The following is a 70516-nucleotide window of genomic DNA, read 5'->3' on the forward strand; positions in this document are numbered from 1 at the left end:
CGCTTTATTTTCTTGTGAAACGAGAGGTAGTGGCAGCTCTGCTTATAGTGTATGCAAAACTTGATCGAACGTATCGAGAAGTAGCGGAGGCTTTACTTAGCGTTGCAACACTCGATCGAACATATCGAGAGGTAGTGGCAGCTCTGCAACATGCTTAGTGTACGCTACACTCGATCGAATATATCGAGATGTAGCGGGAGTTTTGAATAGTATACAGAATACTTAAAGGAATTAATCGAGAGGTAGCGGCAGCTTTACTAAATTCACACAATAATCGATCGAATGTATCGAGAGGTAGCGGAGGCATTGCTTAGTATATACAACACTTGATCGAATGTATTGAGAGATAGCGGAAGCTTTGCTTAGTATACGCAACACTCGATCGAATGAATCGAAAGGTAGCCGAAGCTCTGCTATAGTGTATGCAGCACTCTACTAAATAGTATGTAGATATTTCAACCGTTTTAAAATTCGCGTAACGTTCATTATCACGGGAAATACATGGATTCCTTGTAAGGTTGATACCAAGAGTACAACTTCACAGTATCTATATTTCAAAGCATCTTTAATATAATAGTTAATTTCATACATGACGATTCGCTGGTATAATAAATAGATAAAGAGCCATTTAATCAAATAAGTACGCCACAACTAAGGCACTGATTGTACTGTGATTAGCAACACAAAACTAGAATTTTTCGGGCGAGTTTCAGCAGAACGCAAGCGTCACTTAGCGCTGGGCAGGCAAACCGCATTAACGTTAGTAACCGTCGGCCTGTAACGTCATCTCTTGACGATGCATGGCGCGGGAAAAGGACACTTTTGCAGTCCGTAACTGTCGAGTAACTGTAAACCTGTCGGGTCATTTCTTTCCTCTCGAGTGTATCGGATCATTTTCTGGTCCATTGGTAATTAAAGACCACCGTACGTAGACCCCTGCCAGCTCCACCACTACAGTTACACTCGTAACCGCGCTTGGGTGGCCTGCTATAAATGATCCCGAATTCCTGTCCTCAAAATTTCGAGTTACTTCTCCGAAATTTCATTTATCTTGTACACGACATGACAAATGTGGAACAGCTTGAACTGAAGTTGCTGAATAAAATATTCATTGGAATTTATTCTTATGAAAGATTTATTAGTACAGCACAGAACGTATCAACAGTAAATGATTTATATAATATACAGACAAGCTCCAAATAATAATTTCTCATCTTAGTTGCTGATAACTTCAATTTGAACTCGACTTGAGGATGATATTCTTGAATTTTGATCTTACACGTTTCGATAGTTAACAAACAACTGCCAGTTAATAAGCATTCAATCAGGCACTCGGAGATGACTGCATAGAAATATCACAGTTCAAAGGTTGCACAGTTAAACTAATATTGTTATAGTCCCGGTGATAGCTTGAAAAATACTACCGGTGCAACAGTATAGGGTAATAGTATAGGGAATTATAAAATAGTACAGTATTGGACAACTTGTGGTAGTTGAACATAAGTAGCTGTACAAGAAGCCTAATTTATCGAATCAAGACGAATGATAAAAATATTGTTAATATGAATTACGTCTTCGTTTGCATGAAGATATTTAAATATCCGCATCATCGGATATTTACGAAACATATTTAACTACGATTTCAAAACTTGATTTCCTAAAAATAATGTGAATTATATTCACCCAAACACTAATATATACTTGTATTAATGCAATATATGTATGCTGCTAACAAGATTTGTTTTACATGACGAATATTCGAAAGCTCTTGATTTGTAAAGACTACACGGTAAAGGACTACACGGTATTATTTGACAAGGTTGCTCTTTCGAGGTTTCGAATTTTTGCACTAAAGAAATTCTTCCTAAAATGCTAAAAAAATGATTGATTGCAATTTTTATATTGCCTTAAGCTTCCTTTAATACAGAATAATTAAATAACTGACTTCATTACCATAATAGTGTATGTAATTGCCGAGTGTTAACATTTATTGTGTTGTTCACCCGCAATGGTGCGTGTGGGTAATAATTTTACTTTGGGCTGTATGATCAGAATATTGGTTTCATCAAACCCGAAGTCCCATTTATTATAAAAAAGGTTTGGAGTACACAAAAAATTATTTAACACGTTTGATGTACGTGAAATAATTTAGACCAGTTGCATTTTTAATTTAAGCAGCTAATTTCTGACAGTTACTCACTATTGACGTATACAGCTTCATTTGTACGTATCGGACGCTTAATTTTTTATTTTGAACAGATAAGTTCATATAATCACTCATAATTGACGTATACCACTTCATGTTTATATAATATATAGGGCCCTCAAATCTTTAATTTTAGCAGATAAGTTCATATAATCACTCATAATTGACGTATACCACTTCATGTTTACGTATTGGACACTCAAATCTTTAATTTGAACATATAAGTTCATATAATCACTCATAATTGACGTATACCGTGTCAAGGCGCGCATATGGGCGTGTTTTGGAAAGCAGGTGAGCCGCGTGACGCCAGGAGGCACCGCAGAGATAATCATAGGCTGTCCTACCAAAACCGTCCCAGTCACTCCGAAGAAATGAAATAATGACAAGGTAGGAAGACAGCGGGTCTCTTGTTTGTTATTGTAATAGATTTATTCGGTTTGTCGAGGGTTGCTGGTGGCCAGTTGCAGTCTCCGAAGTGCCATGTTTACTCGACAGCTTCAAACCAAAACAATTGTGTGAATCTCAGGAAACACTCGTAGCTCCAGCGACCAAACCCCAAACAGGCGATTGTTCGTGGACCTCAGAGATCTGTATCGGATATTCAATTTAAAGTGGTCGTTAAAAAGATGCCAACCTGTACTTAGACACTTGTTTTGGTCGGGTAGCTACGGCTTGGAGGGATAGATCACCGCAGCACTTCGGAAGCTCAGCCTAGTGGAGTTTCAGGTACATGGGCGTGTGATGGTCAAATGACTCTTGTGACACTCTTTTTATGATCAATAAATGAATGGGCTGGCTATCTAGTCTTATCTTATCTCTGGTGCCCATCGTTGACGCAAGGCATCGCCTGGACTACAGAAGGAATTAAATGAGCTTTTCTTTGCTGTACTCATGACCGTAGTGGTCGTTTGCAGGCTCATTTTTAAATTGATAAAAAAATTCCTTACATACGGCGTCGGGTTGGACGATGTTAAAAAACGAAGAGGCTTCTTGAATGATCCTTTTTTTTAGAGCCGAATTAAGGACTAATGAACAAGATAAATCGTGGTAAACGGCTATCTGATCTCGATTATTGATTACAAACATACTGGCGCTGAATTCAGTCACGAATAAATAGATAAAATTTAGTAAGTGGTGCGTAAATGGGTGCATTTTACCATGTGTGTGTTATTTACAGATCAGTGGAAAATTGTGATACTCCGGTTGATATAAAACTGAATAATGATGATATTGTATGCGAACCCCGGACTAATCCAGTTATTTATTAGATTAACAATTGTATTAGCTTAAACAAAATAAAATGATGATTACACCGAAAATTCACGTCTTAATAAATGAGTTTTGAGTTCAAACTTACGAGCACGCACATTCCGAAATTTTGGAAAATCAAGAGCACTGTGTGATATTTGCCACGCGAATCAGCGCAGAATAATTTCCGGCATATTTAATGAATGAAAATTCGTGTAGGTAAGCAACTTCACCAATTATAATTATGTTTTTGATTCTTGGTTTCATTTTGTCATACTCTTTACAAATTCATTGAACTCAGAACAATGCACTCGTGATGGTAACATTCTTACTATATTCACTTTATTAGCTAGCTCATTTAATTATTTAATAAATAATAATTTAATTAGAAATTTTAAAGAAAATCTCAGGAATTTTTAACTAATTAATTATTCATTGTGAATTATATATATCCATGGCGATTTAAGATAAAACGCCATTAATTTAACAATCCGTGATATCGCCTTATTTAATTTATTCTGTGAATTTGACAATTCGAATGAAATCTGAGATCTTGATTAATTATTTCTCGTCGTAAACAAAATCAGAACCTGTTTCTCAACGCTTAGAAAAATCCAGAAGCTGCAGTTTCCCATGAGCAATAAGCATGAACATAAATAACATAGTTATTATTTCTTTTAACTGTATTGTTATTGAAATGATAATGTTACAACTTCTTATTGTTTTATACAAATCCGGAAGCCGGAGTTTCCGATGATCATGCACATAAATAACATTGTTTTAGTTCTATTATTGTAATTGAAATGATAATGTTGTAACTTTTTATTGTTTTATACAAATCCGGAAGCTGCAGTTTCCCATGAGCAATGAGCATTAACATAAATAACATTGTTATTAATTCTATTATTGTTATTGAAATGATAATGTTATAATTTCTTGTTGTTTTTAAAAATCCGGAAGCCGGGGTTTCCGATGAGCATGCGCATAAATAACATTGTTTTATGTCTATTATTGTAATTGAAATGATACTGTTATAACTTCTTATTGTTTTTAAAAATCCGGAAGCTGCAGTTTCCATTATGTTATTCATTTTTATTATTGTAATTGAAATGATAATGTTATAATTTCTTGTTGTTTTTAAAAATCCGGAAGCAGAAGTTTGCGAAGAGCATGCACATGCACAACAATGTTGTCGCAGCTCGAGCTCAGCAGGAGCTTGAGGTGCGGCTTCCTTCTTGTGAGTCGCCCTCACCACAAGCCTTGCTTGGCTTACCTCTCTTACCCTCACACTTGAGATCACTTGGTCCTCACCCTCAGGCGACACTTCTCATCTTACTCTTCACCGCAACACCAAATATTTGTTTCGTAGCCAATGTTCACCACAACAGCAAATATTTGTTCCGTAGCCAATGTTCACCGCAACACCAAATATTTGTTCCGTAGCCAATGTTCACCGCAACACCAAATATTTGTTCCGTAGCCAATGTTCACCGCAACACCAAATATTTGTTCCGTAGCCAATGTTCACCGCAGCAGCAGATATTTGTTCCGTAGCCAATGTTCGCCGCAACACCAAATATTTGTTCCGTAGCCAATGTTCACCGCAACACCAAATATTTGTTCCGTAGCCAATGTTCACCGCAACACCAAATATTTGTTCCGTAGCAATGTTCACCGCAACACCAAATATTTGTTCCGTAGCCAATGTTCGCCGCAACAGCAGATATTTGTTCCGTAGCGAATGTTCACCGCAACACCAAATATTTGTTCCGTAGAGAATGTTCACCGCAACAGCAGATATTTGTTCCGTAGCGAATGTTCACCGCAACAGCAGATATTTACCACAATTTTAAATTTTTACATACTGTAACTATGTACCGCAACAACATATATCTGCCACAACAGCAAATGTTTGTGCATTATGTAGCTGCTTGTTAGTTGTGCGATGATATTGTTATTTCATTTTTAAAATTTCAGCCGGTGCATTCTAAAAAACCTCGACTAATTAATTGTAAAGTAATTTAAAATCTTACGTGAAAATGCTTACATTAAACGAAGGCATTCCATTATTGATTGATCAGTCTCTTTAAGCCTGGCAACTGCAGAGAAAATAATTGTTCTAAGAGAACAAAAATGTCAACGAACGCGAAGTGAGGCTTGAACTATGTACTGAAGCGTGCGCTTGTCAAGAAATCTTTTATTTGCAGATGCTGCTTGTCAGTTAACACAGCAGAACAAGTCAGCGGCAAGCAACCGTCTTGCGTTCATTAAACCTCGTGCGCTTTGACTGCTTTTCTCATTACCGCAGCCGCTGTATTGACGGCACTCACAACAGCTCAATACAACCTCTGCAGTTTTTGTTCAAAATTTGGACTATTAATTCATGCGAGTTATTGTTGACTTATTGCTATTACTGGCCGCACCTTTGTCGTTCACATGACCATTGTTGGAGAGCCTCCTTTGTGCTCGCAGTTTGCGTTCGTCGTTGCGGACGCCGGCGTTCCTGCATTCGTATGACTCGAGAGTATTAGTAAAGTAAGTGGTAAGTGATAATTCTCGATGCAGACTAAATCCACATGTTTGAATGAGTAGCTGGATGCAGCATTAAAGTGAAATATCGTTAATTAAAAGTTAAATATTGTTTCATGCAGTTGTGCTGAAATTATTGCCGTATGAGAGTTATTTTGATCCATAGGTTTGCTAACCCTAATTATGGGAAACGATCATTGTTCGAATCTGAAAATGTAGCTAAACTCATATATCACAACATTTCTTCCCTTCATCAAATCTCCCATCATCTCCCCTCATCATGTTTATCAATAACTTCCCTTCGTCAAATCTACATCATTCTTCCCTCACAATAAATTAAAAAATATAACTCGGTACTCACTGCAGTGAGTGACAGAGCACGCATTTTCTCGTCGACGAAAACGTGAAGCCACGGACGGATAGACAGACGGACGGACAGACGGACATGGCGAGCACAATAGTGAATTTTTTCCATAAATGACAAAATGCGCTAAAAATCTCTCAAACGCCTGCCGAAGCCGCACCACCCTAAGATTTGACAAATAATTCGCTTCACTGCAAATAAGAACACTAAATTAACCGCAACTGCATGATAGACCGCAACAAGCCATTCACCAATAATTATCACAATATTACACTAAATCACTCGAGTGCTGTCACTCAATGCCTCTCCTCAGCGTAAGCCACCACAAAGCTGCTAAAGTTTGCTTTGAGTTCCACTGGATTTTAGTGCCTGAAGGGCATACTTCCTCGCACTAACAGAAATGTGTGGAAATTTGTCCAAATATCGAAGCACCTCTTGCCCCCTTTTGTGAGCCTTACTGTTCCAGTTTGGTTTGGGGAAAGAGATTGGTAGTGGTACATCCGCTCCCGGCTTACGATCTGAGTAAGAAAGCGGTTCATTACTTGGATCATACGTCCCAGTTATTTTTCTGAGTGAGAGCAAGCCCTTTAATCCTAATGGTAATTCCGGGAATTTTGTGGCTAGAAAGTTCAAAGCCTTCACGTCCGTCTACAGCGCACAATGTAAGAGGAACGCATCTGAACACTACGGTGCAGATGTAGTACCTCGCCGTATCAGTTGTCAATGAAAATAATACGGCTGAATAATACGGCTACAGCTGAAAATATGAATTAAAAAAATATAACTCAGTACTCACTGCAGTGATTGACAGAGAGCTCATTTTCTCGTCGACGAAATTGTGGTCACGGACGGACGGACGGACGGACAGACAGACAGACGGACATGGCGAGCACAATAGTGCATTTTTTCCATAAATGAGAAAATGCGCTAAAAACGATTTTTTGATAGCAGGCTCTTGGTACTCGCACAATATCGCGTAGTTCTGTATGGAATCAAAAATGATATTTTGCAGCATCACAAATTATATCAATTATTGAAATCTAGGACAAAATTAAGGTAATTTATGAATATTTTACCTTTGGCAAATGGTATATCAATAAAAAATGAGTTATTTTTACCACCATCTCGTTGTTGTACTAAAACAAACCAATATTGTTGTTGTTGTTGTTCAGCAGCTCAGTTAAGAGGCTGTGGAGATTTTAGCTTCATAATTGGATGCGAAACAAAAATGTCAGTGCATTTACTGGATGCTTTCAAATACCCTCACAATGACGTTCAAGTGCGGCCAGTAAATCCCAACAAAGACAATGAAGATTTTCAAAGATTTATTGATGGGTGCCATAAAGGCGTCGCTGTTGTTCACAAAGGCAGGCGAGAGACCGGGAAATTCTTTGGGTCTCTCTAGTCAAACTCACCATAATTGCTATAGTTAGCCTAACGGTGCAGCGCTCTGTTCAGAAGCTCAATACTGACAGTCTTAAAAAATGTGGAGTAATTCGGGAATTCAAGATTCTCAAAAGAAATAAGTAATTTCACGATTTTTCTTGCAAAAATTGAGGTTGAATACGAGGTTAAAATGGATATTGAGTTTAATAATGAGCAATAGATTCTTGTTTGAATAGTTAGTGCACATGTCTACAAATAAATTGTCAAGTAGTTTGAATAATTAACAGTTATGAGTAATTTTGCGGCTATACACTTGTAGTTTTATTACAATATTATTTTGATACAGTATAGGAAAACTTCATCCTATTACAAATAAATCCTTTATTAAATAATAACTTAGCTTAATAAGAGTTAGTTCTAACGGTGGGGCTCAATACTAAAAAATGTTATTCAGGACATCCGTTGAAAACGCAGCGCAATATAAATGTAAGTGATCGCGAAAAAATTGAGAATTTTCTGATAATATCAATTAATGTATTAAAAAATTCGTCGATTTGAAGGCATGTTGATGACTCTGTTGCGGTAAAATAAATTTAGCAATAATCAATTATACGTTATTTTGCGTTGCGAGTCATCGCTGAGTATAGAACCTCATTTTATCTAAATTAAAGAACATTTGTAATGGGTGAGGTTATGAATCGGGAAATTAGAAATGGATTCTTGTACGAAGCTTTTCTCAGTACAGCAACTAACAGTGGCGAGTGTAAAGCATCGTATTTAATTTGGTTATTGGCAGGGACATGAAAGCGGCGTAAATATATATAATGTAAATATTTCAGTATGAATTTTAATACAAATGACAAGTAACATTACAAAAAAGATTGCCAGCAACATCAGCTTCGTAAATTACAGAAAGCCTTTCATTTTTGCCTTCATTATGTCATTAATTTTAAAAGGCTCTCACTCTCACAGAAAATGAAAGGCTCAGGACGTAAATAATGCTGTGAATACATTTTTAAAGAGGATGCTACCTGTGCACTGTGCAGCAATATTACTAATTATTATAAGATGGCAGAAATTTCTTGATTATATGCATACAATTTATGACCAGAGAGTGCATTTGAATTTTCAAGGAGTTGAACAATTCTTAGATGACGTTGGTAGATCAAAAGGCAGATTTAGCAAATAATAATATATTAACGACGTTTCGAATGTAGCAACATTCATTTTCAAGTTAAGAGAAGCATTGAATAGTGAAATTTGGTTGGACATAAGTACATAATACATGTAAATAGGATACAACACAAAAATTTCGAGCCAGAAAGTCCTTACGCAAACAATCTCAAATTTTATTTTAGACAATTAGACGTGTATTATGTACTTATGTCCAACCAAATTTCACTATTCAATGCTTCTCTTAACTTGAAAATGAATGTTGCTACATTCGAAACGTCGTTAATATATTATTATTTGCTAAATCTGCCTTTTGATCTACCAACGTCATCTAAGAATTGTTCAACTCCTTGAAAATTCAAATGCACTCTCTGGTCATAAATTGTATGCATATAATCAATATTACTAACTATATATATGGCCCGATATCCATTTAAGTGAGTTTTACCATCGAAAATCTCCACCATCTCACACCAACAAATTTATTCGCTCGCACTGAAACATACTATAATTACACTAACTGTTAAAGCCTAATATTAACATTATAATATAATGAAGCTCTCTAATATATTTTTCAACCACGTGTCTGAAAAACTCAATATATAATCAAAATAGCCTAATATTATAGAGCGTAATTATACACTCATGACGTTCTGCCAGTGTAGCAAAAGCCTGGAGGTCGCATAAGTCCCGGAATCACGAGTTGCTTCATGCCCCGGCCGCCATGACCGTCACTTAGCATTAATATGAGAGCAGAGAGCGCAGAAATGTCGGCTCGAGCCTCGTAAACTTGCGCTCAATTTACGATTATTAGGCGAGTACGCAAAGGACAGCGCGCATGAACCTCGAGCTGTGTGTCTAGTCATGATTGCTGTCCTCCAATTAATTCATTTTCATAAGATGATTTTTACAAGATCTGTTGAGGTATGTTAAAAGAAGTGGCAGTTAATAGACTATGCATTCATATTATACAATGTGCGGGGCGATCGTTAATATCTGTTTAAATTAAATTTCAAACTATGTGTCGTACGATACGATACATCGACACGATAAAAAATTACGATCGCGTTGAAAACATCAAATGATGCTCAAGATACAGAATATTTGTGGAATTAAATTAACTCACCCTATTAGTATAAAAATGGTTGTCAAAAATACAGATCTAAATCCCGACGTTCCGCGCTGCTTGCAGCGATAGCAGGAATCGTTTTCCGAGAGGCGGCAAATGGGAGGCAATCTTCTCATTTCATGGTGTCAGCAAGCCCAGCCTGCAAGTAATTGATAACTAACCTCACACCCACCATTCACTACATACATCTTGCCATATGAATGTGAGCGGCACAGTACGTCTGGCCGCACGACATTCTTTGCCGTACGACAACAGGCAGGTTGCAAGTGCTCTACTGGCACGCAGTCAATAGTAACTAAAATGGCTAGGTTGCCATAACCTTGGTTACATTCACACGGTCTATAACGAATTTCTTTCTAGTTGTGTTGATATGAGTCTTTTTATTCAATCAATGATTGCCAAGTAAATCTAGTAACCATCAAAGTGTTAGAGTTAGAACATGGTTTGCTAGCTTACCAGGAAGATGCATGTTCAACTGATGCTGTCTGAAGGCCTGCAAACGTGCGAACGATGCTGCAAGCATTGTCTAGACAGACCTAATGCTTCGAAGCTTTGGCCAAGTGCTAGCATTGAGACTTATTGCGTGATGATGATATTATGAGATAATTTGATTTATTTGATAATTTGATTTGATGATATTATGAGATAATTTGATATTGATTAAATTAAGAAATTATTTATATTGGTAAGATCTGGCACAGCGCTGTCATGTGTTTAATTAATTGTCAATAAAGTGCGGCTTACTGGAAATAATGTCAAGTTAACTGATAACTAGAAGTTACACACTCGCACAAGAAGTTAGTTGATTAGTTGAGCTATTGATATAAAAAATGCGTCTTCCTATAAAAAAGCACCTTAGAAAAATTGTTTAAATGCTCCTTGAGAGAACAGGACACACTTTCATCATTTTTGCATTGGCATATCGCGCGTGTCGGTGCACGGCAAGTAATGTCCGTATATGCTTTACTGGTTAAATTGATTAATGGCTCATCATTTAAAATCTCCTAAAATATCATACATGATATTTATAATTAAATATCCCACGAGAGGTCAATTAAAGTTATGGTTATAATTAAATGTCCCTCGCATCTGAGGTGAAGGAGCCGAATTGAAACCGAGATCGACATGTGAGGGAGCTAACGAAGTCTGGCTTCTTCATTCGAGATTTAAAAATTATTCTAATTATTATTAGAAAATGTCTATTTTAATTATTAGGAAATTCTAGCGTATAGATTTAATTCCTTACTAAAACTTTACTTTGTTGAGAGTCATTAGATAAATGCTCATATTTTTGCAGGCTTCAACTTTACCTGAACTGTACAGTTTAACTGTACGAGTTTGACTCATAATCGTAAGTCGGATATTGCCATGGGTTTGAAGAAAACGGAAGCGATTATTTTACCATTGCGTAAAGGTTTTCAGAATAAAAATCGGCATTTGATGAAACTATTTGCCGAAATATAGAAGATAACTGTTATGTTGGACACCTTTACGTTTCATTCCGGACTCCAAATGCTCGATAACAACTCACGAGTTCCGCAGTTAATAGAAGGAGCGCCACATGCATGGGAGCGGCGTGCTCGAGTCTCTCTCCTTTGATCATCCCGTCGAAAGAATCGTCAATTAATTCCCTTGATAAGACGCAGCCGGAGCTTCTAAGATGATGCGAGAGTTTCTTGATCTGTTGCTCCGACTCGTCAGTCTGGCGCTTTGTGATGCAACTCAAACGGAAAATTAGCTTCTCTCGAGCCACAAAGACAGGCCGTCGGCTGGGCTCCTGGCACTGCGGTATCACATTAACTAAAGCGACTCTCCAGCGGAGAACTCTTGTACAGTCGCACGAATGAGTCACTGTAATTACCAGGACCGAATCCTTAAATAATGAGGTGGCGGAAAATAGTCCTACTTGTGTCATTATAAACGATTCTTTGCATGTCCAGAAATAGGTTTTGCTTGATCATTCAGTTTGAATAATAAAGAATTGGCTTGCAATGACGGCGGAATATTCTCGTAGAGTTAGTGAATTTTATGCAAGAATTTAAGAATTTAAACGTTGCAGTAAAAAGAGGGCAAAAAAGCTATATCCGGAAAATTTACTTAATTGTTCGACAGTCGTGCAGTTTCACTTCAACGCCAGGTTGTTAAGTTTCAATTGACTGATTTTTATTGTTTCCAACGTAATTGGACTATAGGAGTTGTTCAAAGCGGCTGACAACGTGCAAAACTGGTCCATTGACATCAAAAGCAGAGTGTTAATTTAGCTTTCAAAGCCATTGCCAGATGCATCTTTGTCTTTTCAATGTCTTTCATCGGAACTTTCTATGAAATTTTTTTATGAATGCGGCCATGGAGCATGAAAACTTAAAAAAACGCAATTTCTAGTGTCAAACTTGCATCTAAAGAAGAAGTGATAACACCAGAGTGCATAGCACTTGAAACTGGCCGAAAGTGAAACATACTAAACAAGCTATTGAATTGACTTGAATACTGCTTAGAAAAATGTTTTATCGATCAACGTTTCAATGTTGGATGATAAATCAAACAACTCAGGTTTTCCATTGCTTTAACGAATGAATTATTCCGTCATGAGTCTGAAATTCTGACTATGTATAGAAATGTTTAGGCAAAATTAAAAATTCCTAAGACAAAGGTGATAATTACAAGCAGTGTTTTGATATGTACTGCTTTGTGAAGCGTAGTCCACAGCACTTGCTTCACTATGAAGCGCAGTCCACGGCCCCTGCTTCACTATGAAGCACAGTCTACGGCACTTGCTTCATTATGAAGCGCAGTCCATGGCAACTGCTACTTAGTGAATCAAGTTTCTTGACACTTGTTGCGCGGTGAAGCGAGCTCAACTACACTTGTTGCGCGGTGAAGCGAGCTCAACTACACTTGTTGCGCGGTGAAGCGGGCTCAACTACACTTGTTGCGCGGTGAAGCTGGCTCAACTACACTTGTTGCGCGGTGAAACGAGCTCAACTACACGTGTTGCGCGGTGAAGCGAGCTCAACTACACTTGTTGCGCGGTGAAGCGAGCTCAACTACACTTGTTGCGCGGTAAAGCGAGCTCAACTACACTTGTTGCGCGGTAAAGCGAGCTCAACTACACTTGTTGCGCGGTGTAGCGAGCTCAACTACACTTGTTGAGCGGTGAAGCGAGCTCAACTACACTTGTTGCGCGGTGAAGCGAGCTCAACTACACTTGTTACTCACTCGGTGCGCGACGCTCAGCCCGGTGAGCACATCACCCATGCGCGATCGGTCGGGCCGAGGGGTTGGTATTAGCCGTACTCTAGCCGGCCCCCTGCAGTTCCCACCAGCCTCCAAGTCATTTCGACACACAAAGAAAGTAACAAATCGTGGAACGTTCCACAACAAAGAATCTTTTCGTTTCTTTCTCTTATTATTCGGCCTCATATCTGTGATGCCCGTACACTCGGCCTGATGGTCGTAAGCCACGAGCTTGGTTGGATCTTCAAGTGGGATGTTATGGGCTGGAGTTCTATGGACTGAGACTGGCTGAGTCGTTCCAAAGGAGGTTGCGGTCGTCAGGTCCGGTATCGAACATGTGCAGTCATATTTTTGTGTCATGGACTGAGGTAACCTGCAGGGGGTCCGCTTGCAAAGTTGGGTCCCATGCACGCACTGTAATCCTTCTAACGCCTTCAGCGATTAGATCATCGACTATAATTATCTTGCCATTCCAAAACATCATCAAATTGTCCAAGTTTCGAACTCAAAGGACGTATTTCAATCAACGCGATGACATCACTGGGAACTCGATGCCTAATCCTAAATTACAGCTCAGCAGGACGTCGAAATGTCCTTGTCAGGGCAGCCAGAAATGATCTATTTGTTATCTGAAGGAAGATACCACGTATAGACGCACGCGTGTCACTATCTCTTAGCTCGCAGATACTTAACCGAGCTCCTCCAATGTTCTCGTTAATTGAACAGGAATTTGGTACGACGCTCCGGTGTACAAAACACGTTTGCCGACATTAATTTCAGGATTAAATTAACGAGTTTATTGCAGAGGCGGATCTCATTGCTAAGCGACACCTGATAGTATTCTGGATTCTTTAGAGTTAATCGGGCAAATTAGCTATCGTCTGAAGAAATTGCAATGAATAAAAATGTAAAATAATATCCCGTCTATCTCGAATGAAACTTTAATTGCATTGAAATATTTATTTAGATGAACAAACTCGATTAACTGAGAGGCAATCGAAATATAAAAGGATCAAGAGAATCAAATTAATGAACGTCGTGGCTAACTAAAATAATTTTGGATCCTCACACTGTAGGCAAAGAAAATAAAAAAATGTTAACAAGGGTTAAATTATTTAGAAATGACTTCAAATTTTATTCATATTTTAAATTCAACTGTCATTTAGTTGGCAAAAGAAATATTCGTGACTTTTCTTGTAAAATATTCATAATAAAATGATAGCAGTGCATGGATGCGGCGAAACTATGCCCAAATAAATATAAGAGGGAAAATATATGTATGTATATATACATCAAATAAAATAATAAATAATTTATATAGGTTTAAATAAATATGGTAATAGTGTTGCAAATATTCCAAGGTTGCATTGTGTTGAATAGTTGAATGACAATGATGTTTCTTAAAATCACACTTTTGTTACGGAAGGTGAATTTATCGAGCTGTATCAATCAATAATCAACCAATAAAATTTACAAAAGTTCGTGCAACAACAGGGTGTAAGAATAAATAAAACATGTTCAATTTAACCTCTGTTAACAGGCATCTTGGAAGTAACATTAAAATGATTCGTTTTCCCTTCGTGGGATCACTTTTTAGACGGCGTTGCAGTTCCCAGAACTGTCGCCCGCCTCAGATGGCATAAGGAATGACTTGCACAGTACTGATTATCGGTACAAGAACCGATTACACAGGTTATGTCCGTTTGAAGGTTTGAAAAAATTATTACATGAAACTTTCTCATTTGTTGGAAACTGACTGAGAGGCGCTCTAAAGAATTACATAGAGGAAAGTAGTAAAATTTAATTGCACAAGGAATATTATTGTATTATTTTGAACATCATTTAAATCCCATTATATTTGATATCATTATATGTGATAATCTAAGGAAAGAGACGTCATTTCGCATAGAAACTGAAAATATTTAAATAAATAAATATAAACCAAAAACGAAAGTGATATGAATATTTCTATGAGAAATAGCAAAAAGGAATAAGTAGCTGAGGAATTTGTACAAAAAAGAAGCGTGTGACTGGGCAAGCCTTTCCAGACGTAGGTGGCACGGTGTGTGAATGAACATTAGGCAGACACAGTGACCTGGCCTTCACAACAACGTATTGTGTGACCAGCCGTGCTTGAAGAAGCCTATGTTCTCAGGCGCACTCGCATTGTCACCTTAAGAGGCCTCGGCGACTTCTGACCAGCGCGCTGAACGCCTCTAAAGTGAACGGCTACTAAATTGATCGACTTTTTCGGCTGGGAGTGAGTGAGAAAATGTTTAAAATTTCTTTTGGCTTCGAGGAGAACTGAACGAACGAAGAAATGTTTGAATCAGAGGAAAGTCAATCAATGACTGTCATGTATATTAATTTATTAATCATGTGCAGCGAATATTTTTGACAAAAAGATGTAATAACCATCGGCAACGTGAGAAATTGCAGTTATTGTGTGGTAAGGCAATAAGGTACTTAATGAAATTCTACCTATTAAACTGAATAAAGGTTCGTGAAAGCCAATTTAATTTTTGGGGCTGTAAATGTCTTTTTTTAATTATACAGAGATTCGATAAACGAACTGGATCAACGGTAAACAGGTTGACGGATTCCAAAACGATAATTTTTCGAACAGATGTAAAAATTTACGAAAATGTAAAGATTGACGAACAGAACTACTAGATTTGTAACAGATTAATAGGCGAGCATGCAGAAAACGGGCTGATTGGTTAGATTTATAGATGGACAGACGGACGGAAGACGGACTGTCGAACAGATAAACGGACAGACAGAATGACGGACGATGGACTGTCGAACAGATAGACGGACAGACAGAATCACGGACGACGGACAGGCCAACTGATAGACGGACAGACAGAAGAACGGACGATGGACAGGCAAACAGATAGACGGACTGACAGATGGGCGGACGACAGACTGTCGAAGAGATTGACGAACAGACAGAAGGACGAACGACGGACAGGCGAACAGATAGATGGACAGAAAGAAGGATGGACGACGGACAGGCGAACAGATAGACGGACAGACAGAAGGACGGACGACGGACAGGCGAACAGATAGACGGACAGAAAGAAGGACGGACGGCGGACAGGCGAACAGATAGACGGACAAACAGAAGGACGGACGACGGACAGGCGAACAGATAGACGGACAGACAGAAGACTGCAGGATTCGGTCACTTGTCAGGATCACGGCACAGATAGCTGCTGACAGATGACCGGCAATTGCTTACATCGTACAGAGATCTTCAGGTAGGATTAGATGCTTCATTCGCCATCTACGTTATGATACATCAAGATGATCTCATGAGTGGTTGATCGTCGATATCATGGACTTTTTCATCTTGACTTATAGGAATAGTTTCCTTTTGCCTTCCTTGATTGATAAGACTTCCTTAAATTTCGTTAGTTCTTCAACAGCTGATTATAATTAATCGTAATTTTATGTGATTTTTAATATAGTTATGACTTTTTCACTCTTCATATTGTAGTTTAGATTAAAAAATACATCTATTGCTTCATTTTCACGATTTAATAATTCCCTCTTTGAACCCACATCCGAAGTTAATTTCTGAAATTTAATTTTGAAAAATAGTTTAGTATCCATATCCCGTAAATTTACATGGATTTTCTTATTCGTGTATTTTCTAAGCCTAGTTTCACATAATTTCTTGTTAATCAAGTTTTTCTACGAATCCCTGTTTATCTTTCTGTCTCCGGACGAAATTTGCATAAGCACTTTGAATATTTATTAAATACACTAGATGTTTAATTTTACGCTCAGTTTCTTATGATATTCATTTGTTTCCACTGAATGACTTGCGTACAGCATTCAGACATCCATTCGGTCTGAGGTTGCGACCCCAACCAATCGTCAATCAGCGAATGTCAGCAGAGACTTTCAAGGAACTTGCCCTGAATAGTTCGAAGATGTGGTGTCTTTCATGCCAAGAGTTGGATCCTCAAATGGTAACATAATCGGACAAACTGTACAATTCTGCGCCAAAATATGACAATTTAGCTTTTTGACCGAGACAAGAAGCTTCGCTAAATATGCAAATTTCAGAGGAGATAGGATGGTATAAATTTTAAGTAGTTAGGAATAAAATAATAGAACAGATATAAAATGGAAAATGTACCCGTGACTTTAAATGAAGGGAGTAGAGGAAGAAGATGTGGGAGATGAAGTCTATGCTAATCAATTGAAAATAACGGTATTTACTGAAACCTCTTTAATTTTCCAGGTGCAAAAAATGTACGATCGTCTGAAAAGACGTTATCGTGGTTTGAGGTCACCTGAGAAATTATAGCCGAACTCGGTTTTCCTTAATCACCATCAATGAGGAGAGATGAGAATGGACTCCCATTAAGCCAGGACCACTAAACACAGGTATACAAACCGCAAACAATAACGACCTTAGGTCAAACATTGATGACTTTTCTCAAAACGGGACAAAAAATATTTTCGCCTTTTTTCTGAAGCATGGGAAAGGAAATGAGGCTTGGGAATTTTGTGGCCCTGTAGTTTACTCCGTTCTTGCTATGTTCACCGGTAAATACGACACAATAGAATATAAATGAAAGCATATGTTTTGCATTTAAATATACAAACATATGCATAAAAGTTATGTTGGTATATACCTACAGATTTTCAATTAGGTTCAATGCAATACAGTTTATTTTCAAGAAAGGCTCGAGCACAGCATCATTTCATCATGGCGCCACACTTTGGAGAGGTGTTGGCGCTTCGAACATTTGCCTCCCAAATCTAATTTAAGTGCCACAATGGTTATCTCATTCCATGACGTACCCAGACAGCGAGAGTCGCTCATTTGGCCGCAACCAACGGGCATTTGCGGCGGCAGGTCATAATCTAAAGCTCGATTACTCTTCATATCTCAGCAGTGCGTCCTTTACCTCTCATGGCAGCAAGTTTGCAATCCCACTACACAAAGGCGTTCAATTTAGACAAGGGGGCCCGGCAGAGACACCCTGATGTTTCTGTGGCAATTCTGGCGCAAATTATGACGCTGAATATATCGCACGCGTGCTACGTGCGCCATCTCTTCACAATCATTCCATCTCCATCATTCCGCTGCGGCCGATCATCATCGAGGCGCATTCCGATTTGGAAAGGAACAGCATTTGCCTCACAATGGCGAGATCGATTCAAAATGCACGATTTTCTGCGCTTTCCTGATGCGAGTTGTCGCCTAATAAATATTTATTCATTTCTTGTGCCTCAGATTTTCAAATTTTACTGCTGACAAGCAGAAAAATGAAAGAATTCGGACCTGAAATTCATATAAATAAATTAATACGGAAACTTGAACGAGCTTCGATAACTTTGAAAACCTATGTCAAATAAAATTTTTTGTATCTTGAATCATACTCATTCATATCAATAACCCGTTTATTAAAAAAAGAATAAATGAACTCAGATTTTAAGTGAAGTACTCATTTTTTACATGATTCAAGATGTTGAATTTAAACCTTTAAGCCAATCATAATTTTCTACACTGCACGCATTCGCAATCATCGCTTGAAACTGACCACGCCAAACTTGCAGCCCAGCGAGTTCATACACCTAATTGTGTCAATATAATCCCGTTCCGAAGAGCATCTATGCTCTCCATTATTCGTGATCGCTCCGAGATAACATCGTCGAAAGTGCGACTTGGACCTGCGCTTTTGAAATGTCCAATCACTCGAGCCTTTGTACTGGCCAATAGACCTCTGACGCAGCCCCGTTTCTAGTGTCGGTCATGAGATGGCATTTTATTCAAAGTCATGTCACAAATTCAGGTACCCACACAGGCCTGAGCAGCGGAACGATTTTTTTACTACTCCTACACAATCCTCCGAATCTCACGTAATATTATGTGGGTTTATTTTCAGATCCTCATTTACACTAAACTTATTTTAATAAACCATAAAAATCGGAGGATGGTTGAGCACAATGCATGCATGGAATCGTCCTGGTCACTTTTATTGTCACGAGGTTCAAGAGGAGATTTACTTCCCATTCTTACAGCTTAATGGAAAGTAGTTCTATTTCTATGGCAGTATATGTGATTTCTTAGACTATGTACTGGATTGAATGAAAAAACATGGGTCAGGTTTTGAACTTGGTCTTGCCTACATGGAACCATGTGTTTGATCGCTGACCAAAAATTCACTTGCATTTTTCGGTATGTTGAGATATTTTGGTAATTTAAAGTCAGCAAAAATAATTTAATCCCAGCATAGGTGAATCGAATGCATATTGCAAAATTTTCGCTGTTAAAAGTCACAAATGAAATTTATTTTACAATTTTTTTTTGCTCCAGCAATTGAAATGAAGACACGTTTTAGCCTTTGAGGTTGCAAAATTGTAAAAATATCTCAATAATTATTTTTTTTTCTTATACCATTAATCTAAAAATTAATTAACAAAATTAGCTCAAACAAATAGTCAAATTCATTATCACGACCCAATAGATAGAATTATTCACAATAATAATAATCGCTATTGGTAATTATCATTTTACAGTTGGGCACAAACGGTCAAACGTAAGCCTTCCTTTCTATGTAAATATTCTCTTCCATAAACTAGAGGAAATCAATCGGCGTGGCAGGAGAATGGAGTCAGCTAGGACCCCTGAGATATTATCTACGGAAAACATTATAAAAAATCTCGGGGGGTAGAGATCCCCTCTTAAGATTCGTCGAGGAGCCCAACACGTTCCTCAGCACTCGCGACCTCGTAGGATCGAGATCCCAGCCAAATTACTGATATAAAGCCTGACTTATGTCGCCTATTAGTCACTGGTGGCTAAAAAGCTGAATTTCCAATGCTCGATTTATGCTCACACTCGGTCAGATCAGCTTGAATTATATTGCTATTGTTAAATCTTTCTCAGGTCTTCTGTAGGCTAAGCAATTGAACGTTTAGGCCTCTGACGAGCGATTGCGAATCATCTGAGCGAGGCACAAAATGAAAGCGTTTATCCTCATGGTTGATCGCGAGACTCTTGAATAATATTTTAATATGGGATCACTAATTTTATTGCAAATTAAAAACTTTGAAAGATTCTGGGAATCATGGCGGGAGGATTGTTTAGCTGCAATACAAACATTTTTTATTCACTTGATTATGAAACGAAAAGTAAGAGGAAGTCGTCACTTTATAGAAATATAATTTTAAATTAGACATTAATGCGATTAATATCTCATAAATATGATATAAAATTAATACGTTTTCCCTATGAGAAATGAGATCTCATACTAGACTATAAAACTATGAGATATATACTTCCGAGTAGTATTATATATCAGCCCCAAGCTATCCCCGAAAAAATTCTTTCCATCACACAAGGTAAAATTAGCGATGCAGTGCATGGCTTTTGTCGCTGGAATGAAGAGGATGCCGCGCACGAAGTTGTCCAGAGTGGAATGAAGTTCAATTGCCGGTAACATCTTCGAGGAATTTCGTTGAGTCTTGTAGTCACTCACTTAAGGACGTTAGTGTTTTCGCACTGCAAATACCTTGCAATTAACGCAGATGTTGCACCGTTGCTTAAGTACGGGAGGAATTTCACTGAAGAAGCGTACGGTCGTCTCATACCTGCAGCTGTCAAGGTAGGTGAAGCATGTCATTAATTCGAAGCTGGATTAAGCATTAAAAAGACAAAAAGATCTGCGAAAACATCAGAAGCTCAGGGTTTGGAATGAATTTGTTGTTTCAAAGAGTAGAATAATTGTATGGAGTGCCTTAGATTAGAATCAAAAATAAGTCTTGTGGAAATCATTGTTTATGGTGAAATTGTTTTTATTTATCGGTTCTATACGATACTGCAGTGATTTTGCGATAAATAAGTTGGTCAATAAATCGTATAACTTTTGATCTTAAAAAATAGGTGTGTATAAGTGGCTTAAAAGAGGGATGTTTAACGCGATCGTATATTCAATCGTATATATTTTTAATTCATCCCATATTTTCCCTAGCGTGAAAGTTATCAATCTTTTCGCTTATAGTTTAGAACATTGCTTCCTAACTATAACTGTGAACTCCCGTGCGAACCTTCTGCTTCTACTGTCAAATGCTTAACAATTGTTTTTATTCTGTGCTTAAATCTTGTTTTTTTTTTGCATGTTATTCCTATCATGATTTGGTTTCAGATGCACATGATGCCGCTGCACCACTTATTCCATTCATCATGAAATTCTTGTCTACAGATAATAATTCTATGTATAATATTTCCTGTTCGTATCTCTGGAGGATAAAATTCCTGATGCAAGAAATGTGTTTTATTTAAGACCTTGTTTCCGATTATGTCATATTACTTGGCAGCCAAATATCACCAGGCAGTGGTAGTTATTTTTTAGAGCGACTGCCAGTCAAGTCGGAGCTTGTCCAATTTCTCGCCCGCGTGCTCCAGCAGTCACGAATTGGTCGCTAGTATTTATGCTGTGATGTTAGCGCGTTCGATACGCAACAGCTTGGGAATTTTTAATCACAGTTTTGTCGGTGCTTTTGGGCTGAGCTTCAGGCCTCCTGCAGTGTAAGAACTATGTTATCCTTGAACGTTTCCTATTCTCATGAGATGTCAATTGGTGAAAAAAAACTTATGCCTATCCAAATTTTTGGTGATGGATTATCCCAAGTTTATCTTTTTCAGGTTTGTCTCACTAACTCCTGATTACTTGAAACTGAAAATTGACTCGGCATAGCGAAATACTTTCTGTTGGGGGAAAAAATCAGACAGGAAACTTTTTCTCGATTCTGAAGCGCCACTAAGCTTATTCAAGAAGTCGCTGCTTGAGAAGATGTACTGTAAGTAGTGTGCTGCATGAAAACAAGTAAATAGAAGGTTTCTTGACGGCGAAATTTATTTATTTCTACTGAAATTTAGAAAAAACTGATACACAGCTGGACCCGAAAAAAATTAATACGTATTGTTTACAAGGATCTCTGGTAGCCATTTAAGTACCCAAATAATTTAATAGTAAAATCGCACGTGATTTCAAAAATTTAGCGTAGGTAATTTAGAGAATTTAATTTCAAATCTAAGGGTAATAGTGGAAAGAATATTTTTGCGTCGAGTGATGTCTTTACGATGAATGATCATGATAAATGACTCCAGCGATTTTCATTTAGCATCTCACCCATGGTCCCAAAATGGGCAATGTTGCTGCCAGTGTCGGGACATTGAGGCCGCCAAGCCTTCTTCTGGGCGCAGTAAAAGGTCCGGTAATGATTGATACATTTGTTCGCTCCGACTCTTATCTTCTCAATTTGAAAGAACAAGCAGCAAGAATGTGTGTGTGTTTTGAGGCTTGGTGCTGTTCTTGTCATTGTGTTTGGTGGATGGTGGTGGTGAAGGGAGTGGAAGGTTGCCTCTGGAAAGAACATGAGGTTGGTTGTGTTGCCAAACATGTTGTCATAGATGATACCTGATTCAGGTATCTTGGGAACACTGGTCAAGATAGAACTGGCTTGTGGCCAAGATGCTGTCGATCACGATCTTGGAAAGCTGCTTTGTCATGAGAATTGTAGAGCATATGATTGTTGGTCGCTCCATTGATTTACTGCAATTTTTAAATGAGAAACTGGGATAATTGACTAAAATGTGTATTTAGACTAATTTATAATGAAGGTGAATGTCTTGCATATTAGCTGAGAACATTTCATTGTAGACAGAAAATTTTATAGCTGTTGAAAGTTACGCTTCCAGTCTTCTTTTGAGTTAATAATAATAATAATAATAATAATAATAATAATAATAATAATAATAATAATAATAATAATAATGCTGATAATGATAAAAAAATAATAATATTAACAATAATTATACGTCAATTTTTTTTTCTTTTTAGCATGCCTAATTTTTTACACGAAAGGTCTATACAAAATTGATTTTTAAAAGGTAGCTTTTCACTGTTAACGCGTCGGAGAAGAAAAATGAACAGTATTAGAAAAAATTTTTTCTCCTAAATGTGGTCAAAATATTGACCAGCACGTAGGTCGCAAAAACTTCTTCCGGTGACGATTGGGGTGCGATAATCTCGAGGTGCGCATTGTTCTCACTAATAGTTGCTTAAAACACTGCCATTCTGTGGGCTTTTTGGAAGTCCTTAATAAATATTGATGGTCATATCCATGGCAACCCACAAGCCGCAGCTCAAGTGACTTCAAGAAGATTATCGCAGCGGGGCATTTAAAAATCGGAGGTAAAGTCACCAAATGATAATTATAAGAGCCGCCAAAATATTGAATTTAGGGATTTCACTTACTAAACTTCAATAAGATGGGACTGAGGTGAAAACACGATCATATGCTACCTCAAGTCAAAGTCAAGTCTCCAGAGGTCAAGAGCCCTGTAGCAAGCTATCGGACTTCAAAAGATTATTAAAATCAATATTCAATTCGAGCTCAAACATGCGTGAGATCAGGCCCTGAGATTAACTTCGTGACATATGTCTTAGGGATGTCGCAAGCTTCAAATAAGAACAGATTTTCTCGTGTGACCAGCCATGCACCTCAGCGTGGCCTGGGACTGCTACGAAACATATTATACTTGGGAAACTATAAGTCGGCGCTGCGTGACCTGGGACTGCTACGAAACATATTATACTTGGGATACTATAAGTCGGCGCTGCGTGGCCTGGGACTGCATGGAACGAAACACATACCAAGGATGCTAATATTAGGATACTAAGCCAAACACGCATGGCTGGTCAATTTGACTCGCGTGTCTCTAAATTATACACTAATTTTCATCATTAGATTCATTCATGTATAACTATTTGAGCCATAGTATTTTACTGATTAGAATGTCCAAGAATTCATTTAAAGTAAACATGAGTGGCCCATGACCACACATAATTTCTTGTTCAGTTACGGAATTTCTTGGAGGTGTAAAGAGATGTGCAGTGTTATATACGAAATGAATGCTGTGTAAAAAAAATAGTATGGTGAAGTACGAAATCCTGAGCAGTTTTAAATAGCTAAAATGTCGTAGTGTGAAATGCTACCCAGTGGAAAATGCGTAACATGCAATGGTAAAATATGCTAATATCGTGAAATTTAAATGTGGCTTTGAAATTATATCATCAGAATTAAGCTAGCGCACATCGGAATTAAACAAGCGCACAAAGATTCACTAGCCACATGATGTAGATGATCGAATGAACCCTAGAACGAATCTGACGATACGGTATTGAAGCCTGCCACTATATGGATACCACTTCTTAATAAATATGTTCAATACGCATATAACGCGTTATCCTTGCGGCGACAGGCTAGAAACTCTTTAAAATAAATGCAACGCCGTGCGACACTGTGGTTTTTGAACTCATTTATTTCTCAATAATATCGTAAAAAAATATTAGGCACATTGTTAAATTGTGGAGAATGGTTCTAAATTTTCCAGGTTTAAAAAAAACTAATAACCTAGCTGCTATGCAAGTCAGTGTATATTGTGTTCATGACAATTCTGCTCGAAACTTGCATGTACCTTAAATATTGATATATTTAGTTATTAATATTTAGCTTTACATTTATTAATATTTATCTTGCATATAAATATTTATTTATATGTATTAAATTTATTTAAAATATTTTAGTAATTAAATATTCACCTTAAGTTACTAAATATATATTTCTATAATGTAACTAAATTATCATATTTATTCATTTTATTTATATTTAGTTACTAAATATGATAAAAATGGAAAATAAAATTTATGACGGCAGTTCGATGTCGAACAATTAATGAGGGCGCAGCTTTAAATTTTGTTTATTTAAAATAATCTAAAAGATCTGGATCACTTTTAATTCTTAGGAATATCTGGCGACACTTCAATCGAAAAATTTTTGTTGAAGAAAATAAATAGACAAAATTTTTCTTAGGAAAATGAAGTGATTGTTGTAAGATGAAAGCAGGGATTCCATGTGAATGAACATACAAGATAACAAAAAATACGAACTAATTAAGTCCGAAAATACGTTGAGCGGTTATTCAAAATGAAAATATTTAGGAATTTTAGTTTAAAGGCCAATATTTGAAACTGGAAACTTATGGAGATTCGTGCGGAACAACGAAGAAAAATTTATCGTTCACATCTCAGCGGTGGCTAATTTGAACATTTAAAGAAAATATGCTTGATTTCGGTAACGTATTGGCAGCGTCAAAATATTTGCGTCCAAAATTATTTTCATCACAATAATTTGTTGACAATTTTTTCTCTTGAAATATCGGGAGCCGAGGAATAATTATATATACCAAAATGTAGTTAAAATATGCAGTTGAAAAATGGGGTTTTGCTTTAACTATCGCAAGAAATAAAAATCGTGTCAATTCATGAGTTCATGTCTGTGATGGACGATAATTTAAGAAGACAAACTCACAACAACTATTTTGTAATTCGCCGTCTCAAATTTGTTCTCTGTCGGCGAAATAGAAAATTCTGGTAAAAGACAACCTCTGCAAGCTACAAATAATTTTTCATACGTATAATTAATTGCATTAGGCATTCCGGCAGTTCTATACAAAACTAAACTTAAGCTTGCGGATCTTCGACCTTTTATTTATTTTGCAATAAATTGTATGCTTAGCTTAATTAATGTCGTATCAAAAATGGTACAAAGACTTATTCTTTACTGTTTTATTGCTTAAAATCGTATTAAATGGAGATAAATGTTTTAAAAACTAAGACGTGCATTAATTTCTGTGTTGGATAGCGCATAAATAAGTTTTTTCTCTCGCATCCATGTTGAATTTTCCGGTGTGAGGTCCTCGTGACAACTTCATCCGCCGTAACTTGCTTGCAACGAGCCAAGTTCGGCCTGAGCACCGCATGCTGCACGGAGGGACGCTCTAACTCATGCAAGTGCGCCTCATGGGGGCTGATATCTCGGTGTCATATGAGTGCTGTCACCTGCTGACGCGTTAGCCAACTCACCACGGGAGTAATGCACGACCACAGGTTGAGGGCACCAGCCCCCCGGTCTGGCATACCTTGTCCCCCGTTGTCAACACGCCCTCAGTTGTCTCGGCGAACAAGATTGCGGCGCGGGAAGCCGTTCTAGGGGTCATCTCCTAAGCCCTGGGTCTCACGCGACAAGTCTTTCGCTTGAACCGCAATAACATCCACTCTATGGAGTGATACAAAGTGTCCCTGCGGTTGCACCCCGGGCAACTGCATGTTTATCGCCTCATGAGGCTGCGTGACACTGCTTCTTCTTGCCTCTCTCGTGCCGAAGATCCTGCCGCTCGACGTACGTTCCAGTGGCTGGTACACGCTGCTAATCCCTCTGTGCTGCACACCGGGGGCGTCTGTTTAGCTCCTCCTTTGTGAAGGACAAACAACTTATCAGGTCCGCTCCCTGCCGCTGCAGACTGGTCGGAGGGCAGATTCTGGGCGGATCTGCGCTTACGAGGACACTGCTGTGGCGACCACTGCGAACTCAGCGGGTCTTGAGCACGACCCAATAGGTTGTCAGACAGACCCAATGATAGAATGAAGGGCGGGTATGCCACGAGACCCCTTACTGTGCCAGATCTGTGGGCGGTACCCATCCGCTGTGATCAGGCCGATGTGTTCGCTGCATGAACGCCGCGCGCCGACATCACGTCGCCAGTCTCTCACGCAACTTCGTGGCGCAAGCAACCGTTTTGGTTTCAAATTCACTGGTGGTCTTGAGTGACTATTTATGTGGTGTCTTTCATGTGACAGTGAGGACAGCAGCTTCCCGAAAAATGTTGAGCCCATTTGTAGACTCAAGCCACGTAGGTTCATTAATGGGTCATAAAATAGGTCCTTCAGCCCATCACATGGGCGCTGAAAGCTTAGGCCACGCTCAGGCAAACCAGTACAACAACGGCTATGGAATGACACACCCGTCCATGCATCCAAGCTCCATGGCGTACTCTAGAGATATATTTTTTAGGCGTGATCATATGGCCCCGCTAGGTAGTTTAGGAGGCCATGATTTCAACCAACAACATCATCACCACACGGCAATGTTTGGAGCGACGTTAGCACCCGACACGCCAAGCGTCATGTTCCCAGGACTCCATGAACATCACCAACACAACATGAACAGACTGGCGGGTATGGACTGGCCCCACCAGCACCAGCAGTTCCATCATGGTGTAAATCCTATGAACATGGGCCCCATGGGAGCAACACATTCACCCGGTGCCTTTTTCCGATACATGAGACAGCCAATAAAGCAGGAGTTGTCCTGTATGTGGCTAGATCAAGACCAACCTTCACCAAAGAAGCCTTGCAATAAAACTTTTGGAAGCATGCACGAAATTGTGACACATATAACAGTTGAACATGTTGGTGGGCCTGAGTGTTCTTCTCATGCGTGTTTCTGGCAAAATTGTCCTCGGAACGGCAGATCTTTCAAAGCAAAGTACAAACTTGTGAACCATATCAGAGTGCATACTGGAGAAAAACCCTTTCCGTGCCCTTTTCCAGGATGTGGAAAAGTTTTTGCACGATCGGAGAACTTGAAAATACACAAGAGAACACACACAGGTATGTAATTTCAAAAATTTAAGCATGATGTCATTTCATTTAACTGATATTAATACTTCTCTATGCCCAATACAGGATGTCGATAGGAATTATCATAGCAATTATGAAAATTAAAATTACAGACCATTAAGGATAATTTTCCATAAATGCATGATTATTGTGTCCATGTGATTAATATGTAGTGTTTAAGTACAAAGTTCAAAGGCACATTTAAACTTTATATTCTCCAATTTTATCATTAGGTTTACATTCATGATTTGCAATGTTTCGTAGCACTTTATGAGAAATTTTCATAATATAACATTGCTATATGTATTTTTGAATATTTTATTAAACCAACAATTTCAACAAATTAGCAAATATTAGCTTTACCATGGTGTACACGATTTCAAATGATGAAAAAATATATAATTTTAAATGGGTTTTAGTAGTGTAAATATTTAGCAATTTAACTGCAAGGATCAATTCCATCCGAACTTTCTGTACTTTACATGAAGACTCAAACTGTTAATAATTACCTAATATAGCTCTCGGTTATTATTAAATTTTTATATGCATGTTTGATTAGCTATATTATAAGATCCCTTTCCACAAAATTATAACAATATAATTAATTTTGTCACATATTTCTATCAATTAATAAGTTGGGAATTTGCCTAATAAATGTGATTGCTTCATGCTATAAATGACTGGAAATCATTGATATCTCTTATTTATTCATATTATTTCATATTATCATTCATTAACTCATTTATATTCATGAGTTAGCTTAATTGTGATATTTTCATAATTTAGATGTCCGAGCTGCAGATGGCTTAGCGCCAGCTGTTAGATAATACTCGTTCATTGGTTATCATAATCTGGATCAATCACATCAAATATCATATCAATTTATTAATTGCCAACGAAAAGTTGACAATAATCAAACAATAATTTCAAATTGACTGGCGGCAATTTCAGTATTTTAGTAATTACAGTCGCAAATTAAAAGATAAAGTTCACAACATAATAGTATATTAATCTCACGTTAATCAAATGATACTCTGACATTATTGCTCGTCCATATAAAAATGTATATAAGGTAAAATCAAACACTTGCTCATGCCTATAAGGCATAGAAGAAATAATTATGTAAACGAAATACAAATAATTGACATCACAAGCCTAGCTCCGACTAAAGCTCTGGGATATATTTAGCTCACATTTATGATTCATTGGCGGGAGTAGGAAGTGCATGTATATATAAATTTTAGACACAAAAATTTTCTACATAGACCAACCAAGTGTAACAACGCTATGGCTTTTGACTCACGAAGCTATACGTTAAATTTTGTTGATAGAAATTTTAGAATGATTCTAATTTTCGTACAGAAAATTATTTAAGCGAATAAAACTAATTTTGAATTTTTCAATGGGTTTAATTTATTGAAGAAAAGAGCGGTTGTTTGTATAGAATCAGTCGATGAATTGCTAACATTTTCAATATTTGATACTCACCTGAATTAAATAAACGATGTGACTTCCTTCGAAGTATTTAAACCATTTGTCTGTATATAATATATATCGCGTAGTTTTTATCACTTATTAGCATTTCAACGCCTGACAAACAAACGGTTTTCCATTTTTACAACGGCTTGTCATTATTTAACATATGGAATAAACAGAAGTTGCAGCAACACTCGCTACTTATTTGTGTACCATGGCAGTCTGACAAAAGAATTACTCGCTTTAAACTTCACTGTAAAGGAAGTAAAAATTGTTATGTCTAGTTTTCTCTGCGTACATTTAAAAGTAAGTTTAGTTAAGGAAAAATCGGTCGCTGTGGCCACTTGGGAGCAGCTCAGGTAGAGGCTCGTGGTGGCACGGCGCAGCTTGCGGTCTGTTCTAGACGCTGGAACTTCATCAGAGAAGACGATGTGAATGAAGGCCATGTTAATTTCAACAGTCCATAAAACCATCGCTAAAGACTACACCGTTTTGGTCTGTTCAGGCAGATACAGAAAAAAAGAAGCCTAGCCTACGTACTTACGATGGAGCAATATCCTTCCGGTTTTTTGAGTTTTTTTTTTTTGTTTTCCAAAAATTTCGCAGATTTAATTATATTGTGAAGTGTGTGAAGTGAAACTCTAAAGTAATATTTTTCCAGGTTCGCAACGATCTAATATAATTTAATTTTTCTTATGTATTCCTCTTAACATTAAAATTTTATTTGACCAGATTTAATTATGCCGTAGTTGTTCCCGCATTTACTAAATATTCGAAAAAAAACACGCCACCGGGCTGACAGTAACCGTCCGTATCTCTGCCGTTTCATCATCTGCAATGGAAATAGATTTCCGGAGATTCATTTACTAAAAACTCAATCAAAAATCGCAACAAAACTATACAGCACGTATTCATTAGAATATTCAATAAGACTTTTGTCTAGTGAACATCAATTTAATTCACATAAAAAGGTTCAGTTACGCCACAAATTCACCAAATGAATCTCGACTATTATTGATGTCATTCGTGCACGAATAATAAGCAACTTAAAGCAACTTAAAATATTTTATTAACACCAAACTTATTTAAAATTAGCTTTCCATTTAGAAAAACAATTCCATTTTCAAGAATTACCATTAAACGTTTTGCTCTTTCCAACCTTTTCGACAGTTACGTTAATTACATCTTTTCAAAATTCCGTTATAGAGAGATTTTATTGAATTTAAAACGCAGCCTTCAACTTGTTCGGCCGCTTCTTGAAGAGAGCGCCGGCGACGAAGCTCATTTTGCGTGTAGCGGCGCGGATTCTCGTGTGTTTGGTAATCTGGGGTCTAAGTTAGTGAGGGGAGTCTACAATCGATGTGAGGGAGAGACCCTTGCACACAGACACTCCCTCGCTGGTTGTGATCCCTCACGCTCGAAGCTGCGATATTGCAAGTGCCGCTTGCTCTCTCTCCTCCCGCCCTCACGTCACGCCGCCATGCTGCTGTGTCACCTACTCTCTGTCCCCTCTTTTTACCTCGTATTTACCCCTCTCCTCCCCTCACAATATTTGCCCCCTCTCCTTCCCTCACAATATATGTCCCTCTTCTACCCTCACAATATTTGCCCCCTCTCCTTCCCTCACAATATTTGCCCCTCTCCTTCCCTCACAATATTTGCCCCTCTCCTTCCCTCACAATATTTGCCCCTCTCCTTCCCTCACAATATTTGCCCCTCTCCTTCCCTCACATATGCCCCTCCTTTTCTATCATTATATTTTACTTCAAATAGAGGAGTGTTAATTATTGACAAAAATTAGCACTCCTTGGGGCCAATGATTAACATTATATGGGCTAATGATTTGGGGCCAATAATAAAGACTCGAGGAGTATTAATTATTGGCCCCAAAATTTTAATTATTGGCCCCTCATAGGTACGATTAGGATAAATTAAATCGAGAACGATGCAAAGATAATTTCTACACATGAAGTTTTTTTATTTGGAATAAAGATAATCAACAACGTCTTCAAGGATACGTCGATGATAATAAATAATGTCGCGCTATTTTTAAAAATTGTTTTCTTAGTTTAAATCTAATAAATTTTTGAACATAGTTAACATACTAAAATTTTATGTATACATCAAACTTAATAAAAGCCTTCACAAATCAGCAAGCTAATAATTATATTTGTTGCTCCAGAGCTTTCTTACTTTGTAAACATTCCACAATCTATTCATGGTCTAAATATTAATTCTTTTAATTTCCTGTGAAAAACCAACATCGAGTTAGCTATCTTTTTCGAAAAAGGGTAGAAACGGGCAGCAAATAATTTTCTGATATCAGTGATAGGTAGTTTTACCAATATGGGATATATACTCGTATGTCCGCAGTAAGTGATACTGTCGCCTGCTGAAAACTTCAGAGGGAGGTTGTTCACTAGCTTAATTACTCGGCATGCCTGCGATTATCTTTTTATTTTTGACAGTAACGGATTCTCGATGATCCAACATGTGGGATGATCCAACATGTGTCCGCCGTACGTACAAGACGGGTTACCGTCTTACGTTCAAGACGGGCTAACCGTCATACCTGCATGTACGTTCAAGACGGGCTTCCGTCGCACGTACATACATGGCGGGCTCCCATCGCACGTACATGACGGGCTCCCGTCGCACGTACATGACTGGATACCGTAATACGTTCAATAGTCATTATGTCGTCATTCGTCCAGGTTGCCTCCATCAGGCCCTATAATCGCTGTGTAATTGCTAGACTCAGATGTGACAAGCGTCCACTGGCACATTGTTTACCACAAACCACCCCGCACCACAACACAAATTAGTCCCATCAGATCTCATCAAAAAATCTGTTGATGTTGATGCTCTTCGATTAAGAATCACGGCACGTGTCGCGGCCTTATTGTTCTTCATCAAGACCTGGACACAAACTCATGCAACGCTTCAGATTAGAAGCGTTTGTTAGCATTCATGTCCAGAAAATAGAAACTCTTAATATATCAGTCTCGTTCTCTCTGTCTATACCAGTCTTTGATCCGGGTTATGTTGAAGGATCAATGATAAGCATTTATCTGGAATGCGAGAAATTGTTGGGAGATGTAACCGCTCGTAACTACGCAGCCATCCGCTTTGATGTGTCCACCCATGATCCAGGTTAGCGAGAGAACTATTAATAAGGAACATTATTGCTCGGCTCTACAGACAAGGAATATAAAGTTCTGAGATGGAGGGCGAGATAGTGGCCTTTAGATTCGGCCGCCGCTCGCGCTGCTGCCCAGGTTAATAAAGATCATAACGTCGTCTGTTCGCAGGTAACCGCGACGAACTGATGAACATGGTTTTATTTTTTGTGTATGTTTTGAAAAGTTTTTAGAGTTGAAGGGATTTATCTATTTATAAACTTATTATATATCTATTGGCCTTTAAATTGTATTTTATGAAAGTATTTGCAAAACCTTGAAATAACCTACCCTAGAGGCAACCAAAATTAATTATTTTTATCGTATGCTAATAGAAAAATCATATCAACGAATTAATTATTAGTTAATTCCAATATTTACTTATTTATTTAATTTTTAATATCAAAATTTTATCGAATAAGTCCACCTACTTTTTGTTCAGTAAATCTCTCTCAACTTTATTATTATTGTTTGAAACGTTATGTTTCTCATCCAACTTGCCATTCACCGGTAACGTTTTATCGTACTCTTGAGTTTTGCCGTTATTACCCGACAAATATCGTGAATCTAACGTAAAATGACCGTGAATATTTTTATGTTTATAACGTCACAAATGATGCGTGTTTTTTCAGTGATGCATGATTTTCTCGCTGGCGCCATGATATTCATAAAATTTCCAGTAGTTCGTGGTTAAGCCTGTAAGATGCGTAACGAGACATTGACGTTGCCCACAACACTACCTGTGCTACGGAATGTCCTGGCTAGGATAATTAGATGTTTTTTTGTAGGACATGAGTCGAGATATACAGAGGAGACCGCGCTGTGTGATAGCCTCTCTTGAATTTGTGTGCGATCTCACCAGCAGATAAGGTGTCCGAGACCTGCGCTACATTCACGCTCATGATGATTAAACTCATACATTGGAATGTCAACAAGATGATAAAATTATTCTTTGGAATTTCTAAATGATGGTAAACTAACATGAATTGGAATATCATCTTGAGGGGTAATTCCGTCCAATGAAATATATTAATGATGGTTTAATAAAAAAACGGGAATGTCTATATTGGAATGTGTACTTCATGTTTACTTCCAAAAAGAGGAATATTCAATTGATGCTGAAATATGTATATAGGAATAACTATATGTTGGTTGAATGAAAATTGAAATATCTACGTGATGGGTAAATCCATACAGGGGAATATTTACCTTATGTTTAAACCCATGTGAAGTGGAAAGAAATCCATTCAATATCTACTTGTCTGCTTGTTTTCAATGAATACATTGATTAAAAACGTAGACCTGTTCTAGCATTCAAATCCATTAGATGAAATTGTTGACGATTGAATATTTTTTATTGACATTTAGTCACGATGTCTGCATAGCCTCATGTAAATTTACTTTATTTGTTTCTGTGCTAAAGATAAATTTAGTCTACATGTACATTTTATTCGCTTTTCTGCAAATTAGTGCAAGTGAGACACGCGTATTCTGAAGGTGTTTGCGAAGTTGCAGCTGTGCGTGCTCTGGAACAACAGGAAGTGAAGTTAGCTCTGATGCTTCTTATCTGACATAATAGTTTCCGATACGCGAATATCCTACAAATGAACGGATATTGTTAAGTGGTCGCCTATTTCTATGTACTCGAATTTACTGAAGGCTGCTTGGTCGAGAATGATGCCAGTATTGGAGCTTCAAATGAAAACTCGGGTTCGTCGTCAGGATAGCGGCAAATCCAACGAAATTATCAAAAAGACCTCAACCTTGAATATTATTAATATAATTGCTTGCTAAAAATATATAGAATTCATTTGAATTGTTGTTTGTGGAAAATTTCATAAAACGCTCGAAAATACAGAGTATTCTTATTGTTTGTAATATTTCCATGAGATTTTTAGAGAACAAAATTGGTTAATTATGTTAACAAATAATTAAGAACATTTAGTTATTTACATCAGGATCACTTATTGTTCACATTTATTTTGTTCGGATCAGAAATCAGGCTAGGCGTCATTGATGGCTTTTCCCGTTCGTCAATGTGAACGCAAATTCCGATCCTACCGCAAATCCCGCAAATCCTCCTAATTGAAGGATCCTTTAAAACCCAACAGGACTGACGACCAAATCCCTCCTATACATCAATGCTGCGTGCTGTACAAATGCAGCGGTGAACCACACCTCTCCACATATTTGTAAACCCTCTGATATATTGAACGTTGTAACAGACCTACAAGTGTTAAAAATTACTCACAAAATTTCCAGATAACGTTGTTGGCTGTATCAAAATATAACTTATATGAAGGAAACTAATTACTTTGGAGTAGAGATAAGAAGAAGTTTTTAATAGTTGTAATAATAGCTATAATAAGGATCGGAATAGCTAAACCCAAAGAGTTGAACGGTTGAAAGCTACTGGTTTGTCACCTATAGGAATTTACGTTAAAAAATTTTCACTCGCCATTCATTAAAATCTTATGAAGTTGTAATTTTCATATTCGATATGTACAAGGCATGACTTTATTTAATGTGCATGGGCAGTAGGACCTTTCAATTATTATAAAATTCATCTAATTATTAAGAATTTAACTCCAAGATGTTATAATTACAATCTTTTTCTCAAACCAATTACAGTCTTTTGCTGTAGGGTTAACTGCCACGCGACTTATTCGAGTCATACGAGCCTGTATTATTAAAATAAACTCACGACGTTGTGTAAATAAACTATACAGATAAACTAGGGCTCATTAGTACAAGATTTGAATGTCCAGCTTCGTAGCGACTTCCTCAGGACGACGCGTAAGCAGGAAGCAGCCCAGCGATCATCCTCGTCGTTCAAGAACCATTCACATCGATCATTTCCAATTAGTATCGTATGACATTTATTTTTATTACATGCACTTGTCAAAATTTAACGTTCATTCATAAAAATACATGCTTGATACAGTTGCATTTGGATTTATAGGACTAAACTATATGCAAATGTACGAGGTCTAACTAAATTATAAATATTAATTCTATAGTATTGGTATTTTTGTACTTTATTTTGTTCATGGTACGACTACTTGAATCCACCCGAAGAAAATATGCACGCTGGAAATTAGAGGTATGAAGATAGTGAGTGATTACCGCTATGTGAGACGGATTACAAGCAGCGATAACATGATGCGACTGAAAGGGTGAGATAAGACACTGACTGAGAGGGATGAAGTAAGAGAAGGGATGGGAAAACGTGTGAGAGAGGGGTATACGAGGAAGATTATTGGAATGAGTTGACTTTCATTCATTCCTTTTCCTCATTCCTCACTTCAGAGGAATGAGGAGAGTAAGAGGAATGAGAAGGAGGAGATGAATGAGAGGGATGAGAGGGCTGTTCCAGCGCGCCTGGGAAGGTCTGCAAGCTATCGATTCTGCCGCGAACTCCTGCTGAGCTGACGACTGCTGCTGCTGCTGATGTTGCTGCTGCTGCTGCTGCTGATGTTGCTGCTGCTGCTGATGTTGCTGCTGCTGGTGCTGCTGCTGCTGATGTTGTTGCTGCTGCTGATGTTGCTGCTGCTGCTGATGTTGCTGCTGCTGCTGCTGCTGATGTTGCTGCTGATGTTGCTGCTGCTGCTACTGCTGCTGCTGCTGCTGCTGCTGCTGCAGCTGCTGATGTTGCTGCTGCTGGTGCTGCTGCTGCTGATGTTGCTGCTGCTGCTGATGCTGATGTTGCTGCTGCTGCTGCTGATTTTGCTGCTGCTGATGATGTTGCTGCTGTTTCTGCTGGTGCTGCTGATGTTACTACTGCTGCTAATGTTGCTGTTGCTGCTGATGTTGCTGTTGGTGCTGATGTTGCTGGTGCTGTTGCAGCTGATGCTGGTGCTGCTGCTGATGTTGCTGCTGTTTCTGCTGGTGCTGATGTTGCTGCTGCTGATGTTGCTGCTGCCGCTGATGTTGCTGCTGCTGATGTTGCTGCTGCCGCTGATGTTGCTGCTGCTGATGTTGCTGCTCCTACCGCTGTTGCTGCTGCTACAGGTTATAATTGGCATCAAATCGTTGGTTATAAACGTATAACGTACTATATAGGTAAAAGATAGAATGACATTTGCTAATATTGTATGCTATAGTATAAGGCAGCATGGCACTAATCATTAAATGTATGTGACTTTGGTGAAATAATTCAAAAACGAATTAAACAATTTCCTTTATTACTTTGTTAACTTGACTGAATTTAGAAGTGTTGATCATTAATTTAAGTTATATGGAAGTACAAATTTTGTCTTGATATAATTCGCAACCGGGAAAATCTTCACTCATATTTAATGGCTTCATGCTTTATCCCTTGTAAGTAACTGTTCAAGCAAAAAAATATTAACCATTCAAAATTATTAATATTCAGTACTTCTTCATGACCATACGAGATATTTATTTTCTGTACATTAGGCAACTAACATATGGAGTGTAGAAATATGTATTCATATTTTCCCACATTAATAGTAAATTATTATAATTTGAGTGGTTCAAAAGAATATTCACGATCATTCAGAGTAATAAAAAAAAGAAAATTCAAGTCATTAAAAAGTATTGATAAGAGTCGTAGATAAATTCTATGAATAACGTTGCAGAAACAGCTAGAGAGCAAAGTTTATGGAGTAAAGAGAAGGTTTTGAAAATTTGGTGTTTACCTTAGGAGGAGAAGATGAACAAAATATGATCGAACTGAAATTAAAGAAAACTTCGGATATTCAAGCCATTATAAAGCCATCAGTAGCAATGCAAATTTGTATTATATCACAAGTGCAAGCTTATTCACTATAAATAGCCTCGCAAAACGAGCCATTTTCACTATTTAAATTCTTTCGAGACGGGCAAACTTATTCACTGTAAACTGCGTCGAGAAGCGAACCTTATTCACAACGAACTGTTATATGAAATAAAACCTTATTCATTGCAAAGTATTTCCTTGAAGGGCAAACTTATTCCCTATAAATTGCCCCATGAAGTGAACTCTTCAAGTCGCGCTATTCTGCACGGCGCTAAGAGAACAGCGTACGGCCGTAGCGCCATGAATGCCAAGGGCCCTCAGCGGATTACACCCTCGTTATTTAACGTCAACTTTTCCGCTCGATTGGCCAGGAGCGGCAGAACTAACGATGGCAGCGGCGTGACAGCGTCGCGCTCTCACGCTCCCAACCTGCCTGCCCACGGTCTGAATTGTGCGACGTTTTGGTGCATTTCAGGTCACTGCTTCGTGATCTTTTAGGATTTTTACAAACCTTTATACTCATTATTCTACTTTTAAATCGTTACTCTATTTTAAAATTTTTTGCAGTTTTTATTCAATATTTAATAGACTCAGTTTTATTTATTATTATTTTTTTAGTCCTCCATGTTCGTTATTCAGTGAATTGTAACATTGCACTGCAAATTCCATTTTAAATAACCGTAGTATTTGAGATTTGAATTTTAACAACCTCCGTAGCCTCAAATGAAACTCTCACTCTTCTGTGGTGAAATGGCTAAAGAATGTAGAGCGCTGAGCTCTTCTGAACATTCTTACCAGCCTGCTTGTGTTCAGCCTGCTTGTGTTCAGCCTGCTTGTGTCCAGCCTGCTTGTGTCCAGCCTGCTTGTGTCCAGCCTGCTTGTGTCCAGCCTGCAATTTCGAAGCCTCATGTAGGCGTTCATCAAGCCAGCGTCGGCCAAGCCTGCTTTCACTAAGCCTGCGTTCATCAAACCAGCGTTTGGAAAGCTTTGTTTTTTTCCAAGCCAGCGTTCATCAAGCCAGTATTTTCCAAGCCAGCGTTCACTAAGCCAGCGTTCATCAAGCCAGCATTTTCCAAGCCGGCGTTCACTAAGCCAGCGTTCATCATGCCAGTATTTTCCAAGCCAGCGTTCACTAAGCAAGCGTTCATCAAGCCAGCGTTCGCTAAGCCAGCGTTCACTAAGCCAGCGTTCGCTAAGCCAGCGTTCACTAAGCCAGTGTTCACTAAGCCAGCGTTCACTAAGCCAGCGTTCATCAAGCCATCATTTTCCAAGCCAGCGTTCACTAAGCCAGCGTTCATAAAGCCAGTATTTTCCAAGCCAGTGTTCGCTAAGCCAGCGTTCATCAAGCCAACATTTTCCAAGCCAGCGTTCGCTAAGCCAGCGTTCGCTAAGCCAGCGTTCGTTAAGCCAGCGTTCACTAAGCCAGCGTTCGCTAAGCCAGCGTTCACTAAGCCAGCGTTCACTAAGCAAGCGTTCATCAAGCCATCATTTTCCAAGCCAGCGTTCACTAAGCCAGCGTTCATCAAGCCAGTATTTTCCAAGCCAGTGTTCGCTAAGCCAGCGTTCATCAAGACAGCATTTCCCAAGCCAGCGTTCACTAAGCCAGCTTTCATCAAGCCAGCATTTTCCAAGCCAGCGTTCACTAAGCCAGCGTTCATCAAGCCAGTATTTTCCAAGCCAGTGTTTGCTAAGCCAGCGTGCATTAAGCCAGTATTTTCCAAGCCAGTGTTCACTAAGCCAGCGTTCATCAAGCCAGCATTTTCCAAACCAGCGTTCACTAAACCAGCGTTCATCAAGACAGCATTTTCCAAACCAGCGTTCACTAAGCCAGCGTTCATCTAGCCAGCATTTTCCAAGCCAGCGTTCACTAAGCCAGCGTTCATCAAGCCAGTATTTTCCAAGCCAGTGTTCACTAAGCCAGCGTTCATCTAGCCAGCATTTTCCAAGCCAGCATTCACTAAGCCAGCGTTCATCAAGCCAGCATTTTCCAAGCCAGCGTTCTAAGCCAGCTGAGCGTCGCGTCGTGCGCTTGTCGCGCGTCACGCGCAGTTCAGCGCCGTGCTGTTGTGGCCAGACGCGCCCCCCGCGGCGCGTCGCACGTGGCACCTCCGCCCCCTTCCTTTCTTTCTTCTTTTGAGAACTTCTCTACATCATTTCTTATTTTCATCATTGCACATTTTTTATTAATGTTCCTTCTTTTTATCAATGTTGTCTTTCTTCTATATTTTTATGCTGTCAGTGTCCTCTTTTGTTATAGTTGAATACGGCATACTGTATAAATATCAATTTTAATCTGGCTTAATCCTATTTCCAATGCTATTTTTATCTAAAAGCTAACTCTCATCATCCCATTAAGAATTTAATAATTTAATCCTAGGTTTAATATACGTCGTTCATTGAATAAAAATGTCTCACATTAATATTTTGTGTAGTCAAGGCGATTTATTTCCGTCTTAGTTTAGAGCTCACGAGTTTGATGTAGCGGCGCGCGAGCCAAGCGCTCTAGACAGCTCTCGACTTCTTTGAGTTGCGTTTGGATGAGTGCCTCTAGAGTGCACTTGGCTGCCATCAAGGGCTCTCAGAGTACACTTGGTAGCCATAAAGAGTACTCAGAGTACACTTGGTTGCCCTCAGGAGTTCTTAGAGCTCACTTGGCAGCCCTCAGCCAAGCCCTCTTGCGCAATTACCGAGCAAACGCGAATTAAGGAAGAATGGCTATTGGGAGTCGTTAAATTATCAAATGTGTTAGTCAGGAGGTCTTCTTAGTGAATGATTTTACACGACTGCACCATAAATATTAGGATAGTCGAGTTTTTGAATTTGTATTGGGAAGACTCTGGATGAGTCAAGTGCTTTAATACGATTAAGTGAAGCAGCGTTCAAATCATCGAGAATTCGATACATTGTTCCATTGAATATATTAATGAGCGTTTCTACAAAACGAAAATTTTAAAATTATTACTAGTTTTACAATAAAGTAACCTTTTGCGGTAATAACACAGAGGTGTCATTTTGGGAAACGGTTTATTTTAACAATAATTTTACTATGGTAGGTCTTCCTTCCATTTGGCACATGTTTTATGTTGACACTTTTTATTTGGCATTTGTTACATTTTGGCGCACGTTGTATTTGGCTAGCATTTAATTTTAGCAGACGTTGTATTTGGCTAGCGTTTCACTTAAATTGGCAGACATATTTTAGCTAGCGTTTAATTTTAGCAGACTTAGTATTTTGGCTAGCGTTCCATTTTGGCAGACGTATTTTGGTTAGCGCAGAATTTTGGCTGAAGTTGTATTTTGGCTATCGTTTCAATTTAGCAGACGTTGTATTTTAGCCAGCGTTTAATTTTAGCAGACGTTATTTTGATTCACGCGCATTGTTGTGCCGGCGGCTGGTTGATGTGGTGCAGAAGCAGCGCACACTCTTGATCGTCAGCGCCTTGTAATCTCAGCTTGATATGTTAACCGCGCTTCACTAAACTCATTACGAGGAGAAAAGGGCGCATTTTTTAGTACAAAATGCTTTTTGAACACCACGACTCCAGCACGAGGCAAATACCGAACTATTGAACGCTCTTTAACTGTAATATGCGACACATGTTGAACCATCCACCGCTGTTGCGCAGTGACAGCGGCAGCAAAATGAGGGGACCAGGTACGAGGGTTCGAGCCCTGGTGTATACTCGGTACAATTTCCGATGTCGCTTTTGAGCAGCGCTTGGAAGCCGTTGAGGGTAGTGCATCGGCATTGTCGTGGGTTGCACCCAAAACAACTACCGGTACGTGGTACCTGAGAAGATTTTAAGGCTTGTAGCATGAGGCCGTGCATTTTGAACCGCCCTATGCCCTTTAATTGGCGATTGCATGAACGTTGAAACACTTTTTCGCATGAGCGTTGAAACACTTTATGCACGAGGGTTGAAGCACTTTTTGCACGAGAGTTGAAACACTTTTTACGTCAGCGTTGAAGCATTTTTTGCATGAGCGTTGAAACACTTTTTGCATGAGGGTTGGAACGCCTTATGCATGCATGGGGCACGAATACTGCACATGTTAATTATAACACAAAGTTTGTGAAAAAAACGTGGCACAGTACCTGAAAAATGTTTGAGCTTGGATACAGCATTCAGACCATAGACGTCTTGCTGTGAACTCTCTTCCCGACAATTGTCCATTTCTGCTTAATCATTAATTTCACTTAATTTTGTAGCGTAATCTTTTACTATCTAAGTAATCTTTTACTTACCTCCATGTCCCACATATCTATGCGTTCCCTATTGATTCAAATCTTACTTTTATTTATCATCTAATGCTTGATCATATACCTAATTACTTTATATTATATCTTCGATAACTAATTGATTTTCCCGTGCTTGGTCGTTCTGTAGACCTGAGCTTATGGTGGCTCAAGCGGCCAATAATAATTTTTTTTTCTTGTTTCGCCACATTGGAAGGATCTCGCGTGGCGTGATTTATTATTATTTGGACTGTGTTGTGTTTTGTACGGCGGGGTTGAGGGTTGAATTTACGGCGTGGCCTGTCCTTTTTGTAGTAGGTCTTCTGCTTTGTGATCTCCCAGCGATACTGCAGATCTCATGTACAGAGCAAAAAGTTCGCAAGCCTCACTGTAACCTTAACAAAACAGCTTTGTTTTGACCTCTAGAAAATCTAAGAGGTTTGTTTGATCTCGACAAAATCTAAGAGCTTTTTTTTTGACCTCAATATAATCTGAGAGTTGAATTTCGGATTTTTGGCCGTCTTGCCTCGTTACTTGTTTCAGCAAAACATTACTAAAATTCTAGGTTTCTTGTTATCCTCACAGAACATTGAGGTGTGAACCAGTTTCCGAGAATTTTTATCAATATTTTTAAAATAGACTAAATAATTGCTGGCAGCAAATAAATGAGAGCAATTCGAAGCTATTTGCACGCTCTTTTGTAGAATGTTTCTATATAATTTAATTATACCTAGACGAAGGCAGTAACTTCTATTGTACTTCTTAAAGCATCAATTTTGCAGTCCACATGCGACTGCTGCATGGAATTTGCACGCGTGTTCACGCTCAGTTTGCTCGCATGCGCTGCTGAGAACCAAGGCGCGTGTCGGCGTCATGAAGACGTAAGCAGCTACCCGGCTGTCAGGCTTTGAATTACACGCGCATTTGTTAGGAGTCAAAGGCAAAAATTCCTCTTGAAATCATTAGAGCATTCCAAGTCATTGTCGAGCCCAAGACCTTTGAAGAGCAGCGCCGATACCACCATAGAGAACTGAAGGGCGGGCGCCATCGGGTCCTCTAGCTGGTAGAGGGGAGTGGAGCATTGTTGTGACGGAAGTTGGTGGTAGTGGTGAGTGAGTTTGTGATGACGTTACCAGCGGAACTTAATTGGGTTTGTTGGTGGTAAAGTTGGTAAAAAGACTGTAGAAGAGGTTGTTGGTGATGTCAATTGCATGTGAGCCTGTAGATTTCCTTTTAGTTTGCATGGCAGTACGTATGATGTTAGTGCTGAAGCAAGGTCAACTTTTGGTGACGTTTGGAGAGGCCCAATAAATTAGCAGTACATTTCGGTTGCGAGGCCAAGAGATGGAGGAGATAACAAAAAAGGAGAATGACGGATACGGGTGGAAAAGCTATTTAGGGGCCATTTCATTTGAAACTGGTAACATCAGTAAAAAAACTAATAGATTGATGGAGATGTTAGCGGATGTTGGAGATATTGAGATATCCTATAAGGGATATTGCGCGGAGTGAGAGCTGTCACTATGGTCTAGGAGAGACTATTATACTTTAGTGAAGAGATCGAGAGAAATCGGTGGAGAGACCATGCGATGTTCGTAGAGAGCTCATGAGATTTTGGTGGAGAGACTATGTGATGTTGGTGGATAGTCCTGTAGATCGGGGAAGATAGAACTTACGATTGAATGTTCGCGCGTGCAACAATGCCGACATTGAACAGATAAGAAAGATGTACTGTTTTGCATGATGTAATTAGAAGAGGCTGTGACCTAAACCTACCAAAATGATACTCGAGCAAACGGAGATCATACTTTAACCACAAACTATATAGTTGTCTATTTATTAGGCTAAATGAAGAGTATTTTGGAAAGATTTAACGTAGTTCGAGTGCTCAAGTGTCTAGGCTGCACGAATTTAAATATTGATTGCATGTATGACACGGTATTGTTAACAGCCGAGTAGAGAGCGAAGACTTATGTCCATACCCAAGCCCCTTTGCCTTGCTCGTGTGTTGTTCGAGGGTCTCTTACAGTCAACGAAACCGTACCCTCTGGGCTGACCCTCTAGTCTGACCTGCGCGAGAGGGCAAGCTACCGACGCGTGCCAGCTGTCTGGTGTTGACCTGAAGATGGTTTCCACCTGTGTTTATACATTTTGAATTCGAGGAAAAATTGCCTGGTTCCCATTGAAATGTTTCGTGAGATATATGAAAAAATTGAATAAAATCTTTTGACCAATGTTGACATTTTTATCTTGAATTGGTACCCATTAGCATTTTGATACTCGGAGATACGAGTATTCTATGCTGAAGGTAATTATTGATTTCCACTTTGATGAATTTTTAGAATTTAAATATAGATTGTAAACTTTTATTAAAGATTGATACAGCATTAACGGAAAATTCAAGAGAATTTCAAATAATTTTTTTACATTTTATATAAAAGTTAATAATTTGCAGAAGTCCAGAGAACGAAATATTTGGTGTAGTACGAAGCGCAGAGGTAAATCATGCACAACATTTCCTACTAGGTTCTAAAATTAAAATTTAAAAGTCACTCACTGAGTCAATAAGACGGCAATGAAGACAAATGGACTGGGAAATCTGGGAAATTAAAAGTAGGAAAAAGGGGAAGTCTGTGAGGGAAGGACCCGAAAAGAGGGCTGACAGAACGGGATGGGCTGGAAATCAAAACCAGATTACGTGTAGCACCCAAACAACGACCGAGGGGAACGTACAGCGTTAGTTCAGGGAATTGAATAATGCCAATAAAAGGGGATTAGAGTGTTAAGTGAAGAGGGGACACGCAATAGTATTGGATTATGGCTTAATAAAGATGAACTGTTGGGAGACTAACAACCATTCGTCGCTCCCCTCAAGCCATTCCCCTCTGCTTAAAATCTCAGGTCATTCCCAACCATTCATTTTGGCCTCGTTCCCCACTATTCGAACGTAATCTGGGGATTTCTGCAGTAGTCAAACAGTGTTTTTTATTAGAGTTGATTAATATTCACCCGGTAATCAATGTTAATGATTTTAAATTTCAGTTTAAGTTGATAAAAATGACAGGTCCATCCCCTCAAGCCCCACCACCCCTCAAGCTAGTTAATAAATCCTCAAATAATTTTGAAATAATTTTAAGACCATTTATTCCTCTTGAAGACTCACTCGAGTTCTCGCATAATTAATGTGTCGTGCGTGAACTGGCTGTCAAGAATAAGCGTCATTAGCTGTTACACTATTTAAAAAATAATTATTCGTTTCTAGGAACTGAAATGAAGAATGAACGATCACGAATAATCCAGTGAATATGGTAACGTTCTTCTTTGATCTTATGTTGAGGATGTAAAAGAAATCGATAGTTGACATTCAAATTTGAACGCAGTTATTTAGAAGAAAAGTTCCCATTAGTAAGCTGGTTATGTATTATTGTGTATAACAATTTAGCTACTGACAACTGTACAGCGTACACGTTGATACCTTTACGCAGCAATATAGCGCAGTAATCAATGTACGGGCTAATGCACCCTGTACGCAAAATTAGGTACTCACGACTGTACATTGTACGCAGCATTAGGACTGAGGACTGTACACTGTCCACAGTTATGGGTGCTTACAGCTGTACACAGTACGCAGCAAAAGGTGCTTATACAGCTTTTCACAGTACGCAGCAAAATGTGCTTATAGCTGTATACAGTAAGCAGCAATAAGCGTTTAATATCCCCAACGTGACGGCAAATTCCACACGCTCGCAATAAGTTTTCGGCGCGGAATCGAGGCCCTGAAGTAGTTATGATACGTAGCTATCAATTTCCTGTGAAGTGTCAGAAAGATCGGCGTTCGATTTGGCCGCGACAGCACAACTTATGACCACTGGCCGCCACAGCTGCTGGCCGAACAGCCCTCCTAATGTGTTTATAAACTTTACCAATAATCTGCTCGTGCCACGTAATTGCTTTAAAGGAACCCAGCACGCAACACTGGACATTTAACGCTAAATTCTTGGTATATAATAATATAATTTTGATCCATCGAATGTTGTGCGTTTTCTGCATGCATTTTTAGCGCATTTTCTCATTTATGGAAAAAATGCACTATTGTGCCCGCCATGTCCGTCTGTCTTTCTGTCTGTCTGTCTGTCTGTCCGTCTGTCCGTCCGTGACCTCAAGTTTTCGTCGACGAGAAAATGCGCTCTCTGTCACTCATTGCAGTGACTACTGAGTTATATTTTTTTAGTGTTTTGTATATTGATTGGACTGAGTTTAACGATGGAAAAATTAGCGAAATGCCATCATCAATGTGTGAAATTTAATGCTTCCCACATTGCTGATATATGGTTGGAATAACTGTACATAATTCAAAAGACTTGAATATTTTTCCAATCACACCGAGACTCGGCCACGTGTTCGGCAGCTGGTGCCATCAGTTACAGGATTACATTTCGCACACTTGATCTCTTTAAATTAGAGTTATAGCGAACAAGCGAAACGTCGCGTCATTGTATCATTAGTTAGCATTACACCTTATACGTCGCCGTTTTCGTGCGCTCAACGTAACCCAGATCAAAACAAAATAAAGCTCTTGAAATTACTAGTCCTAGCTGACATGCTTGATTCAACTTGATTGATAAAAATTATTTGATCGATCTAGTTTAACTGGCATAAAATTATATTTTCTCATGACCATCAAAGATATCGTCCAACGAAAAATGAACCAAATATTTATAATTAATTGTTTGATTGTGTCGCGTTTTCTTGAGGTGGTTTCCATATAAGATCGCAATTTGTGGATTCGAACCCGATCTAATTTCCCCCAAATCGTATATATGCAAGTATCTGTGATTGATGCGAGTTAGTAAACACCTCCTTGCCTGTTCTGGATCTAAGTGGCAGTCTGGCTTCAAATTAACAAGTCCTCGTCATCACCAATGACAATTAGAAGCAATCTTCGGATTATCGTTCGTAACGAGGGAAGTGAGTGTCTGAAGTTGGCAGATGTTCTATAAATTAGTTTACGCGCCTCAAGTTTATGTGCACGACGCAGATGTCCTGCGGTCGCTATATCACGTGCTCTGGTTCTTCTGCTATATCAAGTTGCTTGTTGTTATTGCGAATTATTAAAAGTATGATGAACTGACTTCCACTGTTCAATTTACATTAGAAAATCGTTAATAGTTTAATAGCTCTTTTGGTTCATCATCGCGCTTCCGTCAATACCGTACTCGTATCCTACCAGGTAGTCGGATCCTACAATAGGTAGCCGTATCCTACCTATAGGTACGATACGACTGCCACTGGTCTGATGGCATCTGCAATGCAATAATCAAACGTTATGTGCGTTCTTCTTGGTTGTATTTGAAGAAATAATTCATTTGCAACTTCTCAGTCAGAACTCAAGAGCTTTTTCCAACATAAAGTTTCCTGCTCGTCCAAAAAGACTTATTCGCTTGAAATAACCTTTGCCTAGCAATAATCGTTGCTATAGCCGTGGTTCTTCACAACTTATTTTTTCAACGTTGAACATTATATGTATTAAATAACAAATTGACATTATTTTGCTACACAGAATATTTCTCGTTAAACGGAATCGGACTTAATAGGCAGCACACTGTTTTAAATTCATGCATGACTCGAATGAACAAAGAACGGAATGATTTCTCATCCACGGCATTGTCAGGTACAAATCATTTGCGAGATTATTAGTAGGTAAATGAGAATAAGATTATTAGTAGGTAAATGAGAATAAGATTAACATTAGGTAAGTGAGAGTAAGATTATCAGTAGGTAATTGAGATTAGGCTTATCAGTAGGTAAATGAGATTAAGATTATCAGTAAGTAAATGAGATTACGAATGCAGAAATTTGTTATGGAATTTAATTTTAGTGCGTGTGGCCCAACAGCTGGCGGATGTCAAGCAGCGTGCCACGCTAGCACAGCATGCACTCGTTGGCACGCAGGTTGTGGCACCCTCGACGCGTGCCACTGCCACGAGACTCCATTAGTGCCATGCGGGGTAGACTAGTGCCAGGCCAGGGGGTAGCCTAGTGCCAGGCCAGGGGGTAGCCTAGTGCCAGGCCAGGGGGAGACTAGTGCCAGGCCAGGGGATAGCCTAGTGCCAGGCCAGGGTGTAGACTAGTGCCAGGTCAGGGGGTAGCCTAGTGCCAGGCCAGGGGGTAGCCTAGTGCCAGGCCAGGGGGTAGACTAGTGCCAGGCCAGGGGGTAGCCTAGTGCCAGGCCAGGGGGTAGCCTAGTGCCAGGCCAGGGGGTAGCCTAGTGCCAGACCAGGGGGTAGCCTAGTGCCAGAACAGGGGGTAGCCTAGTGCCAGGCCAGGGGGTAGCCTAGTGCCAGACCAGGGGGTAGCCTAGTGCCAGGCCAGGGCCATTAACTTCACCGTGATGTTAGAAAAAGATAACATAGCTTGAAAATTGAATTCTTAATCGATTCCTTCAGTTAACTATTAATCACAAGTCAGATATTCTTATCAAGTTAAATTAACCCAAAGTCAAAGTAACGCAAACTTGACGTTTTAAAGTAAAAGGCTTCCTAAAGTCGTACTTTAAAAGAGCTATAAGATTTATTCTTAGATCGCGAAGACGCGTCCGATTGATCGGCGACAGACGTGACCGCAAGCAAAACATGTCCCGCGGTGTCGTGATAACAGAGGGGACAGATTGGCTGTCGTGTGCACATACCGTCTACTGCAAGCAACGTCTATATAATCTTCATTAATACATACATTATAAAGTGTTCATTTATAAATTTATTACTTTAAACCGCTAATGAACTTTTCTTAACTAAGATTTGCAATTTTATACAAGCTGCAAATAAGATTTATATATATACACTAATTTTTTTATTTCCGGTGCTGATTCAGACTCTCATGCGGACTAATCGCGTTGAAAATATTGAAAATGTAGAAAAGTTTTTAAAGGTGTATGATCAATTACCTGATCTTATGTTTTGAAGTGGTAATTTCTTTTAAAAAGCCACATACTACTTTTCCTAGTTTTGACTCCTGCATTTTTCTCATTTGTTTCTATAAACGAATGACTTTTACTCAATAACTTTCGATCGCGTTATTTGCACAACAAGTCTCGTTTGCTAGTGGAATGATCAAACTCGACTTTCATTTGCTATGTAAACACGAAGCTCACACTTCTTCTCTCAACATTTATTTAGATATTCGTTGTATTGACTGAAGATCGTATAATGGTATAATAGGCATTGTTCCCTTCATTTCTTCATCCTATTAGGTGCCTTTGTACCATCGCAGAGCGCAGCAATTCTTGCTTTTGTGCGCTGGACGAGCCGAGGTATTGCTGCGCGACGGACCTTCTTTACTCCTTCAACTAATTCATAAATATTTCTAAATTCGATGCCATAACATTTAATTCTTGCCCACCACTGCAAAATCATTTCATTTTTAAACTATTTATTTCTAGTGCTATTATTTGTCGTGATTGTGAACTAAATTTGAAAATGACATTTAAATTATCCATCGAAGATTATGCTAAATCGGAATATTTGTTATCGCAGATAATTTACTCGTGGTATCATAATGTTACAAGTGCGATAGGTGGAATATATTACAATGGGTGGATTACTCAAATTATCGGACAACATATCATGGCAGTGGCTTATGTAATTAGCTCTAATATTTTGCTATATCACTTATAATTGATTTTTGTCCTCGAGATTTAGTTGTGCATGCAAATATTACACAGAAATTGTGTTGATTTTTCCCAAGGTCTACCAGTTCACAAAATATTTCTTGCTTTAAAGGGAACAATATTATTGTGAAAACACGGCTGGGAATTTTTGAAATCAGTTATTAATTACATATCATTCATAGTCAAATCTCAGTTTAACTATCAGCACAAAAGTTTAACAAGTAAAATTTTGTATGTAACATCACCGGAACTGTGCGACGGCTGGTGATTGTGGTCTCCGGAGCATTACGCATGCAAGCTGATTCTCCCAACGCCCGATACCCCTGCTTCCTTCTCTCCTTCCTGCTTGTATTAGTCGATCATCCATTGATCAGATTCGTATTTTTGAGGGCTTATGCCTTGCCTTCTATTCACTGAGATTCTTTTTTCATGGCTGCCTCTTTTGACCGCAACGCATTGAACCGCAGCTTTCATTTCCCTCCCTTCCACTGACGGAGTTCCGTGGCCGTGGCATGAGGCTATATAATATATATACTACATACAGCGCTTTATTTTAAGCTGAACAATATAGACAAATTGTACAAATATAGCCCATAAGAAATGCAATAGTGATCACTGCATTTAAACACATAATTAAATTTAAACTCCAGTGATCCGTTACAGCCGCCATATGAGCGATATCCTGCAGCACTTCCGGCTTACAGAGATAAACTGAAGCTGAAACATGTTTAGGTTTTCTCGATGCTAGTTAACGAATTCTTGACGCATAAGTGCAATTTTGAAATTGTATATCGTGGATATTGACTTGAAATCATCGCTTTCGTCGTTGATTTTTTATTATTTATGCAATATTCGGTATACAATAATTAAGCTAGTGTTAAGTTCTGTTATATTTGCTACTGCTTCACCATTAAAAATTTAACAGGATCTAAGAGTTACGAAAGCGCTGAACATATAAGCACTCTAAAATTAAAACTATTGAAGAAAATAAATAGGTTGAATAATATCCTAATAACTATTGAGATCTACTTCGTCGTATCGAATATCCTGCTGAATGAGCGACTGCAAAACAAATTGAAGAATAAACACTGTGCTAACTTAAGATGCCTATAACAAAACACGTATCACGTATGTTATTTCGTCGTTAAAAGACGACTAATAAACGCTGCCACGCTTCTGGTCAATGTGAGCGCAAATGTATGAAAAAAATTAATTCGAAACCAGGACGAAATCAATGTCTCTAAAATGTCACACATACACACGTGCATTTCGTTAATTAGAAATAATCGGGTGGTAATTCCTTTTCGGCTAATTCCATGAAATGCTCAATTTGATTTAGATAAAATGCCAAAAGATATGTTCAAATCAATTCATAAAGACGAATATTAGCTTGTGTTGTATATTAGCTGGATACTTATGCCATGCGTTGTTCATAGAGCGCAAGCAGACTGTTGTTCACCTGTGTATCCTCAATACATTAGCATCACCGGTAACGTTTCTGCATACCTCGCTGTCGGACGGTCAGCGGAAACGTTCCGAAAATTACCATTACTTTACCATGTCGAATCGAAGACGAAGAAGGAAATAAAAAATTAATAATAAAACATAATTAGCCTGGAAAAAATTGCAGTTACTTCTTAGTAATCATTTTCCTCTCCATATTTTTAATGAGCCTGAATATTAGCAAACAACGATTAAACAAACTTAAACATATAAAGTCATCTTTTAAATCATATCGTTAATAAATTGTAAAAAACGCTCATCAGTTGTAAAATATTTATCAGCTGTAAACACGTTTATCATTTGTATTAACAACCAGTTGAAAATGACTTTTCATAAGCTATAAATAACCGTTTAACAGTTTCAAGAAAACGTTTATTAACTGTGAAATCATCTTTCCCGTATACAAACGTTTATCAGTTGTACAATGAATCGCGTGATCTGGTGTATATATACGCTGTCACAGCGGCACGCTCTCGCTCCAGCCACGCTATATACGGAAGATGTCGTTGGCGCTCTCAATGCGGGTCACTCAAAAGCGAGCTTATGAATGGAAGAACTTGAAAGGATATGATTGAGACTGAGAGACGGTGTCATCTTACCAGCGCACACGTGTCCTCTCTTGCAGGAAGTACGCGAAAAAACTTCACGGCTAAGGTACCCAATTGAACGGTTTTTGGTCGGTTCTTGGTGGGCCGTTTGTTCACGGGCGAGAATTCGGTGAATATTTGGAATGGGGGAAAGACAGGAGCGCACTAACGGATGTACTCAACTGCAATTGTTTGTGTGACGTCTGTGCTATTGTACGGCACTTAGGAAATGCTTCTCGTGCCTATTTTTTATTAATATGTACCGTAACGGACGTTGCTCCATCAAAATAAATAAATATCGTGCAATATGGAAAAATATCGTGCAATATGGAAATATTATTGCACGGAAGCCTTGAGAGCTCACTTATTTGCTTGAACCAATTAAGGTGCATAATTAACTTTTATTTAAAGAAAATGTACCTGAATTTAGATGACGAATACCATCGAATGTGCAATATTTGTTCCATGAAACTTTCTCTGCGTATGTACTGGAAATAAGAAACAAGAGTCATCAGTCCCGAGCCGAGGGAGAGTAGTATTCCATTAACCAAAAACAGCTGAGAAACACTGGTTAAAAATAACTTAGAGCAGTACTCCTAAAAAAATTCTGGTTAATAAATAATTTTGGTTCAATTTGCCTGATAAGCAGGACAATAACTGACTGCACTCACGACAGTAACTGACTGCACTCACGACAGTAACTGGCTGCACTCACGACAGTAACTGGCTGCACTCACGACAGTAACTGGCTGCACTCACGACAGTAACTGGCTGCACTCACGACAGTAATTAGCTGTACGATTTCATTGTTGAAATACAGTTTTTTTGTGTCCATTCTCAAAAAAGCTTCAGCGTAAGTTATCATTAAATAGTTTGCATTCATCGTTTGTGATGCACGTGCGTGAACGATTAGATAGAACTGATAGCTTCATCAATTGCAGGGTGCCCGTGCAGTGCCGACTACCAACTGACTACCTAACTGTCACACCAGTGACTGCGTGACTAGCGACTGTGTAACTAGTGACTGCGTGAATAGTGCCTGTCTGACTAGTGTCTGTCTGACTAGTGACGGCGTAATTTGTGACAGCGTTTATTGATAGGAATACAATAATATATAAATAGGTGTGGATTAAATAAGGTCGAACAAACGTGCGGGAGTTATCGTTGAAAATTACTTGCGAGATTTCCTAGGAAAAATTATACTTTCATATCAGCATTTTTGCGCAATGTGTCCAGTCATATTTGTCTTAAAAATGCGTTGTTAAAAATATTTATTTTCTCTGGGAAGAATAGGAAGCGATACTTAAATAAAAATTTAAAGACAAAAATAGCCTACTATTGACAATGATAGACAATTGATGATGATAATATTGATTTTTTGACTACAGATTTTTTCTTGTGATGCAGTGCTTTAGAAAAAGATTGCCATTTTTGTGCATAAAATATGGAAAGTATTCATTGAAATGAACGCTTCATTCAGCGATCAGAACGCGTTACTGAACAAACCAAGTTATTTCTATTCAAGTTTCATAGCTCTGAAATTTTTACCAAATGTTTGTGACCATCAAAATTTCGGAAATTTCTTAAATTTGTTGTTGGTCTAAGAAGATCTTTTCATTATTTTTCCCGGAATGAAAGCAACGGTTGGCCTGTGGGCGATTCTTTTCTCCTATTCCGCGGAGGCGGTATTCTCAGTGCATTATGTACTTCATTTGAGCCATTGAAAATGGTTTTCTGTTCTTTGGAAAGCTTTCATTGTCCAAGTTCATCATGTCCAGAGGAATCAGACGAGCGAAAAACTTTATTGGGTGAACTTGGCAGATTTTTACCGATTTTATAATATCGCTCAAAAAAGGAAGGAACTTTTCAAAATGCTACCGCCCCGCGTGTGAGCTTGAAAGACTCGAATTTTTCCCGCTGTATTGAAAATTCAGAGGTAGTCGGCAGCTGGCAATATTTGAACATGTTTTGCATATTTTTATAGCGCAATAACTCGTCTTTTTGGTGTGTTTTTACTCTCCTATAATACAGCATATGGGAAAATTGTAAAAGATTTTGCAATCGATCGTTTAATATAATTACGATCTGAAGCCATTGACTTTATTGCCTGAAACTTCTTCAGAAAAGATGAAAATTCATTTTAAGTATGCATTGAAAAAGTCAACAAGTTTTTGATGATCGTACAAACAAAGAAAAAAGTTTTTTCCGAAATTTTCGTGCACCAGTTGTACTTCTCGAACTTCTTAATTGCCTGATTTCGAAATGGTGATTCAAAAATCAATTATTTCCGTCATACATTTTTTGCAAAAAAAATCCCCTAAAAGTTCAATCAACATTTTTTGTACATTTTCGTAAGCACTTTATATATCTTATCACAAAATTCTAATTATCAGCTAAAAATTCTTATCCAATAATTCTAATTTTTCAGCTAAAAATATTTCAAACGTCTTATAAAAAGATCCAAATTTTTAGGCTAAGAAATACGGTAAATAACATTACCTTTAGACTGAGTGTCGTGATCAGCAATCGTTACGTCTTGCCGAAACTGTCAAACTGTCTGCCTACAGTCTAAACAATCGAACAATTGACAGTTCAGGTGGCTGGCTGGACAAGACTGTCGTAGAGGCTGCGGTCGGACAAGCGAAGAGCGTCTTTTGTTTGGCTGGACTCAGCGCTATTGAAGCCTCTTCCAAATGCCCACAAGAATGGCATTGCTTGCGATAATTTTCGATTGTTACAACCTGTGGCTTATATAAGCAGCCTGTGTTTTGGTATTTATCCACTTACGCTTATTACCTGCTCTACTTGAACTAAGGATTTTAAATAATGCGCCTGAAAATTACGAGCATTAAATTGTTTCAGTTTAAATTCAAGTTTTTCTGAGCTTATTTCGAAGTTCTGCTGGAATAATTAAATATATGCACTATAGATTCATACACATACATGATATTAACCTTTTTAGCTTTGCCTCCATTCTTAAATATTTCCCATAAACTGTTAATTAATAAGCCTTTGCAAAGGAGGTATTTGTCATCAAATCCCAATAAAAATAAAAGTGCCTGAGGACAATTATTGTTGTTATTTATGACTCTTGTTTTCCTGTAAAATATTGATGTTATTCGCGCCTATAATCTACTGCAAGGTTGATGAAGCTGAGATCTTTTATCGTGATTAACATCGTTAACTAATCAACAAATATTTAACCAACTGCAATTTCGTACATTGTTTTTTTTTCACTTAATAATGAAATAAGAACGTGGATTTTACTCATTATATTCACGAAGTTGAACTTCCTGATTAATTTATTTTGGAGTTTCATTTCAATAATTTTTATTAGAATCTAAGCGGTTGCTTGAAATTATTTTGTTAACAAAGAAATTGTACTATATTGCCAAAACAAAAATAGAGATTTAGTTAATCTTAACTATTAATCATAAAAATCGAGGAAAATTTCATCATAATTTATTTCAGAGCTTCCTTTTTATCCAACTGATACCTTCTGTTTACGGTGAAATTTCATTTTTTTGCACATTTTGTTATAAGGTTATCACGAAATCAGCCTTGTGATGATTTAATTGAACTTTTCAGTTTCAGGTGTAAATTATTTGTTTATATAAATTTTATTTATATAAATTTTATAATTATTGAACCTCTTTGTTGCAGGAGAGAAGCCCTTCAAGTGCGAGTACGAAGGATGTGATCGAAGATTCGCCAACTCATCAGACCGAAAAAAACATTCGCACGTGCACACCTCCGACAAACCGTACAACTGCAAAGTCCGGGGATGTGATAAGTCTTATACACATCCATCGTCTCTCAGAAAACACATGAAAGTCCACGGCAAGAGCCCGCCGCCCTCCGGCAGCGGATACGAAAGCGATGACTCCACAACAACAACCGAAACATCCGCGTCAAATTCCAACATTCCAAGCTCCACAACGCAATCATCGGGTCACAGCCAGACCAATATTAATGTTAGTCGTGAATGTTCAGTAAATACCGCTATTTCTTCAGTACCTATTGTTGGTAGTAACAACCATAACACCACCACAGCGCATAACGCAAATCTAAGTGAGTGGTACGTGTGTCAAAGTGCCGCTGGAATGCCCACCCCACCGAGCAACGAACACAGTCCAATTCCACCCTTGCCTGGAACAATTTTGCCCCCGTCAGCAGTTTACTAGCATTCAGCCTTAGTCTTCAGCTGAAATTATCTTTGGAGTGTCAAAGGCAAGCTGTTTGTAGGTGCTTGGCTATCGAGAATCCTGCTATTAGAATGTCACTGGGGCTCTGTGATCAATGACTGCCGCATTTGAAGAGAAAATTTGCGCTCAATTTAATACGTGGGCGTCGGAAATACCCACAATTTTTGCATTAATTACACCTGTGCGAGTAAACTGTTCTCATATATTATTATTTTGATGGACCTTTGCAAATCTTCGTAGATTATTCATTATTTCTCTTCGATTTAGCTAATTTTGATTTCCGACTCTGAATCAAACCATATTCCTTTTCTACGCACACTATTGGTCCAACTTACTCGTTGTTTATCGCACTGTTAACCAAGATAATTAAGTATGACAAATTTTGGAACCACGAGCGTGAGTGAATCTTTTTAGTACAATCCATGAAAAATTATTTTGATTATCAGCAAGTCAGAAATTGGGCTGTCTCAATTAAATTTTGTGCGAAAATAATTTTTTTCTGACGATAAAACTCAAAATTATGACCCTCTATGACTTTTGTGAGGTTCTCGTTACTTTCTTCATCTTCGTCGCAACGAGAAGTTGAAATATCGAGTGCACTTGTTTTTATATTTCACCAGCGACACATGATGGTGTCACGCGTGCATTATTAGACATTGTAGCTTGTGTAGGAAGGTAAACAAATTGTTTATTAGTGTATAAACGACGTGTACATTCTCATTGAACATATTGTACGTAAATAAACTACATCATTCTCGTAACATCGAAGCTGAAACTAAAATATTTGACGCATTGTTCAAAATTGTTACGAATTTAGGTTCAAAAATGAACGAAGATGAATCTTGCAAACAATGAAAGTGAGTTGAATATCTAATTATATAATATTTGTGTTTATGTCAGCCACAATTTCTATCATTGACAGACGGTTAATATAAAGTCAGGTTACATCGAAGAAAACTTTTCCATTGTAAATTTCATGGAATGCCTGCATAATTAAAAATAAACTTCTAAATTTCAGGATTAAATGAATTTTCTTTGATGAATTTTTCAAATAATGAATTTTCCCCATTTGGTGATTCTTTAACGCATATAATGAAATTGAAAAGTTATATGAACAGTAAAGTTTATCTCAATGAAACACTTTACATGCGATTTACAGCAGATTCAGGGTCATTAATAATATGTTGCGTATTCTCTCTTTAAATCGTTGAAAAAAGTATATTGGTTAAGAATTTCTGTTAATTTTAATGGATTTGATATTCACGACGCACTTGATCGCTGTGGTCTATATAGAAGCTCATTAATTTAATGGTTATAAAATGGTTAAGCTCAGTTCACATTAATTGGTAGCTGTTTGGGATAGTTTTTTTTAACAGAACATTGTATGAACGGACATTCATAGAGTATGAGGTATGGAATATAATACAAAGAGTATGACGCATTTTGTTCTCATAAAGTATGAGTTATAAAATGAGCTAGATTTAAGGGCACCACCAAAAGTGCTTTTATTGAACCCATTGCATTTCCTCATATCCCAAATATTTTTGTGCTTAATTTAATATTAATACAAAATTTACCGAGTAGCTGAAATTGTTCTTTGGACGTTTAAGGCTATATACCGCGGAGTCTGGGTCTGCCTTTTAGCGTTCAGGCATGGGCATTGTAACTAATAAGGAATTAATATTTTTCTACGGCTGATTTTTAGAGTTGCCTCTTCATATTACTCTTAATTGATAGAAAAGTAACATTAATTTTGGGATAATTAGAAATAATTTCCATCGTGAAATGAGGAAAAACATTATAAGCTGCATTCAACCTAACTGAATATTTACAATCTCTTCGTGTTAAAGGTACCATTTACACGAAGGACCTGAGAAACTCATTGCTCCGATTCGTTGGCAAGTATTATTTTTTTAATTGATGTTTTTTCTCACTGAATTGTTGCAATGGACGTTATTAGTGGAAACTTTCATGCGTTCTCTGTTGTGTTTGCATTAAAGGAATTTATTGCAAAGATTTCAATCATCTTGTAAGATGAAGAGCACGGAATTGAGCCAATGTAACTCACTCAACTTGAGAGCTGCGACACCTCGGATGGGCTTGGTGGGTTCCTATAGGAACTTTTCACTAAACACCTACACCTTCACTCCACTCGTAAATGCGATAATAATATGAATTTTTTCATGCGTATACATCTTATTCGCAATAAGTGGACAGTAACAAAAGATATGTGAACTTTGTATCAAAAGAGTTATGATGAAGAAAAATTTTGCTCATTGCTGCTAATGAATTAGTCGACATATATACATTTTTTGAGGTATTTATCGAGTTCACAATTTAAAAAAAAAACATGTAATGCCTCTATCCGGTTCCTTGTGTTAGATATTTGCGACCAAATACCAGTAATTATCTAGCATGCCCACATGTAGAGTGGAAATACTGAATACTTAGAGTTCCGATAATGACATTGTGCAAGAAATGAGGGTAAACACACGACGTAAATTACTTGACCACCGCTCCAGTGATGGCCAGTGGTCGGTAGGAGCTAATTAGCTCTAGCCTATACCGCTGGCCATTGGTCGGCCACCTGTAAACCGTCTGTTGCATAAAAATGCGTCCCGGCGCAGATATCACCTTACACAAGCTATATGTTCGCGAGTATATATATGGCAACGTCTAGATGTGAGTTGTGAGCAAAGATTTCACGCTATATTGTCTCAAATAACTTGTTTCAGATTTTGCCGCACGCTCAAATAACCGCCCTCTTTAATTTAGTAGTAATTAATATCAATTAATGGGTAATAATTTTTTAACGCAAATGAGTGTTACTGGTACAAGACACTGCCAGTATTACGCATAGACATCAAATTCATCACACTGGGTGTGTTGATATAAGAACCTCATTATAATGGTAGGAATTCTGTACCTTAGATTGCATTTGTAGGTTAAATTAATTGATTTTATCTCTGGATGATTGTGTACCTGGCGGGGATTTGATTGCTGAAATACAAATCTTGAATTATCGTGCAGGTTACAAATAATAAATTTCGTGATTGATATTTTAGTTCGAGTGAAATCTTAATTCCTGTTCAAATATTTATTTGAATAGCGAAACTAAATGAAATAATTCAACACATTATGCCATTAATTCGTATACATATGAGATATGGCCTTTAAATTTTTTGGAATTTGTTGATGAAATTCCCGTTAACTTCTCCCGTTTCTTTGATGAAAAAATTCCCATTTCTTTGATGAAATTCTCGTTTCTTTTGATTTATAATGAAGGGCATTTTATGTTAGTAGCAGGAATATTTCATACCGAAAATATTTCCCCCATATTCAATTCCAGAGAAATTTCCGGAAAATCCAACACGGAACTTTAGAAGAAAAAATGTTTTCGTTTATTTTACTTTGCCAAATTAAGGTAAAAAAATATTGTTAAATTAAAAATTGTTTACCAAACACTTCTTCTCAATCCCAATGAAAATCTGACGTAAATTCTTATTCTAATATCTGACTGAACTTTTTTATTTCATCTCTATAATTTTGTCTATAACACTGGGAAAAATGAGTGCGTCTTTTTTTATATAGCGAAGCACTTAACTAGAACCCTGCGATTGTCATCCTAACCCAGTTAGGCATGGCAAAAGTTCGTATCAGTGCTACGTCTCCTCTTTGTTCTTACTATGGGTAAAAAAAGTGTTTCAATATTTGGACAATATAACCAGCTCATATTTCTGAGCGGAAACAGAACTGAACTGCATGATTTAACCTTACTAAAATTTTTATGAAAGCCCATTGGTATCGTAGGGAGTTTTCTGCAGTTGCCTTAATGATATTTGTAAGTCTTACATGTGATGTAATGAAGCATATTACGATGCTTTTCAATAAGATGTTCCTGTAAATATATTTTAATTCGATGGTGTATTTATAATGTCTACAAGATGTTCACAAACTTCTCTTGATTGCAAGAGGTAATGTGTTTTGCAAGTGATCGTACGCAACTGTTTTCAAATAAAATGTTTGCAATTTGTATTTTGTTTCAATGCAATTAAGTTTCTAAAAAATCCTGTATATTTTTTTTCGGTGAAATTCAATTGTTCCTCTTTAAAATAAAGCGAAAGAACAGTTCAATATATGTTCGAAGATAAATGGATCCAATATGTACATCACATGCAGGATAAACGATAAATGACTAATCACTCAGTTATCGCACCCGTCTTTCGCTCAGAACTTCAATGTTTTATTATTACAGAACGTATTATTTCGAATTCAAGAAAAAATCAAATATAAAGAATCAATAATAGCGTTAACTCTCAATTTTAAGTGACTCCAAAATAATAGCTGAATTAAGTAATCAATTAATTAACCTGTAGAAGCAGCGGAAAAAGGAAAAAATTAATTATGTAAAGATAATTTTGGAATCGAATTTCATTTAATATTTATAACATTGTTATGAATTTTCAAATATATAGATAAGCAAGAAACTAGAAGTTAATTCAATAGCATTTTTTAAAACTAATTTATGCGTAGTAGTATATAACGTATAATATCGAATTAGTTATCTTAAGTAGATGAATTTAGGTTATTCAGATGCTATACCCAAGAAATATAATGATTACCTATTTACTCAGGCAAGCATAATGATTGCATTTTTACATTGACAAGCAAAATGATTTAATTTTTACCTTGGCAATCAATATGATTGCATATTTTCTAAGGTAGACATAATGATTACGTATATTCCCAGTTAAATATGCTGAACATTGAAAAGATATATAAAAGAGTAGGTAAATTTGAATGTGAAAGAACATAAAGTAAACTGTGAAATCGTTCGTGACGTCACTCTGGTGTTGCTCGCATTGGCAGACGCGAGAAGATATTATCGCTCAGGTTGAATAGGTCGTTTGTCATTGGCCGGCGCAGCGGGGTGCCGTCCAATCAGAGCCTCTTGATCACCTATTGCAACACATGGATTAATTGAGTAGCGCAAAGAGTGCACGGACTGGCAGGAATGCCGGCTCTTCTTACTCGATATACATTCTGTGCCTCGACGTACACTGCTCTTCTTACTCGATATACATTCTGTGCCTCGGCGTATACTGCTCTCCTTACTCGATATACATTCTGTGCCTCGGCATACACTGCTCTTCTTACTAGCCGTACATTCTGTGCCTCGACGCACACTGCTCTTCTTACCCGATATACATTCTGTGTCTCGGCGTACACTGCTCTTCTTACTCGATACACATTCTGTGCCTCGACATACACTGTTCTTCTTACTCGCCGTACATTCTGTGCCTCGGCGCACGCTGCTCATCTTACTCGATACACATTCTGTGCCTCGACGTACACTGCTCTTCTTACTCGCCGTACATTCTGTGTCTCGACGTACACTGCTCTTCTTACTCGCCGTACATTCTGTGCCTCGGCGTACACTGCTTTCCTTATGCTCGCCGTACATTCTGTACCTCGGCATACACTGCTCTTCTTACTCGCCGTACATTCTGTGCCTCGGCGTACACTGCTTTCCTTATACTCGCCGTACATTCTGTACCTCGGCATACACGTACTGCTCTTCTTACTCGCCGTATACATTCTGTACCTCGACGCAAATTGCCCTCTAACTTTACCGCATAGACCGCGCACGGATTTTCAGTGACGTGAACTGATGCCAGGTGATGATGTGCCGTGAACTGGTGCCATGTGCTGGTGTGACGTGAACTGATGCCATGTGCTGGTGTGCCGTGAACTGATGCCATGTGCTGGTGAGATATGTGAACTCACATTGTAGTCACCAGAAGAAATTTACTCATATTGTAGTACATTTTTTCTATACGTACCATATGGTAGTGGCAGGTGGAAAACTATATCCTGCAGTAGCAAGCCTTTAATTGAATATATTTGAGAACTCAATTCTAGTAAACTTTGAGCAATAAACGGTCCTTAATGTTCCTTGAAAATAGATTGACGGTGCAAGAGAACGAGAACAACAAAATTCCTATTAGTTTTTCTACTAAAATGTCTGTGGTTCTCGAATAGTTGAAAATATAATCATGGTTTGTAATGAATACTTCTATTTGTAGATCCGGATTTATAATTTGTCTTTGCCATTTGAGCACCTAGTAGTTTTCCGCATTATAAATTCGATATTTGTTCAGCGATGCATACTATGTTGTCGTTTCAGAATTCATCAATGGCTAGGCTGTAAGTGATTTAGTATTTAGGCAGTGATTTTCTTTGAAAAATAGATGGATGCTGAAAACAGCTATTAATTTTGACCTGAATATTATCTTCCCGTCGTCCTATATACGGCCGCTCTCCACGTACGAAAACAACAATAAATAGAACGACACGATGAGGAATTAGAAAATAGGTTATTTCAATTTCGGAGAATTAAGTAATTATTTCTAACATAGAAAATAGGTTATTTCAATTTCAAAGAATTAAGAAATTATTTTCAACATAGAAAATAGGTTATTTCAATTTCGAGGAATTAAGGAAGTATTTTTAATATAGAAAATAGGTTATTTCAATTTCGAGGAATTAGGGAATTATTTTTAACATAGAAAATAGGTTATCTCAATTTCGAATAACTGATGAATCAGTGAGAGTTGTCAATGGCAACCGAACAGGAGAAAGTATAAACTCCTATATATAGGACACTTTTGTCGTTCAAGAGGCAGCGTGTGAAACTTCCAAGACGCCACTTACTTCTCTTTCTTGTAGAAAAGAAATAAATTTCTTAAAATTCTAGTTTTCTTCAGGTTTTATAGAGAAGCTTTGGTCACGGCGGCGACCACCAACACAGGCGTGAGTATCACACCTCGGCCAGCATTTGTTCGTTGTGAAATAGTGCCAAAATATTGCCCTTTAGAAATTCTCCGGCTGAATGGCTTTAAGTATTTATGACTGCCACTTACGTTCAATACAACCTCAATGAACAGGTGCTCGTGCATAGACTCGGCCATGAACAGCAGGCCAGGCTGGAACTTCTATTCGTCTCGGGGTAGAAAATTTTTGGTGAATATAACGTGTTTTTTAAAACATCACTCACACGATACAATTGTTTTTTAATATTTTCTAAAATTCAAAAGTGATACTAATTTCAAGAAGACATATCCTGCTTGGATGTTCATGTACAACAACAATCAATAAGAAAGAATTTTAAAATGAAAATTTTGCATATCAGCAGGGTTGCCAGACGGCCTAGAAACGGCCAAGTCCGCGAACAAAAAAGGCCAAAGGAGGCATATAACTAACTATATATTAGTATATCTGTAAGTTCCGGTGTAAAAATTTCAATTCTTTTTGTTTGCAACTTTTAAAATTTAATTTTGAAGTAACCCTGTCATAATATTTTAGCTGGCCAACGTAATTAAAAAAAGTAAATCGCGGAACAACGAAAAAAAAACAGTCTGGCAACCCAGATCATCAGAATGAAATTTTATAACCGTGTCAATTTAATTCCACAGTTTACATGCACGTCGATTTTTTCACATACAGGTCGATTATCTACGTACACGCTAATTAATTTCTTACACCTCTATTATTTCACATACACTTCCATAACTTCACATGCATAACCATTATTTCACATACACTTCCATAACTTCACATGCATAACCATTATTTCACATACACTTCCATCACTTCACATGCATATCCATTATTTCACATGCACTTTCATATATCTTCAATGCACATCATCATTTCACATACACTTCCATAACTTCACTTGCATAACCATTATTTCACATACACTTCCAGAACTTCACATGCATATCCATTATTTCACATACACTTCCATAAATTCAATACACGTCGTTCACTTTGCGCTCAATTCCGATCGATCGCAACTCAATCCATCAAGTGCGATGGAAATTGAAAATTACAAATGGCGTCAGCAATTTAAACAATTTGTCCGACCCTCCTTCTTATTGACAATGTTTGGTACCAAACTAATCGAAAATATTAAGTTTGGCAATAAGAAAGGTATCGCGTGCGGTCTCGGATTAAAGCTTTAATCGACATCACTCGCTCATATACTTGTACAAAATCTTGGCCGTCTTATCGACGGTCATTACATGGCCGGCGTTTTGCCATCGATAACCAGCAATCGAGTGTAAATATGAACACATAATGGTACCAAAACAATGACGAGGAAGAAACTCACTGCGTTGTTCCTACAAAGTACATACACTTAAATAATACAGTATATGCAAATTTGATCAGATTTTAATAGTCGTATGGAGACTTAGGGTAAATTCTTTAACCCTAATTCTAGTAAGTAAATTAAGAAATTGAGTTTTCTGAAAGTAAAATGTAACAATCATCTATCAAATGTAGATATTAACAGCTATTTGCAGATGTCACCAGCTACTAAAAACGTCAGCTGTAGAACATCAGCTGCAGAACAGCAGCTGTAAAGAACACCAGCTGTAGAGAACAGCAGCTATAGAGAACAGCAGCTAGAGTGAACAGCAGCTGTAGAGAACAACAGTTACAGATCAGCAGCTATGTAAAACACCAGATGCAGAGAATGTCATCTGTAAAGAACACCAGCTGTAGAGAACACCAGCTGTAAAGAACACCAGCTGTAGAGAACCCCAGCTGTAGAGAATACAAGCTGTAGAGAACACCAAGTGTAGAGAACAGCAGCTATAGAGAACACCAGCTGTAGAGAACAGCAGCTGTAGAGAACAACAGCTGTAGAGAACAACAGCTGTAGAGAATACAAGCTGTAGAGAACACCAAGTATAGAGAACACCAGCTGTAGAGAACACCAAGTGTAGAGAACACCAGCTGTAGAGAACACCAGCTGTAGAGAACACCAGCTTTAGAGAACACCAGCTGTAGAGAACACCAGCTGTAGAGAACACCAGCTTTAGAGAACACCAGCTGTAGAGAACACCAGCTATAAAGAACACCAGCTGTAGAGAACACCAGCTATAGAGAACACCAGCTGCAGAGAACACCAGCTGCAGAGAACACCATCCGTAGAGTACACCAGCTGTAGTGATCACCAGCTGCAGAACACCAGCTGCAGAACACCAGCTGTAGAGAACACCAGCTGCAGAACACCAGTTGCCGCCGCCCGTATGTTTCACCGCACAGTGGCCGCCATGCGATCAATCAGCCGCCACACCGCGAAATATGGACCGAGTTTGTCTGTGTTGCTGCATGAGGCGCTCCATGGCGCCTATATAGCACACGCTTGCCCATCATGTGCACATCATCCCATTTATACATTATCTTAATAAAATAATTACGTTTTGTATCATGTAACTTTTCCCGAAAATATCACCAAAACACTTTCCGAAAGACAATCCTGAACATGCGTAATTGCGTATACCTTGCACAAAAAAAAAACTTGCATAAAAAATTCGCAAACATTTCGGCATCATTTGTGAAAGTAGTTGTGTTGGTAACCGCGCTGTTATTTAGACATCGTTGTGGCTTGGGAGGCGTTCCAAGCAACTCGTTTATAGATTATCAATAAGTAATCAAGGTTGCACAAAGCTGAGGCGTCGTCAGTGTAAGGTTTTGTGCAAGTGACGCCGATAAATGGCGGCCTTACAAACTCGCCTACAAAATCGAACTGCCTCGTATGAACGTAGAGCCTTCACATGGACTTGAATTATTAGTGTTGCTTTGATAAAGAGAAATGAGTCGTGTGCATATTTTGCTTAAAATTAGAGCACGTCTCTTATGAAGCCAAACACGACGATTTATAAAGCACGGTGCGCAAATGCGGGATATTTTATAAAGACTTTCACGGAAATAAACATGCGGCATTTAATTTAATGAAGAGGGTGGAAAATTCTGCCCGTGTGAAGAACTTGGACGACACCTTGCGAATGATACAAAATTCAAACTATTAATTAATGTAATGTCCTATTTAATTTAAAATAGCATATGCATCACTGATGCTACAATTTCAACAGTGGAGCTAGCTAAACACACACCCTTTCACAATTTGCATTCTCTTTTCATTATCAATTAAGAAAATGAATTTCCGTGCAGTGCGCATTCAAATAAGAAATAAGATGAATTCGGGAAGAAGATTTATTCGCGAAAGCTTAGAAACCCAGGAAATTATATAATCAGTAAATGCTGTATTACTCTAGAATTTTGTGTAGAAATTTTGCACAAGTGTCATGGTATAATGACATGCATTTACGCAGTCTGTATAAATTTATATAATGATAATATTATAAATTTACAATGAACAATAATAATAAAATTTGAAATTTAAAATAAAAATATTAATAACATTTTTAGCTGCTTTTAGAATGTCACATCTTCCATTCACGTTGTAAAAACACCCAGCGCGTTTACCCGACAGAATTGCTTTCATATTAAAAAGAAACGTTGTGTTCATAACATAAGTACATATATGAACCAACATAATTTCCAGTTATGGCTCGTATTATTTACACAAACACTGTGTCTGCTCGGACTCGTTCTCCATCTAGAGTTCTTTAAGAGGCTCGGCAGTAATGGTGGCCAGAGAACTCGTCTACACGCAGACAGCGCGATGGTCCTTTTCTTTTATGAGCGCAAATTGAATGTGACGCTCGGCCTGAAGTATGGCTCACCAAACGTCGTGCTGCTCTAGCACGCCATTGCATTATCTTTGCATTTAATTCTGGATCAAGGAATTTTTCTAGCGCAAAAAAATACATTTTTTATTAAATTCCGGACAAGCATGAGGGTGAATAATAATATTGTGATTCATTGTATTCTAAGGACAAATATAATGATTCCTAAAATTTATTTTCACTGCACATTCAACTATAACAGAAGAAAACATCATTTAAAAGGCTACATTTATAGGCAATAATCGATCGTTTAGCAGGTGTCAAAATTTGTCTTAGAGGAACTGTCTCGTGTATTGGATTTAATAAACGACTATTTATTGGCCTCTGATATGCCACTAACACAAATTTTATTTGCTTTATTGATATGGCCTCGTTTGTTTTGTTGATATGGTTGACATATCTTCGTTCATATGAAGCAGTCCTGTTAACCCAGACCATACCCATTCGGGCCATTCCGCGTAGAGTCTCGAAAAGTTTATGGGATGGTTTTCACTTTTCGGCCTGCTGGAATTAGGCGTTGTTCGTTTTTTCCTGATCAAGAATAAGGCCAATATTTATTTTTGAGCAGGAATGGGATGAATCCGCCAGCTTTGTGGGTATAATAATTTAGCAAAGTATGCCGACTCGCCGAGTCTTCTTTGTTGAGGATATTAAGTGAATGATGACATCCAGAGGGCGCTTCGATAAGGCGTTTATAGGCGTCTCTGGCGCGGCTCAAAAGACGCCGCGCTGCCACGAATGCGTATGAAGTTGTTTGATCTATTGCGCACATCTATGTTTTTCAAGCTTTTATACTAGGCTAGCTGAAGACTAATTGAATGTCATTGTTTTTTAATCGCAACCTTTTTCACTAGTTTTTTGAAATTAAAATCTGATTTTAAAGATAAAATTTCAGTAAAGATTGATTTATTTCGTCTAACTTTATTGTGGTACCAGAACTATTCGCTTGCATTTTCAAAGTAATTTCTCATTTTACATTCAGTTAGATAAATTTGAGCCCGTTTAGAAAAAAACACTGTCATGAAATTGATACACATTCAAGATAGCGTCTCTAAAACCTGCGGGGTAAGAGCGACATTCAAATGTTTGTTGATGATGCAGTTGATGGTGCAGTTGATGATGCAGTTGATGGTGCAGTTGATGGTGCAGTTGATGGTGCAGTTGATGGTGCAGTTGATGGTGCATTTGATGGTGCAGTTGATGGTGCAGTCCCAGTCGGCGCGCAATAACTGCTGCGTTTCAAGTTTTTACGACACCAGAAACCGAGCGATTCGAACCAACGTGTGTGCATGGATAAATTATTATGCTTTAGAATTTAGAACAGATATGGTGTCTGAGAAAATTGTGGTTGCTTGAAACGTCGCATGTCTATGATCCGTAGAAATTTTCTACTTTTTTAATTTGAATCGAAACGTTTTAATGAATTTTGACTCATAACTGGTTTGTAAAAGATGCTAATATGGTTCTATGCAAAAAATTACTCCTAATTCTTAATTATCAAAGAAACATAAAGTTTATAGCTTTAAAATTAAAAATTTTCTGCTAAATGAAGAATTTGCCTAGAGACCTACAGTGTGTCAAAAAACATGGACGAATTAACACAAAACAAACTTCAAGGCGAAAGACTTTCGTCCCTTGTCCACTCTAAGCGGTAGGTTTCATTTCTCGTCCTTTCAGTGGTTGACTTTTGCGGCGCTATAGAGCACTCAGTCGAGGTCGCCAGTGACAACGCTATGTCTGTTCATCTAATTGCAAATACCAGTTCGCATACCAGTGAGCATATAGAGGTCCGGGCGAGTACCAAGTCTCGTGCAAGATCCATGCTCGAATGGAGCTACAAAAGCTCTCCAACAATCGCTTCTCGGCAGTCATAATGCTATGCTAATCAGTTCCTCGCGAGCACCCAGAGCCTTCCTTACCAAGCAGTAAACATTGATTGAATTGAAGGCGCTGATGAATATTTATACGGAATTATTATACGGACGGCGGACCGTGGAAGCGCAATTAAGCGTGATGGCGGGCAATGGTACTCGCTCGTTTTCCGCCGGCCGGACCTCTTGAGCCCCGGCAGATTCAGACTCTGATAAACGTCTCGGGAGGAGGTATTTTTTCAGCACCTGGCGCGTATTTTGCTCCTGTAGAGGGCGTGGTTGGGGTGTGGAAGCACGACGCACTCAATCAACGACTCTCAGGAAAGCAATAGAGGTCTCGGTGATGCAATAGAACCTTACAGGGAGCTTACAATACATTATTTGCGTGACTTGGCAAATTCTGACAATCTAGTGCGAGTTAAATAAGTGTATAAAAAGTCTCATTCAATTAATGCTTGTTTTATTCGGTTATTTATTAAATTTATTAATCGCCTATACTTCCTTGAATTATCTGCAAAGTTTTAAATTTCATTTATTCATTTTTGATACAAGTCCCAAGTTAATAACGCGTGCGCAGTAGTTAAGATTGAGTGATTTATTCCGATATAATTGGCTAACTCTAACCGACCTCATGGAGGAGCGAGACAACTGGTCCTGGGGCAGACCGATTCAATCTAGGGAGGCGTGGGCTGTAATTTCCCTGATGTGAAGGGTATAATTTGAACCTAGTGACTTGTTAAGAGAGTGTTGAGAGGGCACTCAGCCAGATAGAATAATGACAGGGTATGCCAGACCAAGTGGACGGATCGATGGTTTAGTGCGAGCTTCCGAATAATGTAAGCTAGACGGATGTACGGCAATGGGTTGTCTGTACAATGGGAATACACTTGCCCGAGCACCGGCAGCCGCTAGAAAACGGTGAAATGCAGGTTATTTTTGTGAAAATTTGTGTTTGCTTGCCTCCAAGACAACATGCTGCATAGAACGATTATGATTAAATAATATTTTGTCACATTCAATATGAATGGCATTTGCTCAATAACATTGGCTTACTTATTGCCGTTCTGAAATGACACGGGATTTCGTCATTAATAACAGGCATTTGGGAAGGAATGAATTCTCTTCATAATTCAACGAATGTATATTTTTTATAAGATTTGTAATGCACTATATGACATTTGAATGACTATATTCCTCATCTCTGGAGAGTAAGACTCACCCGACACGTCACATCCCTCATCCCTGGTGAATAAGCACCACCCGACACGTCACATCCCTCATCCCTGGTGAGTAAGCACCACCCGGCACGTCACATCCCTCATCCTTGATGAGTAAGCACCACCCGACACGTCACATCCCTCATCCCTGGTGAGTAAGCACCACCCGACACGTCACATCCCTCATCCATGGTGAGTAAGCACCCCCCGACACATCACATCCCTCGTCCCTATTCATTTGTGACAGAGGCGTCAGCATCCGTGCGCCATATGACGTTTATCGCCATGCGCAGTCATCCACGACATCCTTCCTTCCTTCCTCTGGGGTGGCAGGCGTGGATGCGAGTGTTGTGCGCATAGTAAACATCCAGGACGCGAAGGGTGACTTGAATCACGCGTGTTGAAATCTAACGTAGATTGTCGAAAAATAAGTTTTTTTTCTGTTTTTGTCGAAAAAAAAAAAAAATTCTGTTTTTGTCGAAAAAATACGTTTTTTCTGTTTTTGTCGAAAAAATAAGTTTTTGTCGAAAAATAAGTTGTTGAAATAGGAGGGTGGTTGTTGAAAAACAAAGACGATTTTTGGAAAAAATGAGAGGTTGTTGAAAAACTAGGATGGCTGTTGAAAAAGCAGGGTGGTTGTTGACATATAAGATGGGTATTTAAAAAAAACCGAGTGGTTGTTGGGAAAAAGGTGTTTTTCGAAAATTTAATAGTTATTGTAGTAAACTCGTAGTTGGCTATCCATAAATCTAGCATGACTTTTATTACATCTAGCAAAAATGTCAGCAAACGACAGTGTGGAATTGATCAGTAAGTTTCCTGCTGGATATTGGGTGCATTTTTTAAGTTTTGAAGTTGACAGTGAACTGTAGTGCCGTTCAAGTGAGAATTTGGAAGTCACCGATCGTTTGCAGTCAAATGTTTCAACATCAAAAACTTGACGAGTTGAATGAATGAAGTCGAGTTTTCAATATTGTTCTGTAGGAGAAAGAAAGAGTTTCTCAGCATTTTCCATCCTCATTAATTTCCCTGACCATCAAAGAGTGCAGGTCATTGATTCGCAATTGCTGGGATGTTCTTCCCGGCCGTACAATAGACGAGGCGCCGCCATACGCTACGACCCTCACGCGTGCCGCCGGCCTACGTAGGATATACATATACCCTCGGCCTCCCTCACTTCCCCTCCAGCTTCCTTATGTTTGTTTACTCATACATCTTCGCATGATTCATATTTTGAATGAGATACATTTTAGCGTCTCGACCTAATAACTGAATATTTTTATAAAATATTTTTAGTAGCATTTTTATTTGATATACATATACCAGTTTCAGTTGTTCTTTCCTATCTCGTTCTTTTTGTCCATTTCTAATTATTGGATGTTTTTTTCTCTTTCATTATGCAATGT

General features: G+C 38.2%; 1 protein-coding gene across 1 annotated transcript; it reads left to right on the top strand.

The window, feature by feature from the left end:
- The first annotated feature begins 26904 nt into the window (after positions 1 to 26904).
- Positions 26905 to 59450, top strand: LOC108667525 (zinc finger protein ZIC 4). The gene is made up of 2 exons (XM_018154559.2): positions 26905 to 27815; positions 54877 to 59450. The coding sequence occupies exons 1-2, from the start codon at positions 27026 to 27028 to the stop codon at positions 55395 to 55397; spliced, it is 1311 nt and encodes a 436-aa protein (XP_018010048.1). The 5' UTR covers positions 26905 to 27025; the 3' UTR covers positions 55398 to 59450.
- The last annotated feature ends 11066 nt before the right edge of the window (positions 59451 to 70516 follow it).

This window comes from Hyalella azteca, unplaced genomic scaffold (genome assembly GCF_000764305.2).
Source record: "Hyalella azteca isolate HAZT.00-mixed unplaced genomic scaffold, Hazt_2.0.2 contig16679, whole genome shotgun sequence".
NCBI lineage: Eukaryota > Metazoa > Arthropoda > Malacostraca > Amphipoda > Hyalellidae > Hyalella > Hyalella azteca.

Excerpts from the sequence above, each read along its gene's own strand:
- LOC108667525 (XM_018154559.2), top strand. The coding sequence starts at position 27,026 with ATGTTGAGCCCATTTGTAGACTCAAGCCACGTAGGTTCATTAATGGGT. Across the intron at positions 27,816-54,876 it reads ACACAAGAGAACACACACAG|GAGAGAAGCCCTTCAAGTGC; the intron begins GTATGTAATTTC and ends TCTTTGTTGCAG.